The sequence below is a fragment of the Streptopelia decaocto genome (assembly GCF_964273445.1).
Source record: "Streptopelia decaocto genome assembly, chromosome: 12".
Taxonomy (NCBI): domain Eukaryota; kingdom Metazoa; phylum Chordata; class Aves; order Columbiformes; family Columbidae; genus Streptopelia; species Streptopelia decaocto.
The window spans coordinates 3,102,317-3,174,068 of NC_138667.1; the positions used below are offsets into that span (position 1 = coordinate 3,102,317).

The 71,752-nt window shown below is 45.8% G+C and overlaps 1 protein-coding gene across 2 annotated transcripts; it reads left to right on the plus strand.

The window, feature by feature from the left end:
* Positions 1–2,390: 2,390 nt before the first annotated feature.
* Positions 2,391–36,910, plus strand: NSG2 (neuronal vesicle trafficking associated 2). 2 transcript variants are annotated; one of them, XM_082063672.1, is made up of 5 exons: positions 2,391–2,546; positions 3,058–3,208; positions 16,673–16,792; positions 33,280–33,390; positions 34,948–36,910. In XM_082063672.1, the coding sequence occupies exons 2-5, from the start codon at positions 3,080–3,082 to the stop codon at positions 35,137–35,139; spliced, it is 552 nt and encodes a 183-aa protein (XP_081919798.1). In that variant the 5' UTR covers positions 2,391–2,546; positions 3,058–3,079; the 3' UTR covers positions 35,140–36,910. The 2 variants fall into 2 exon arrangements, with proteins under 2 accessions (XP_081919798.1, XP_081919799.1); XM_082063673.1 differs by lacking the exon at positions 2,391–2,546 and adding an exon at positions 2,905–2,971.
* The last annotated feature ends 34,842 nt before the right edge of the window (positions 36,911–71,752 follow it).

A 71,752-nucleotide genomic window follows, 5' to 3' on the forward strand; every position in this document is an offset into this window, starting at 1 on the left:
CAATGTATTTGCACAGACCCTGGCCCAGATGAGCATCGACTTGTGGTATTACTGCAATATTAAATCATCATATTGTAGTAGTTTAATCAATAGTCCTTAGTGAGTGGGTTTATGTGCTTTTCAGACCTACGGAGTGCAAAGTCCCACGCTCCCTTACCTGCAGGACACAACCTGCTGCCTTTCTTTGTGCATATCTATTCCTGGTCCAGCCTGCAGTGACCTGGAATTAGAGTGAAAATCGTGTTGGGTCTTGAGCTGAACATGCCCCAATGGATGGGAATTCTGCTACTTAGCGTAAGAAATCTTCCCTGAATTCCATGAATACGAACTCCCAAAATCTTACAACACGATCAGTATCTTGCAGATGAACATCAAAAACTGACCTTCTGGGAATTTTTAACACTCCGAGCAAACGTTATTCCAAGTTAAATGTTATATATGACAGAAGCTTATTCTTAAAAATGCTCTGGGATGAAATTTTCTGTGGAAGTTGGGCCTTATGCAGAAATGTGATACAGAAAATTCCAACCTGAGCATTAAACACTGGCAAAGCTACTGGAAAGAAGCCCTTTAATGGGCCGTGTGTGATGATAATATTAGTAGAAGGAAGTTTTAGCTGCCCCACCTCTCCTGACTGTCTCTCAGCACTTCTCGCTCTAGACATTAAACTGCTGTACTGTGAACAAGCTCATACCAAACATAAAGTGCTTTCACTTGCTCTGCCAAAGCATGGCTGTAAATGGATTTTTCACAAGTGGCTTCTAAAAGGCTTTATTATGGAAACAATTCATGCTTTTCCTGAGTATATTTAGGTCTTGCAAAAGATGCCAAGTTGCAAGCTCTGGAGGCAAATTCTATATTTATAAACAAATCAGGTTAAAGTCATCCCAAAGTGTCCTGTGTCTCTAAGCAAAGTGCTGCAGCCTCATCCTGCAGGAGCTGGTGACCTCGTTGACGCTTTGGGGGGGACAGTGTTTGTGGGCAGACCACTTTGTGGCAGTACCTGCTGTCGTGGGGTGACCTGTTATCAGCCTGGGTCCTGGAAACGGAAGGAGAGTTCCCTAGAAAGCCGAGCAGGGCCAGCGCTTGTTCCCGTCCTGCTGTTCCAGCACGCGAGTGCGCACCAGGAGCAGTGACTGAGCTGCTGATGGACACAGCGCTCACTGGTGATCGGGGGCCAGGAGGTGCCCGGGGACGCAGCAGCAGCACCAGTCGTGTCTCCAGCCCCAGCCCTCCCTGTGACCTGGGGAAGTGTCACAGTTTGCGTGTGGCCCTCTCCGCCTTTTGTGCAACTGCATTTCTGCATGCACCGCGAGATGAAATATTAATGAAATATAACAAGGGCAAGTGTAGAGTCTTGCATCTGGGCAGGAACAACCCCAGGTTCCAGTGTAAGTTGGGGAATGACCTGTTAAGAGAGCAACGTAGGGGAAAGGGATGTAGGAGTCCTGGGGGACAGCAGGGTGACCATGAGCCAGCACTGGGCCCTTGTGGCCAGGAAGCCAATGGTACCTGGGGTGGGTTAGAAGGGGGTGGTCAGTAGGTCAGAGAGGTTCTCCTGCCCCTCTGCTCTGCCCTGGGGAGACCACACCTGGAATATTGTGTCCAGTTGTGGCCCCTCAGTTCCAGCAGGACAGGGAACTGCTGCAGAGAGTCCAGCGCAGGGCAACAAAGATGCTGCAGGGAGTGGAGCATCTCCCGTGTGAGGAAAGGAATAAAGAGCTGGGGCTCTGGAGCTGGACAAGAGGAGACTGAGGGGTGACTCATTCCTGGGGATCAATATGGAAAGGGGGAGTGTCAGGAGGATGGAGCCAGGCTCTTCTTGGTGACAACCAATGATAGGACAAGGGGCAATGGGTGCAAACTGGAACACAGGAGGTTCCAATTAAATTTGGGAAGAAACTTCTTTGCAGTGAGGGTGATGGACACTGGCCCAGGCTGCCCAGGGGGTTGTGGAGTCTCCTTCTCTGCAGACATTGCAACCCGCCTGGACACCTTCCTGTGTAACCTCAGCTGGGTGCTCCTGCTCCATGGGGGGATTGCACTGGGTGAGCTTTCCAGGGCCCTTCAACCCCTGACACTCTGGGATTCTGTGACCCCTGCAGCGCTGCAGTTGCCGCGGGTGTCCCCCCCCCGTGCAGCCCCATCCGTCCCCGCATCCCTCCCGCATCCGCACTCCCCCCCCCGCCCCCGCCAGCCTGCAGGGGGCGCCCCCGCCTCCCGGGGCGCGCGGCCGTGCGCGGCGGGGCCGCCAGGGGGTGCCCGAGGCCGCGGGGCGTGCGCGCGCGCGGCGGGCGGCGGCGGCGGCGGGAGGTGGGAACGGGCGGGGGAGCCGCCGCCCGCCCTCAGTCGCGCTTGCGGAGCCGCAGCCGAGCGCAGGGCGCAGCGCTGTCCCTTCAGCACCGCGACCGCCGCGCCTCGGCACCGCCCGCTGAACGGTCACGGAAACCTCCCCCCCGCCTCTCCGAGCCGCTGCCGTCCCCCGCACCGCCCTCCCCCGCCGCCGCAGCGCCCGGCCCGAGCCGCCAGTCACCGCCTGGTCTGCAGTAAGTAGGGGCTCGGGGGCGGCGGGAGGGGCGCTGGGGGTGCCCGCAGCCCCCCTCCCCCCAATCCCCACCATCCCCCCCTGCAACGCGACCCCCAGGGGGAGCTGCGAGGGGGGACCCCCAAGTCTCCCCGGGTGCGGGGTTTGCAAGAGGGGGGTGTTTCTGCGCCCTCACTGGGGATGCAAAACAGAAAAATATAGGGCGGGTGTGCTGGGTGTCCAAAGCATGGGTGGGGCCGGGCTGCCCGCGGGGGGTGCGCCCCGTCCCCCCGCTGTTTGGGGGTGCTTTGGGGGTGGGAGCGTTGGGAGCAGCCGTGCAGGGGTCGTAAGGGGTGTGGGGGTGTCTGCGTAAAGCAAAACGCGCGGGGGAGGTCAAGTGGCGGCGTGGGACGCGGTGAGTCTGGATACCCAGGTGTGCGAGCCCAGGTAACCCGTGCGCAAAGTCAAACCGAGCGGGGCGAGGCAGAAATCCCCCCCTTCCCTTGTGACACCGCTCGTCTGGCTGGTTTTAGGTCTGGAAAGCAAGGTCCAAGAATGGTGAAGCTGGGGAGTAATTTGAACGACAAGAACAACAAACAGCCATCCACCGAAGATGGTTTTCAGACAGTCCCTTTGATCACACCTTTGGAAGTAAATCACCTGCAGTTCCCAGCTCCGGAAAAGGTAAAACAAAATTGAATGGCACTCCTGCATGATTATGCACACAGATATATCCCTTGGTTTTCAATGTCTTGGTGATTTACTGGTCTCTGATTATAGGAATGAGGCATAGTGATTATTCAATAAATAAAAAGAGGTTTCCTTAGTGTGTTTACCTGTTTTAATATGGCAAATAAGCACACAGCTGTCCCCCAAACCCTTCCCTCCTCAAAAAAACCCCAAATGTTCCTTCATAAATATAACTGGAAAAGCCTTAGTGTGTTTCTCTTGCAAACGCTGCAGAAACTGAGGAACAATTTACAGCGTGTTATTATTATCAGTAACATTAATTGAGAGTAAAGTGACAACTCTTCTGAAATAAGCAGCTATTTTAATGATCTCAGTTAAGGTTGGTTTGATTTTCTCTGGCTTTGCAAAGCTTATTTGGGCATTGAGGATGTGATTTCTCTGAGGATTGTGGCTGTGTCCCCATGCCCTGGGTGGGACAGCTTTGTCCCCTGCCCACTCACCGCTGTCAGAGCTGAATGCAGCACTAAAATACCCAGAAATGTGCATTTGCCGTGGGCTGCATTTCGGTGCTTGGGGTTTTTTAGATGCAGTAGGTACGAGGAAATCTTTTGTCTCTGTCGGTGCAATGGTGATGCGTATCAATATAACCTGGTGAGGACATGATGAGACTGTAAAAATCTGTGTGCCCTGACAGTCCTTACAAAAACAAAGCCTGTCTGCAATGTAGTTCCCAGATGCCACAGAGATGGAGCCAACTCACCCGAAAGTACACACGGAATGATTAGATCTTACAGGATAACGGAATAATAGTAAAATTAACACTGATGGTTATTGAATGTGTATCCTGTTTTTACTGTGGTACAAAATGAATTTTCTCTAAGTACACCAGGAGAACACGATGATGGATGTGATAAAACTGTCCAGATAGATAAATTATGTTTATTTTATGATAGAGCTGAGTCAACTGCCTCGACATCCTGGGAACCAGAGCCGTGTCAAAGGAGCTGGTTCCATTCTCCATGTGCCTCGTGGCAATCCAGAGTAACTTCGCTTCATTAAGGAGACTTACACTTCCATGAATTGTTGTGAATGAGAGACTAAACCGGCCCTTATCTATGACTCTGATAAATGAGATTAAGGAAAATAATTCAAGCAAAGCAGTGTGATTTATCATAAACATCTGAAAGGCTCAGAGGAAACTAGGGATGTGTAAAAGTAACTCATTTGATGCCGGTACAAACGGCTCATTGAGATCACACCCTGTCACATGATGTGAAATTTAAATGATTCGTGTATCAGATGAGACATGGATAAACCAACAAAAATCCTTTCAAGCTAATAAAGTGGTAATGAGTGTTCTCATGACCACCGTGCTCCAATTGCTTGTTGGTGAACAAACACCGGAGTGTATCAGTCTGGTGTGATTCCTTGCTGATTTTTCTGTTTAAACATGCCTACATCAATAATTCACATGTTGTTAGGTTACATTACCTTCATTAGCATACATTACTGTCAATGCACCTCCTGACATCCATATTTTTCTTTGCTGGAAGAGTGAGATGTATCTCCAGGAGTGCAGAGCGTGATTCAGAACTCATTAGAGTCACTGCTATTGATTTCTGCAGGCTGTGCTTCGGCTCCTGCGTGCAGGAGCCCTGGAGTTAACGGCGACTGGAGATCTTTGCAAGGAGAAGAGGTTATTTATGATAAAAGCAAAATAATTCACAATCTGTTTCCTTTGCTTTTTTGTAGAACGGATTCTGTAGGGGTAAGTCCACCCTGGGGCAGAGGGGCTGTTTAAAGACCTGCTAATAAGGAGTTGAGCCTCAGGTGAAAAGCTTGGACAAAGGTTAAGTGAGAGGGGGAGATTTCAGCTTTGTGTCAGTACTTAGGAAAGCAAAGCTGCTGCAGAATTCAGACTGTGAGCCCGAGGAAGAGCAGACGTGGATTTCAATTCTTTCAGAGTGTATTTGTGCTTGGACTTGCCTTACAGTCGGGAGACTGGGTTAGAAAAACTAAAAAGAACCCTAAAATTGATTTGACTATTTTTCTATCTATTCCTAAAACCTGCCAGTAGTTGATTTTTAGCTTGGGCAAGTGAGAACGCAAGCCAAGGTGTTTCCTGTGTCTCTTGCAAGGGATGATGCATAAATGAGCAGAGCCCAAGCGGGTTTGGCGTCGGGTGCAGCAGCTCAGAAGGGCTTTGCTCGCTGGTTTTCTGAAACGCAAAGCCCTTGCTGCTGAGCGTTAACCACAAGGCGGCAACGGTGCCAGCCCTGCTGCAATCACACACAGAGCTGGCGTGCCCTGGCGTGTCCCGTGAGGCAAATCTAAGGGGGGAAAAAAGCAACGCAACTGCTGTTACCACCGGTGTGCGGTAATGACTTCACCTCGTCTGTGTGCAGTACGTGGCAAAGGTCTGCAAGCTCTGTTCATTTATAGGCTTTTTCCCATTGAGCCTTAGACACCTGCATGCAAGTTGAAGAGAAGCAAACCTGTTGTTTGTCAGTGTTCCTACCTTGGCAGATCCTTAATAGCACCCCGCAAAGCCCGTGGAATCTGCAAACTGAAAGTTGTGATTTAAGGGCTGTAAACACTTGATTTTTCATCATTTTACGGATATTTTTCTAACTGGATCACTTGGGAGTCACTCGGAGTGACTCTCAGCATTAACCTCTGCAGGTGTTTCACCAGAGCTTCATCTCTTTCAAAATATTTCCTGCATTTGGCTCCCCTTTCTGAGGAAGGATACAGTGAAAGAGTATAAAAATGAGGCTTTAGCGCATGTGGTTTAATCCCTGAAGCCCATCTCTTTGATTGTATGAAATCCTCTGGGGGGGAGGGAGTAATAGAGGGAAACACTTTCTTAAGGGTATGATAAAACTCGCTGGCCGTCCTTTTGGGGATGCTTTCCTAACAGGCTTGTTTTCGAAGCGCTGTGAGCTTAGCAGCTCCCTCCGCCTTCCACCTCGATGCTGTTGGAAAAATCCAGGCAGAAATTCAGGAAGCTTGAATTTGGCAACCTTTTTATTTCCAAATTATTGGCCACTGGACGGACGTTTTCCCCCAAACGAGGACGTCTCTTCCCAAGGCTCGTGCTGTTCTTCCTGCAGCATCAGCGTTCTCCTTGTTCTGTCAGCAGTTGTGTGGCTGCCATGGGAGAAATGTCCCTGGGACAGTGATTTCTCCCCTAGGGCGCTAAGCCTGCCGTGTATTTATATTATCGACTATCTTCAAGCATTTTCCTTGCCCCCCTCTTCTCTTGCTGGGGCGGCATTTGTAGAAAACAAACACAGATGCTTTTCAATCATTTTTGTGTGTCCTGTTGATATGAAATCCCTCCATGTAACAGGAATAATGGCTGTCACTGGTCACAAGCCCCTCACCTGGCTCTTTATGTCTCTGAATTTAATTTCTACTGTATTCAAAAAGCAAAAAAGAAGCAGCCTTTTTTGCTTTTAGGACCAAAGGGGCAAAGGCCGGCTGCTCGCTTGTTTTCCTAGGCACAGACAAACTGCTTCGGCAGTGATTGTTACGTGTGTCTGCGATGAGAATACTAAAAGATACGCAGCTTTTCTGGGACCACACTGTTTCGCTGAAATTTTAAATGAGACCAACAACTGGGGAGCCCTTGGTCTCACAGGCTTGCTTCAGTGTAATCCAGCAGGAAATGTCTCTGTTCTGGCAGTAAAAACCCTAATTTTGCATAACACAAAAGTACGCGAAAGCTATTGTCAGGGCTGCAAAAAACATCCGGCGTCTCTTTTGTGGCGGAGGCTGCAGAAGGCTTATCATGTGCTCCATTGTTCTTGATTTTGAATGCATCTGGAGGCTTGAGAAATCATTTATTTGGTGACGAATTCCTGCCGTCCAGACCAAGAAAGAAAAAATAGGTGTAACTGTGCTCTTCGGATGCTTTTCCCATCCCGCGCTCCTGCCTCTTGCCATCCCTGGCTGCGTCCCTCTCCGAGTGGCCGAGACCGTGGCATTTACGCAGAGTAATCAAGGCTTCCTGAAGATCAGGGGGGTCCCTTGTGTGCACAGCCTGTCCCTGTCGGTTTAACAGAAAATAATGTTTTGTCCTGGCCAGCTGAGCAGGCATAATTAATAGTACGCCGGATGAGTGCTTTTGTACCTGGGGGACTACTTGCTGCTCTGCCCTGAAATACTGATGTGAGGCTTTCCTCTGCACGGCGGCTCCAGCCAGCCCCAAGGTGCCCCCCGGCGGGCCGCGTGGGGCTGGTTTTGGGGGGCTGCTGCATGATGTGGGGCCGGGGGAGGCTCAGTCTCCTGTGGCACTGTCTGGGGGGGCTCCTGTTGCAGCCGAGGGCCGTGTCTGCGCTCCCACCGAGTTCGGGGGGATGGAGCATATGGCAAAAGGGGAGGTGGGGCAGGGCTGGTCATGGTGACGGCTGAAGGAAGGAAGAGTGAAAGGGAGGAGGATGCGAAGGGATGCAAAAACAGAAAGGAATAAAAAGAGAGCGTTGCAAATGTGAAGGAGTGCCAGGCCATCCTGCCTTTCCCCATCCTTTCCTTTCTTCACTTGGGATACTCTGTCTAATCCCCACCAATACCGAAGTCTGCGCCTTCCTCTCCTGCGAAATCTGTCCCTGTTCTGCACTACGCAAATCCGTTAGTCCTCTAAATGTGTATTTGAATGTAAACACTGCCTCTGCCTATCGAGCTGTAACAAATACTTGCAGCAACGCGGGGCTTCTGGGGTAACCTTTTTTACTTTGTGGACGTGTCTGGGACAGCCCTGCTCGGGGTTTTGGGCAGTTCACGCTCCTTCTCGTGGCCGCGGCCGCTGCGGGGCTTTCCCTCCCCGGAGCGCCCTGCGCCGCTGGGCACGGGCTGTGCCGCAACCCGCGCGGTGCTCGCAGCCCTCGCTCGCACCCGGGGCAGCGTTCGGCTGCCTCTCTCACACATGGCAAACACGGTGCTGGTTTTGAGCGTGGGAAGTCTCAGGATTTGTGCAGCCTGTGCCGAAATGTCTCTCCCTAACTGCGCTGCTGCCGCTGTCTGGGTCGGGTTGGTTAAAGCCAGCTCATGGCTGGTTTTGTGAGCTCCACTGCATCCCTTAAACCCCGTTATGTCTGCGCTGCAATCCCAGAGCCGTGTTCTGCAGAAACAGCAGGAATGGACACAGAAATGTGTTAAGATATGGATGTTTGACTAAGCCCATTGTGGTCTATTCTCTATTCTAACATGAAAGCCCATTGCCGCAGGTGGACGTTATTTCAACAAGGCTGTGAATTGAACCCTGCATACCAGTTACTTACTGGTCTGGAAAGTAAGACTGGGCAGATTCTTGACGAGTGTAAATCAGTGTAGTTTAGATGAAATCAATGGGGCTCTGCTAATTTACCATGGCCAATCTGCCATCACTGTAGCGCAGTGATTGATTCTTTTGTCTGCTTTGCTATACCCTCTCCTGGCTGAACCTACTGAAATCAATTTTTGTCACCCTTTCGCAGCCTCCTGTGGGTTCCTGATGGTTATGGTCACCTAGGGATTTGTAGGGAGACTTAGCTGAATCATTTCCGAGCTCCCTTTGTGCTTGTGAGCTGTGCCTTTCCCTTCTCAGCTGCTTTCAGCTCCCGGTGCAGCCTGTGCTTTCTGTGCTGCCTTTCATCGGTGATGCCAGGGCTGATTACATTTGCTGTCTTTGTCCTTTTGTGATGTTCCTTATGCCTGGAATATCCTGGCACTGATTCAGGAGACCACTTTTTCCTACCACCCTCTGTGAAACTCATTTCCAGCACAACATCCATTAAATGAGCTGATACAGGAAAAAAAAAGGAGAGTGTTTCTTCTGACTGTGGCTTTCTCCATTGACTATGGATTTGATCCCTGGGCATCCTTTTTTTCTTTACTTTCCTTTTGCTGCTCAATATTTCAGATATTTCACGTATTCGAATAGTGACTAGGACGCCATAGGGGCTACCATTACATACATCCCAAATGCCAATTGTAATTCTAATCTCTGGGAAGTGTGCCTGCTGAGATGTGTTCATCCCGTAGATCTGGAAGCACAGCTTTCTCACCCATGAGATGGGATAGAGTCATAATTATTTGGGACAGTTTTTAAAGACCTAATTGTCTAAAACTCCTTGAATTTGCAGCACAGTGATTGCAGGTAGGCTCTGATGACTTGTCATAGAATCATATAATCATTTTGGGTGGAAGAGACCCTCAGGATCATCGAGTCCAACCATAACCTCACTCCAGCACTAACCCATGTCTCTAAGAACCTCGTCTAAACGCCTTTTAAACCCCCCAGGGATGGTGACTCCAGCACTGCCCTGGGCAGCCTGTTCCAATGCCCCACAGCCCTTTCCAGGAAGAATTTTTTCTGATATCCAATCTAAACCTCCCCTGGTGCAACTTGAGGCCATTTCCTCTTGTCCTGTCACTTGCTACTTGGGAGACGAGACCAACCCCCTCCATGCTCCAACCTCCTTTCAGGCAGTTGTAGAGAGTAATGAGGTCTCCCCTCAGTCCATCCAGTCCAACGTGTCCTGTTTGTGGCAGCAGCCAGTGCAAGAGGCAGCAGGAGGTACAGGGTGTGCTGCCGCAGGCATGGAGCTGCATGTCTATGAATGTTTCACCCTAAACCTGCAAAGAAAGAGATTGTTTTAAGCCCCGAAACATGAGATTCTTGCATCTCTTTTCCTATACTTTTTTACTGCTAAGTGTTTTAACTTCAGCTACTGTTGGCAACGCTCACATCTCGCTTGCTCTTTGATGCTGGCTGTGTGTGAGGATTAGGGCTTGGAGGTCACTGCGGGATGTTGTGTGCGAGCAGGTGGTTTTAGCCATCCCTGGTCTTGTAGCATATAAGCATAGGAAGTGACTCAGTCACAGCAGGTTTAGTGCCAAGCCTGGGGCTCACCGCGTTGCTCCCATCCGTACCCGCCATCCCCTCTAAGGGATTTCACATTGATGCTCATTTGGGTAACGAAGGCAAAAGAAACCCCCACGTCAGTGCCAGGAATGAGTTTACATGTTCTGTTCTCTCTCCGCAAGGAATGAAGAAAGGCAGGTATTTGGAAGCCAAGAGTCTCATTTTCATTTAAAAGTGAGCATGACTAATCCACATGGAACCGAGGGGTGTATTACAACCATTTTGTGGGACTACAAAGTCCAGCTTTGAACCTGGAGGAAACCTTTCTCCTTAGTAGGAGAAACACATTTTGTTTATCTCTTCTGTCAATCTGAAAGCCACTCTGAGTGAGAGACTCTTCATTATTAATAATCCCAGGAAGTAGTATTTTAAATTTTTATGGTTTGCACTTTGCAGCACCTGAACCACAATATATTACATGCACCGTGGCAGTGAAGTGGGAATTACAGCAGGGCTGCATGTCCTTTTCCAGATGAATAATTTAAAGTTTTCACAATGCCAGTTATGTTAAATATTATTACTCATTTCTTCAGGGAAAACCATAGAGCTCAAACGCAAATATAAAGTGGCAATAAATGATGTTACGTTTAGCCAGTCTGAGACAGGACTCAGAATTCATATCAGTTCATTTTCTGAAACACTTACTTCATCCCATTGCAGGAAAATCCTTTTTAAGGTTCCGTGCTTAATGTGATATTCTCCCATTTGTCACATTTCACATCTACTCTGCTCCTTCCTCCTGAAAGCAAATGCTTTTAATATAGTCAGCTTGGTTGGAAGCTGGCTTGCTTTTCTCTTTCAGCACCCAGAATCTCTCGTTTTCCCAGCTCTCTCCCACTGTTTACTGTCTCAGGGTTGTCGATGATGGATTTCCTGCTGGTGCACACAGACCCTCATCTGTTCTCACCTCAGCACATCTATAATTTTCCAAAGCATCACTACAGAGAAGGTGCCTGGTCCTGCATTCATTAAAGCCGAGGACAAGTTTCGTATTGATTCCAGTGGTGTCACCAGCGATAAGCCTAGAATAATAAGTGCGTTTAGTTTTAGGACTCGATAAATGTATCAGCAAACGGCGTCATTAGAAAACTCTTGCTCGTGTGGAGCAGCATGACAGGTGTGGCTCGTTGTCCTGTCCTCTTTGGGGTTTTATAGCTTTTCCAGGCCATTCTCTATGGTGTGCTACTGAGCTCTCGCACAAAAGCTGCTGAGGGATTGGAATGAGGAACCAGAAGAAAGAGAACAGAAAGTAACAACCTTTCGAGACACGGAGAATGTTATTACATCTGCTAACCTAGGATGATTGAGGACAACAATTCTTCAGAGAGCATCATTTTCTATAGAGCATCTGACTCCTACCCAGCCCAGCCATATCTCTTGCTAGCTCCTAATCTCAAAAATGTTATATTCATATGGAAAATGCGCTGGAGCTACTGTTATCGCTCAGTTGATGAAAAACTGAGAAAACTCGGCGCACTGTGGGTGGCAGCAAGTGTGGTCAGTCCTCCCCACTCAACCCCCAGGTGCTGCTGTGACTCAGTGTGTTACCAATATGGGGACATGGGGGTCATGCTGGTGTGTAAAGTGCTTTGACTGTCTTGCTGAAGAATGCTGGAGGAGCTCTGAGCATCGCTGTTAGAACTGGCTGTGGGAAGGTTCTTAAGCCCAGCTTAAGCTCTGACCTGGCCGAAGCACTTGAATGCACACTTAACTTTAAATATCTGACTAATCCTGCTGATGTTAACAGGACTCTTAATAGGACTACTTGCATGCTTAAGTGCTTTGGTGAATTGGAAGGTGATGAGTTCACGCGATAAGCTTAAGTTTTGGAGGAAGCTTCAAGGCCTGGCAGTGTGGACTCGCATAACTAGTCATGTCTTTTTGCTGCTCTGTGGAAGCCCTTTTCTCTTATATTCTTATGATCAGTGCACAAACGTTAGCAGGAAAGCAACTTTCAAAGAACAGCTTTATTTTGGATGTAAAATGAAGGAAGTCCCAGGTAATTTATTTGTATCTCCTTTGTTGCATCTGCCATAAACAGCACAGTCTTTGTGCAGTTTAAAGGCAGCGGGTGTCTGGGAAATAGTGTGAAAACTTTAAGAACAGGTTACTACAGCAGCGTAATTTGCAGGGACATCCCCTGAGCTGGTGTTGTGCTCGACTCCATCCACAGCACTGGCTTTAAAGTGCTGTAGATACGCTGGGCTGAGCTGGCAGGGAGGCAGCTCCCTGGGGCATGATCACAACGCAGAAAATGAGGCCCAGGCAGAGCTGGTGCTAGATCAGGGTCTAGATAATGAAACACAAAGGCTGTCAAGTGTCCAAAAAATGTTCAAAGGGCATTTATCTGGATATTGCAAAGGCTCAGACAATCCAGAAAGCTGATGGGACTGTTCTTGCTTTTTAATGTTCATTTGCAGGTGATCAGGTTGCTTCATGAGATTAATAATATTCATAAAGATGCTGAGGGGCCTGGAGCATCTTTCTTATGAGGAAAGGCTGAGAGAGCTGGGGCTGTTCAGCTGGAGAGGAGAAGCTGAGAGGGGATCTCATCAATGCTTATAAATATCTCAAGGGTGTGTGTCAGAGGATGGACCAGACTGTTCAGTGGTGCCCAACGACAGGATGAGGGGCAATGGGCACAGACTGAAGCACAGGAGGTTCCATCTGAATATGAGGAGAAACTTCTTTGAGGTGCCAGAGCCCTGGAACAGGCTGCCCAGAGAGGTTGTGGAGTCTCCTTCTCCAGAGACATTCAAACCCACCTGGACACGACCCTGTGTGATCTGCTCTGGTGACCCTGCTCTAGCAGGTGCGTTGAACCGGGTGATCTCCAGAGGTCCCTTCCCACCCCAACCATCCTGCGATTCTGTGTTGCTGCAGTGGGGGTGGAGAGGGGGCTAATTGTCGTTTCTGAGGAGTATTCAAGAGGCTGCTTGTCCATTTAAGCACTGGTTTGATTGTTTGCATTCATCGTCCGTACTCATGAAGTCAGAGCACAGCCAAGCACTGCTGCCCGCTCTGGGATTTACACCCGTACATCGGTTCTGAGGAGCTGGGCATTTCTCTCACTTTAGTTTGCTTTGAATTGCAACCTACCCAGGACCTCAATTTTATACTCCCTTTTACTGGTTTCAATCACAAATAAGTCTATTGTAAAGTCAGCAAAGCCGCAAAATGGTCAAGAAGAGGGAAGGGGGATGATTCTGTTTGCTGTGGTTTGTAATAAACGCCAGTAGGTCTCCCAGGAAACCTGTCGTGGTGTGAGATGGATGTACCTTGTTTGCATTGAAACAGTGGGATCCAGGGCTCTGATGGAACCGCTTTGGGGCAGCCGGTGATAAATGAACACTGATCATTGCACTGCGGAGTCAGTGGGGGTTTTATTACTGTACATCCAATTTGGTTAGAATTTCTGCAAGACTTTGCTGCCAGGAATTTTTTCTCGGTGACAAAATGGAAAAGAAAGGCGAAAAAGGAGTGTTGGCAGAAAATGGGGGAAGGCAAATCTTCTTTCCTACCCAACCCAAATCAGAAAGCTGGAAAATGAAAACAGAACAATCAGCCAAAATGGGAAATAACCAATAATGCTACAAAGATAGGAAAAAAAAAATCTTTATAAGATTAGTTGTTCCTTTTCTAAATTTGTGCTTAGATTAATACTTGGTGCGTTAGAAAAGTTCCTTTGGGTTGTGAGCAGCTCTCATGTGGAGTCGTTTCAGAGACACAAGTGACATTTGCACGGGAGGCTGTCGGGGCAGCACACGCTGCGCTGGAGGCTGCACGTCTGTCTGTCTGTCTGTGTCACCACCCGCGGTGTTCGCTGCTGGGGGGGCCCTGGCCGGGCCGCTCTCGCTGCAGGAGGCTCCGGGACCGTGATGAACACGACTCGGTTCTCAGTTTCCACGCCTTCGCGTGGGCTCCCCGAGGCAGCTCGCTGGATGGAGACGGGTGAGCGCTGCTGCCAAAGTGGGATCCGTGCTCGGGCGTATTTATTTGGACCGTAGGCGACTGAACAAGAGGTAGCTCTTTTCTTCTAAAGTTGCACCCAGCGCCCTCAGCAAAATTGCATTTTTATCTTTCCTGCCGCAATATTGAACGCTACCCCCGCGCTACAGGTTTCCAGTGTTCTGTTTGTCCTTTGTCGTTTTATTTCCGCGCTCTTCTTTAAAGAGGAGACCTGACTGACTGACCTGTCTTTCTTCTGCTGAGTAATTCCACCAGGTGTCTGACAAAGATACTCCCGCAGAGCAGATATTTAGCTTCTGCAATGCCAAAAGGCATTTAGCAAAGGTACTTCTTAGCTCCTCTACTAAAGCTTTTTGATACCTCTGCAGATTTCTCTGCGAAACACTGACCAGCGGGATGAGTCCAGCCTTGTGCACACAGACACATTTCACTGCTGGCACAGGCAGCAAATGGGTCTCAAGGAGCTTCTGATCTGGCTGGGGACTGAGCTGCTTTATTTATTCGCAGACGTGATAGACATTGCTACTGGACTTGAATGTGATGCCTCGTGAAGGGCTGTGTGGGTTTATTTTCAGTCTCATGCTGGATCCCTGTAGACGGCATAATTCAAATTCTCTTGCTTATAATATATTAGTTGAGTGTAACAACAATTAAAAAATACCCATAAGAAAACTAGCATTAATGACACAGAGTGAAAGAAAACGAAATTATATCTAGAAACAAGTGAGGCTTTAAATTTTTTCCTTATATTCTGGCTTCGTGGTGGTTCATTAAGATCTAACATTAGAGTTTGTGAGAAAGCCCTTGTGTATGTTTAGAGATTTTGTCAGCAACTGAGATTTATCTCAGGCAGGAAGCGTCAATTTGGGAGACCTGGACACTGTGACTGGTAGATTTGAGAACAGAATGAGTGCAATTTCCGAACGTGTTTGGCAGGTGTTGGTGGCCGACACTCTGTAATTTACTGTTCTGGGCTTACAAAAGGCCAGCGAGGAGGGTGGGAAGCTGGGGGCCAGGTGTGCGGGGTCCTGAGTGCAGTCCTGAGTGCACTTGCCTCCTTTTGAGTGAAAAAATGAGGCTGTTGCTTGTTCAGAGCTCAGAGCTAAACTGGCCCAGGTTGTCCTGGATGGAGAGGGAGCTTTGCTTTATGTACTCCACTCCGTGGGGTTAGATTCAATAATAGGTTCAGAGCAGGGTCAGGGTTCATCCCAAACCTACCGCATCACGGTTGCCCCCACGTGTCGTATCTCATCATCTATGTTGTGTCATCAGAAATCGTGAGTTCCAAACTGCTGATATAAATATGTGTGAGTGGCTTTTTGTCCCCTCTTCTTCCCAAGTCTTAATGTTGCAAATGCTGCTGTAATAAATATTATTGAGAGGGATTCACTGAAGGATGTAAATATTCATCAGTCTTTAATGATTTGCATTTGAATCCAGAAAATTGGCTTATGCCTCCACGCTGATTTTCCCTCACTGATTTTTCACATGGTGTGAAGTGCAGGAGGATTAAATACCTGGGGTTTTCTCTGGTCCAAATCAGACTTTGCTGTCTTCATTTGGAAATAAGGTCTTCAGCAGCTGGTAACTCAACCTTGCGCATCGCTTCATCTTTTTCTGTCCTTCAGGACCTCAACCCCCTCTCTATGGATGAGCTCCAGCTCTTGGCCAGTGCTGAAGACAAAGCCATTTTGTCTTCTCTTGCATTTTCCAGCTAGATGAGGGCAGTGTAGCTATCCTGGCATGCTCTCACATCGCTGTTGTGCTGCATATGCTCATGGATGGGTAGTTTTTGAGCTTCTTGTGCATAATGGGATGGATGCACTCAGTCCTCTGAGGGACTATTAGTTTCAGAGCAGAGCCCTGATGCTCGTCCCCTCTGGGAGCAGCTGGCATTAGGTGTTACCTTTTCTGTGTTTGCTCTGAGTGCATTTTGCCCAAAATATTTAGAGTCATTCTAGGTTACAAGTAAATTCAATGTAGATTGACAATGGGGTTTTGGTAATTTGACCGTAGCCTTATAAAAGCCACTTAGGGCTTCTCCATTGGCATAATACACCTCATTTTTATACCATCAGTAGGACCTGGATTAGTCAGCAAATGACACTGAGATCTTCTGGGGCAAACCCGAGGTGATAGTATGAGATTAATATTGATAATCTGGAGCCTGAATAAATGACACACCAAATGGCCTAGGTTTAAATTGGCTTCAGTGGAACTCGTTAGGATGGGGCTTTTAATAAGCGAGGCTCCTCTTTAGGATGGGCTGTTATTCTGCCTGTTCTGCCTGTTGAATAGAACATAAAAATTATATGCTTAGTCCTAAACAAAATGGGTGTCAGACATTTTGCTGTCTTCTGTTTTAAGACTCAGCGTGATAAGATCACTGTCCTAGGTCTGTGTATCTGCCTGTTTGTCTGTCTCCCTTAGTTGCTCAGGGTATGATTTGTTTCTGTTGATTTATGGTCCCAAGGTACTTGTGTAGGTCCAGGGGATGGTTTATATAGAAAAGCTTAGATAACAATAAAAACAACCAAATGTATGCTCGGTGCAGAAACCTTAAAAGTGTTGGTATTTTCCAGGTAATTGTGAAAACAAGAACAGAATATCAGCCTGACCAGAAGAACAAAGGAAAACTCAGAGTGCCCAAAATTGCTGAATTCACAGTCAGTTTCACTGATGGTGTCACAGAAAGACTAAAGGTAAGAAATGGTTGTTGTGCTGCCTTCTGATGCAAATGCTGTTTGTTTTAAAATAACCGAATCCAAGTGACAGTAAGGACATAACAAATGTAACACTCCATTCATCACTAGGGTCAAGGAGAGGTTTATCTCCAGGAATATAAAGCTTTTTCTTTTTGGGGGGACAATCATGAAAATACCTTTTCATAATTAGATCTAAAGTGGGAAATGTTTTCCTTTTCCCAGGAAAACTTATGAAAATGTTTTCCATCCCAAATTGAAAGTAAACCAAGTTTGACTCTTTTCTTCTTCTCGGGCATTTGTGTTTAAAAAGAACTAAAATATCACAGTGAAGCTTGATTGAGCCAGTTTATTTCTCCTTTGAAACAGTCTTCTGTCTTGTAGTCAAACAACCCTTTTCCTATTTAAAATATTTCATTATTACATATTTGTACTAATATAAGTTAAAATCCATTTCAAACTGGATTAAAGAAGAAATGTTGGACAAGTATCCGAGCATATCCCATCCTGGAAGCAGTTTTGCTTCACAGGAACTGGAATTTTTTGATGAAAAAACGTTTCCTTGAGCAATTTCAACAGGTGCTACTCAAACATGGAGAGAAACTCATGGACTATTGAGTGCCCTCAGTTCCTGTTGGCTGCAGCGTATTAGAACAGCTCCGTTCCTCCGAACATTCGGTAGCCGCTGGTGATTTCTCCCTTTCCATTGAGAAGATACGGTGCTTTTCCTAAACCGCAGAGCGTGGCAGTGATAACCGTGTGAGATCTGATTTCACGTTTCTAAAATCAGAGGGAACATCAATGATTTGAGTAGAAAACATAGCAAATAGGCAGTGCCCAGCTATAGTGCTGCTCCTCAGAAAGCTGGGGTTTGGCTTATCAATTTTGGTGAAAGGGTGTCACCCTCGGCAATCAACAGGAATCGGCTCCAGGGACTGCGTGGCCTCTCATTTGGCCCAGTTTTTCTTGGTGTTGCAAGAAATAAAAAAGTTTATTATAATAATTTTCTAGTACTTTAGAAGAAAACGATCACCTTTAAAATTGGGAAGTGAGCCATAAAAAACAGTTACCATCCATCCTCGATAAACTTCACAATAAGGTTTGTTCAGCTTTTGAAAGGAGAAATGTTTACCTGCTCTCTTCTAAAGACTATAGAGTGACACTGTTTCAGGTTTTTTCCCCAAATTCACTGACACGTAGTTCACAAGGACAATTCTGTTGCTTTCACCCAGGGTGTTGAAAGCCATAATTTATTCTAAGAGATCTGTGAATAAATGTTTATAGTTTTTATTTTTACTTTTTTCTTTCTTTTTTTCAGTGGACATCACATGTTTTGATCTAAATTACTTATCAGGCACTTACACACTGTTGTTTTGGACTGAAGTCTTCACTGATCTCATTGCATGTGTAGCACCTGTTTACCACCAATAGTGACTCTCCATTGCTACCACTAGTAACTTAAACAGCCACAGTTAAATCCCCAGGCTTGGAAACCACAGCAGATGTTTTCCAGTGTGAGCAACATACAAATCAGAACCAGACACACTGTGCCTGAGAAACCCCAGTAAATGTGGAGTCTCCTGGAAGCGATGCGTTGGCTCGTGACCTGCAGTAAATGGCATTATTGATATTGCAAGTACTAGTGCTTCGCTGGGTATTTAAAACTTAATCCTGCAGCCCTGAACAGTGTTAAGGTCAGCGGAAGACCAGGTTTTAATCCCATCAAAAGATCTGGCCTTGTTATTTCAAAAAAAACAATCAAGAACATCTCATCCATACGCACCATGTATGCCGATGGCCCATAGGTTAGATACACAGCTCGCCCACGGCTACGGATAGATCTCACTTCATCTACTCCTGCTAGAGAGCATCTGATTTTCCTCTGCCTCCTCCTCTGCAGCCTGGCAGCACCACACTTTCATTTTCCAGCTATTTCCTTTCCCTAAAGTCCATATGATTTTCATTCTCGGCACTTCAGTGTCAACTTATTAATCACTCAGCCCCTCGTCTAATACTGGATAAGACTATAAGCCTCTCCCTGCCTGCTTTTCATAAGGCTTCCATGTATCGTATTAAGTTTGTAATATTATTTCCTGACAAAAATGAGCTCAGATAATAGGTAAGATTTCATTAAATTTTGTACTTTTTTTTTATTGCATCACATTTTTTTTTATACCAGAGCATATTTTTAGTGACATTATTAAAAATACTGCCCTCTGGTTATACACAGGCCTATTATTTGGTACTGATGAAATCATTTTACATTTGTTTTTTGTAAGAGGAAATCGTAGTAAATACTTAACTTTTACTGTCTCAGTTTAGCTGTACTTTAAAAAGCTTAAAAAATGGAAATATAAATGAGATCATGGCTGGTGGCTTTATATAGCTTTCCAGTATGTGGTGCGTTGGAAATATCATCCATACCTTCTTCTAACACACTTACTAAAATCAAAGTATTTGTCTGCAGTTGAGCTGGGCTGTTGGTAGCTATATACTGGCAGAAGCCAGTAAATCATCCCATTGATTTGTGCAAGAGAAGTAATGGAGGGAAAGGCAAGAAGTCCATTCAAGTGTAGATGGTCCATTGGTTTAGTGCACTCTAAATATGTCAGATCTGTATGGGAAATGCGGGTACAAATAGGGTGAGTCCACAGCAATGCTTGAATTCAAGGGGTTTTGTAGGGAGCAATTTTGCTCTCATGGCTTTACTAATCTGAGGAGGAATCCATCTCGGTGTGCTGGGGAAAGAGCCTGGAAAGAAAGACGGTGCAGAGAATTAGCCAAGAGATCCCCTTCTGTGTGCTATTGCACTACTTTGGCATCCCGGGAAACATGAAGTGAGATGTCTTATATTTTATTTTTCACCCAAAGAGTACAATTACCATCACTTGAAACAGAAATATGGCAAAGTGAATCTCTGTCATTACATTTGTGGAAAAACACTGCTGGGACTCCATCCTTACGGCTGTGCTTCCCACCCCATAATATTATCTTTGGAGAGGGTTTGAACATTCTTGTTTCAGTAAATGAAGTGCTTTTCTTTCCTCTACTTGTGGTCACTTGCTATGGGAACATGCTCAGGGAAGAAGGACATTTTTCCCAGGTTCTCTATTTTCTTGCGTTATGTAGCTGCATTATACAGAAGAGCAGGATCTCTGGTGTGAATGTTGGGGCCATATGAACATGGCAGTCAAATCCACAGATGCCCTTTATTCCACCTTTTGGGTATCTTTTATTGAAGAGGCTAATGAATTATTAGACACCTTTCTCGCATGAGCAAGCCAAAGCCAGAATCTAAGCTTATGCATGCATATTTTTCATCCATCCAGAATAGCACAGATCTGAGCTCTTTAATTATCGTAAAGAAGAGACTGTCCCTAGGCGACGGTTCTTATTTCACACCACCTCTTCCAGTAATTTTAGATCGCTTCTGCAACTTGTCACATCTCCTAATAGATGAGATGATGATTCTCTGTAGCTCAGCACACAGTGTCCTGGAAGTTTGACCAATTAGGCTAATTCTTCAGTGGGATGAGTCACCCCATACATACTTTATAACAAATGTTTAAATAGTTACAAGAAAATGATGTTAAAATAGCATTATGGTTGAGCCCTCCATACATAAAAGAAATTTCCTTTATCATTTTACTCCTCCTCAGGGAAGCAATGACAACATCTTTTCCAAGCTGACTGGCAATGGTTTATAGACCTCATCTCCTCCAGAGTGTCGATGCCTTTTGAGTGTGTTCCTCTAGGAATTTTTTGAACTGCAAAGATCTTATTTCGCAGTAAGGATGAATACCAAGGTTTCTCAGTCTGGAGGGGAATGGTGGCTGGTGTTTTCCTTCCATTTTGCACGCTTTGGAAGTGGTGCAGGTTACCATGCTTGGACATCCAGCGATGACACTGAGGTGCACTAGGAAAGGTCTGCAAATGTGATGGCTCCACAGAATCATGTTCCTTTGTGGGACAACAGATCTAACCCTTTGCATTTGAGAGTGCCAGTGATATCTTATGTTACAGCTTTTAAGAACAATCTCTCATATGCAAGTGTCTTCATTCTCACGAGTTTCTGCCCTTATTTCTTTCTGCCAGTGCTGAAATGAGATCAAATGCTCTTTCCCTCTTCAAGCAGATTATCCATTGAATGAAAGGTCTTGTCACTTCTGGAAAACAGACTTTCTCATTACTCCTTTTGTCTTCTGGCCAGTCCAGATGACACAGAAATCAACCAAGCATTTATAAGGTGAAGAGTGGGTTTCTCCTCACTTTCTTGACTATTACTTACCTGGAGCTTGTGTTCAACACATCAGCATCCTGCTTAAGAAGAAACAAGCTGATGAAGAGTTGCTGATGGATTTTTGCTTAATGCAGTCGGACCTGCTGAGTGCGGGTAGATCTGCACTAGCCCTGAGTTTGCCCAGATTTTTCTGTCTCCAAATAGCACTAGAAAAGGTACCAGAGAGGCTTTTCAGCGTAGGTTTACAACACGGAGCGTCAGGTTGACACACGTAACTGCCCGCCTGTTACTGGTTTTGCACAAGTTGCTCTTTATTACACAGCTTCACATGCAACCCATTTGACCTCTGTTACCCTGTTTCCCCGAAAATAAGACAGGATTAATTTTTGCTCCAAAACTTAGTACTTTTTCACATGTATAGCTGCCTGGACCCTATTTAAATTGACTTTTTTATGAACTGTAAGTAGGGCTTATTTTTGGAGTAGGACTTATATTTCAAAAATGCTGAAAAGTCACATTAGGGCTTATTTTCAGGGTAGGTCTTATTTTCAGGGAAACAGGGTATCACTAAACGCCATAGAGCTATTCATTGCTACTTTTCTGGGGAGACAGTGATTTAGTAACTATTAGCTGCATTATCGTTACCTGCTGTAGTTATCTGACTTCTCAAGTCTTCCACAGTTCTTTCCTTTGCGTGGATCATTTTCTTAGCAAAGCTGAAGTTACCGTTTTTTCAGAGTTGGAATAATTAAACTGTGTACTTGTCTTTAACAGAATAAGTTGGGAGTGGGTGTACAGGGGAGAAATTGAGATATTTAAGATGTTTTATTGTGAGCAATTTATCTACCTGGAAAAAATCATCTGCAAGTATTGTCACTGGCTGTGCAATCCGTTCCTTTTGAGTATGCAATGACAAGATATTTCTTATCCCTAGATCAACCCTCACCTCTCTCCACCCTGAAACTGCTGTGATAGATGCAGGTCCAGTATCCACGGGATGTCGTTATTCAACACACTTTTCAAAGGTTCTTACAATATAGTGGAACCTGTTCAATTGTTTCTGTCATTGAAATGTTCATGCCTTGAAACATTTATTTTTGTCTGACCGAATGTGAAAGACTTAGAACAAAATTGGTTGGTCTCCGGCCGCACCCTACAAAACAAGATTCCCCAATTATTAAGTTATCAGAGGGCAGGAGTAACTCCTAGAGAAAGGACTCCTGAGTGTGAGCAGGACCATTTTCCTTACTGCTTTTTAATACTACCAATAACAACGTTACCATGGTGACTGCCACATCACATCGGTTATCGGGGCGATGCAGAGTGGCTGCTGAAAGATCCCATTACACTGAGTAATGTGCGCGGTGCTCGAGGGAGGGAACACGCTCTGATACACAGGGATTTTTCTCACTTTGGTGATAATTGCTAATGTGGCTGAGATGTTTCCAGGCTGCGCAGCGTTCCGATGGGCTGTGTGATCCGGGAGAACAAGGAACGAAGGGGAGGAAAACCAGAAAGGCAGGCGGGGTGATAGCGTTCAGGCATTTTGCACCAGCGCTGAGGATGGTTCGGTGTTTCCCCATTGAGCCTTGGAGAGGTGTCGGTGTGAAGGGGTTGATCTCAGTCTCCAGGGATTGATTTAGAGGCTCATTCGCTCCCCTGGGGAGTTCTCAGCTATAATATCATCAGGCGATCTCCTTTCCCGGTGGGCATGTGCTTTTTGAGGGGGGGGTCAGGCGACCCTCACAACACCTGGGTCTTCTCCAGACAGTGATGGAATGATGTGTCTCTAAAGGCCAAGCTTTGCCTTGGCTTTGGAGCCTGAATATTTTCCACTGCAATGCAGAGGGTCCCAGTTTCTCCTTTGTCAAAAATCCACTGCTCAGCCCTTTCATCCACTTACATCCGACGCACACGGGCACCCGTGTGGATCCAGACTCTCAATTACGGTGTGTCTGGAGGGAGGTGCGAAATGTCGCTCATCATTTTTCTGCCCGGGCTCAGAAATCGTCCTTCTCCTCCTCTGGCTGTGATGGGAAGAGAAGAGGATCGGTCACATCTGTCCCAGTTGGTCTCACAGCTGGCATTCAGGTAGATTGATGGAGCCGTTTGTGATCATCAGTGACAATTCGGAGCTGTGGGGAGGAGCCGACTGTGGATTTGTGGCTAAGCTGGCAGAAAACAGATATTTCTGGTCACATCTCAAGGTCTGGTGCTATAAACCCCGCAAGGTTTCCCTGTCTGGGTACAAGTCTGTGCTTTTTGTGAGAGTTCTCAGCTAATCCCTGCCCTCCTGGTGCAGCCTGGGGCCCAAGAAGCTGAAGCCAGGAAGGGTTTACGTGTGTAAAACACACAGAAAAAACCTATATTTTGATTTAACTAGAATGCTCTATATGGCTGGCTTAGGGACCACCTAGCAAAGCAAAGGGAAAGAAAATAAAGACATAGCTTTTGTATTAAATAGATCATTGCTTATTCTTATTTTTGTAGAAACACACGCGCATACTGTTCTACAAAGTCAGAAAAATCACCTCAAATATATTGTATTTTTCCATCTGCAAGCACTGACAGAGTAACCAGCGGAACAGGCTTGTTCGGGGTTATTTTTTTCCTTTAATTGATTTTCGGAGAGAAGAAGAAAGTTAATTGCTGTGCAGAAAATGGCTAAAAATGGAAGTCACAGAGAATATTCACGACTAAGGGTTTGTGGGGCAGACCTGCTGAATCTAAATTCTCCGAACTATGATATATTGGAGGAAGAACAGAGTTACAGAGCAGAAACCTCCACTAACCCTACGCTTTGGAACAAAATGCTCGAAAAAGATTTTCCTAAGTAACTGCACGGAGATACCCATTCTGTTCATTACAAAATGTAATTGCAGTTTCCATTTCATCTGCCTGATGTCTTACGCTGCATCTTTGTCTGCAACAACACAAAGCCGTGTTACGTTCTGATACCTCTGCCACCCTACAGTAAACCCAATTTTTTGAGTAATTTTCTCACCAGCATTTGGGGTGGAGTGAAATGTGCTTAATACCAGTTTGGCTAATGTAGCAAAAGGGACCAAATGAGATGGAGAAGGAGAGAGTTTTCAGCAGACTGAAGCCAAAGTAAAGATTATTGACCGTCGTGAAGTCCATTTTGAGTCTTGTAGCCAAACCACAGAATGCTAAAAAATATAATAATCACAGAAGAGAAATGCTTCACTCGTACATTTTTTTTGCCCCATGTACTGTTTCATTCTCTCTATTTATAAAGCAGTACAGGCTGGTGGTTGAATGTTAAACAGACCTGAGCTCCCTCTCGTTAGTACTTGCAGATGTATTAAGCCTGTTCTGTCAGATCCACAGCTAATGGGACTGGCCTCATGCCTTTGAAGGCATCGTAATCAGCTAGATTATTCATTTTTGTTGTTTGTTTTTAAAAGAGTAGCTTTTGTAAGTCATTTGCAGCAATAAAGCTTCACATTGCTAATTTAAAATGGAAAGGCTTTTAATTCTTAAGTTAGCCATGGGACACTTTGCTCACCAAGCCCTCACTTTGTCCTTGTATGAAGCACACACATAATAAGAGGTTTTTTTAAGAGAAATGGGTGTAGTGGACCATGAATGCTGCCATATTATCAGCTTTATTACCTGACCCGTGGTGGTGGATATAGATGCTGAAATGCATATGAGCATGTTGACCTTCTGGAAGGAATGAACTTCCAACTGACTGTTTTTTTAACCACAAGGGTGCACTGAACAAAGGTGTTTTAATTTGTGCAAGCTCGACCTTAGATTGTGTTTTATCTAAGATGTCCATGAGACCAGGGGGTGGCAGGGGAAGGTTATCTCATGGCCTGGCACGTGGTGTTGGTTCTTCGGTGGTTTTTGCACAAACAGGCCCAGAAAAAGCCAAACTTTTGGGGAGTTATACACTCGCAGCTTTGGTTGGATCTGGCTGGCGTGTCTGTGAGCAGAGAGCTCGTGTGGGGCTGCACTTGAGTGGGGATCAGCTGCCAAAGAAAGGCGGCAGAGCAGAAACTCACCCTGCATGTCCCAAGTCTTTTGCCATGTTCTTCCTCATGGCTCCCAATGCTTTCCCTGCACCAAAAGCAACACAAGGGAAGCGGGCAGAGGGGCTGATTTTGCATGTATGAGACTCTTCAGAGGTTACAACTTGGCAGGCAAAGGGTAGGCAAGGAGACATTTTATTGATGACTTGATTTGTCTTGTATTCCTCCTAATGCATTTTAAAAGGGCCCTTGATGAGCTGAGGCACCCGTTGTCACGTCCCACGTGAAGGGAACGAAGGAATTGTCACAACCGAAGCTTTGCACAGTGCGATGGGAAACTGCAGCATGAAGGGTTATCTGTGGAGATGATGGATCTCTGCTGCAATCCCATTAATTGAAAAACCATCTCAAATTAGTGATGCGGAAGGAAGCCCCTTCCAGCATTGCTCAGCTCATGACATGGTGTGTCTTGTGTGATCGGGACCATGGGTTTGGGAAGAAAAGCACCTTGATAAGCAGTGGCCCTGAGTCACCCCACTTGTTTAATTTTAGGTTTTTGCTTCTTTTCTTTAGAAGGTAGCAGAGTCACAGAAATAAGGACAGAAGGCTTGTGATAGTTGAAAAGGGGAGAAAATATTATTCTAGGAGGAGGAGGGGGGAACAAAAGACCTTTAAATACCCGTATGTTCTGCCAAAAAGGTCATGTACTTATTTGGTGTTCCTAGAAGCAATATTATAGCATCTCGATATGCCAGCCTATTCTGATGAGGGATTTTTTAATGACATTAAATGGCGGAAAAGAAAAACAAACCAAACAGAGCTTTTTTTCTACCTAAGTAGAAATTCACTAATACTCAATGGTGGAAGCAGCCTTATTGAAAATGTCATTTTAGACCTTCTGTAAGGAATGGGGGCTTGGCAAATGAGCCATGAATTTTCCTTTCAAGGGGTTTGACTTGGCACAGAAAGACGTCATGCAGATCGCAGCTGGCACCAGACACAGTTAAAAAGATCTGAGGCTATTAGTGCCTAAACAGCCACTAGAAATTATATTACATGATGGAGACTGGCTAACATAATTGAGCCAGCTAGTTATTGTGTGCGTAATTTAATTATTTGACAAATCGCTTAGATACATGGTGTTCTTGTTCCACACTCGTGCTGCACTCACAGAGGAATTGCTGGTGGGTACGTTGTCATCTTGGAAGGTGGATGTTTCTTTTTAAGGTTTGCAGACTTGGAGAGGGTCACTGGTGAGGTGGCACCTGCAGAGATGGGGACATGGTGGGGACATGGCCGGGATAGCAAACTGGCTGGGAAACAGCTGGTGCTGTTTCAGATCAACACCTTGGAGGCTTTAGGGTAGTTGGAGAAGTGACCCTCTCATTTATCTGCTGTGTGAGCCTTTTGGACTTCGATTGCTGGGCTGAAAAGAACCCATGAAATACTGGAGCAGATGTGAGGTGTTTTTGAACCCCAAGGTTACACCATCCTCATGGATGGTGTTCGGTGTTCTTAGGATAATTGGGCGCAATTTATGGCTATGGATTCTAAGATAAAGGATGAAAAAGAAACCCGCCGAAGTGTCATGTAAGAAGCCATGCGTTCCTAAGGATATTTTCCTGTAGCTCTGAAGATTTAGGTACATGACTAAGGACATTTCCCTCTTACAAAGCGTCTCTTGAGAGATGCTATTTAAGAATCTGGACACCATCTGGAAGAAAGCTGTGCTGTAATAATAAAGGACAAATCCTACATCTTCCTGAACAGTATCAAGCAAATACGAAGACCCAATTGTGTCACTTTTTTTCAGTTAGCCTTTCAGATTTTCAGAGGCTATAAAATCAGAAAAAGCAGCAACTTGTTACAAAAAGACTGTTAAAAAAAACAGAAGCGAAATGCCATTTTTGAAGAAATGCAGCCTAATAGTTTTTACCTGCAGCTCGGGCTGTGTAACAGGGTGCCGGGCAATGCACCACACTTGTTCTTTGGCCGAGTCTAAACAGTGGAGCAGCTCTTCTTGGGGTGTATTTCAGAGTCCTGATGCCCCCAGTCGATCCATCCAAGTGACCTGTCAGCCTGTGGCTCCCTCCCTGCCTCCCTGCCTGGGTGTTCTTACATTAGCAGCCTGGATTCAAACCATGGAGTGATTCAGGCTTGGGTTTTATCCTGGCATGCAGGTGGGTCAGTCTGGATGGACACCAGGAGCTGGGAAGTGCTCCCAAGTCTTTCACTTTAGCCATAGCTTTCATGTTGAGATCTAACGTTGACAGTCTTACATCTAATTATCAGCTGGAAGAAGTTCTGAGATGAAGGGGAAAAAAATTACCTTCCTGAAGTTTCACTGTTAACTGGGTTGGCAATGAGTTGATAGGTTTCCAGGTGTAATGGCATTGCTGTAAACTATGGAAAGAGCCTCGTTGCCTATCCAAGTGTGGCTCTCATGCCCTTCTGTGACGATAACCTTGACAGAATTTCTGCCAGTTTTTAAATTTTGCCTCATTTAAAATATTTTTTCCCCCACAAAGTGGAAATAAGAACCAAGGTAATTCCTTCAATGGAATGACACAGAGGCAGATGTGTCACAGCACAATGGACAATTTCTTACCCCTCTGAACACACCTGAGCCTACAAAAGGTCCCTAATGGTTTTAGTGTCCTGTAGGAAACTAAAGGAGATTTAGACACCTGACTGCCCTTGCAGATCTGGATCTGGATGAATGGTTTGTACCATCAAATGCAAGAACGCAGTGGGGGAAGAAGAGGCGGCTTTACCTTTTGTTTTATTAAGCCCTACTTGGAGCCATGTGGAGGTTCTCCATACAAATGTCGAATCTTTTTGGAATCTTACCGAGCTCCTTCTGCCGCCCATGTTGAACAGAGTAAATTTGTTAGATTAATCGCGATTAATTTCATGGAATAACTCTGGTTTGGGTTAGAGAAAACAGCTCTTTACTTCTTCAAAACGTGTTGCTGCACAGTTCTGTAGGATGTCTTCACCGTGAGGTGGTTTGCCTTTGAACACCCATGTTATTTCGTCTCCCTATCCAATTATTATTATTTCTTTTTTACCGTGTTTATGCCGAGTCCCCGCAGCGTGTGACACCATCGAGGGAGCCTGGAACAAAACGTAAAGGTGGAACAACAAGCCCAGACACTGGGGCCGTGATTATAAGTTACGTTCCTCCAGCTGCTAATGCGAGTAATATGTGGCTTAAGTGGGAACAAAACCACCCGTGCGGGTTGGATGCCGAATACTAATGGAGAGCTGTCTGCATCCTGTCACCACGGGGAAAAATAATACTTACCAACTCAGTTCAAACAGTGCGTAAAGTTGAGGGAACTGCCATCGGCTGACGGACCTTCCCCACCCGCCGTCTGAAAATCCTTCCTTAGGAATAACTGCTCTGTGCAGTAGTGTTCCCAAAAAACAAAGGAAGCCCCTAAGGTTCGATTCTTGGAGGAACCAACAGCTCTCAGCCTTTGTTGAGTGCCATGGGGAGTGAAGGGTGCACCCCTCCTCTGAAAACTAGGGGCATAAATCCGAAATCTTTTGCAATAAGGAATGAAAATGTAGAAACTTTGCAATGGAAGTGGCTATTAAAAGAACGCCCTGCTGTTCGGATGTGGCATCGCTCTCTGGTTTGCTTTTAAATAAGGATTTTCACTGTAGCTAGAGAGGGAAAAAGTGAATGTTTGATGAAAAAAAGAAGCCATGGGCAGCTGTTGAAATCAAAGAGAGCAGGACGGATCCTTCGATGGACAGCGTGAGAACCAGGCCAACTGGAGCACCATCGCAATTAGATGTAACCTCGCTGGAGCAAAACCTAGTGGCAACTTATGTCCTGATGAGGATTTATCTTTTTGTTTGCCCCGTGGCGGTGTGAAAATGCAACATTTACTTCATCTGTGGGATAGGTAGGGAGGAACCAAGCCAGGTGCGCTGTTGTGGATGGGAAATTGACATTGTCTTTCATGGACGTTAAGAGCCTCTTCCCACGTTTTGTAGAGGATGGGGAGTTTTTTGGTCTGATAATGATGTTCTCTCTTCTCCATTCCAGCAGACACTCCTCTCCTAAGGGAACCTTTGAGAGTCGTGTAAGACTGTGGGGAGGGGGCAGGCAAGTCCCCCTCTGCTGCCACCCGAGCAGCCACACGTGACAGATTCGTGCCTGCAGCACTTCTAGGTTTTATCTGCGCACTACATTTTATTTCCCCTCCGTGAGTGTTTATATTGCTTAGAGTCTGCCAGGGTTCATGTTCATCATAAAAAAGAGTGGAGGTTTATTAGGTATTGCAGCTCTGTGATTCTTTGGTGTTTGAATGTTCATGAAGCTTTGTATGTTCTGGAATAGCTCGAGAGGTGGATCTTAGCTCTGGCATGGCAAAATATCTGTGGGCGGGGAGGGGGGTGTGGGTTTTTCTTCCCTTTCCTCTGGGTTTTAACATTTTACATGACATTTCAGCCCAGAGCAATTTTACACGACGTGTCATCGTGTGTAATGTTGTGTCACGCTGTAATTTTGCAAGCGCATGAAGCAGCAGGTGGGAGGTGAGAACGGGCTCAATTACAGCCCAGAGGGAGGGACCTGCTCCTGGGGGTGATGAATTGGGTGTCAGCACTTTGCCAGAGCAGAGTGACAGACCAGAGGGGAATTTATTATTTTTAGGGGCTCAGTGGGCAGACAAGAGGAAAGGAACCAGTCAAATCACATTACTAATGGTCATTTCCATAGGCTGTGCGTGTGCATGGGATTTAACAAAAGAAGTGACGTTCATTCTTGCTCCAGACTTTGTTCCTTCTTTTTTTGAAAGCTAAAGGAAGAACTTTAGGAAGGTTGTATTTACTAAAGAAAGCTAAAGGATGAGCAGCTTCTCATTGCTCAGGAACAAGAGGTACTTTCTCACTGAGTTACACTCCATGCATTTCCTGGTGGCATTTGGTGTAATTTCATTGCCCGTTTTCTCTTCCTTTGCCCTCAGCCCCAGTTTGTTCTTTCAGGTTAACCCAAGCAAGATTTCTTTTTGCACTGTGTGTTGTATTTAGGACAGAACAGCCAAACTGGAGAGCTGAGCATTTCTGATTTTCTGAATTTCTAGCCAGAGTTGCTTTCTAAGCATTTGCTTTGGTAGAGCAAGATGTACACGTTGCTTTAGTACCGTCAAACTGACCTCAAAGGGGACTCGTGTCATGGTCATCTTTGTATTACTACATAACTTGTCATTGGTAGAAGTACCAGGCCTAACATGCTCCTCTTTTAATTGGGATGGACGCTCACTCTACATGGGGAAACGCTCTGGCCTGCCAGAGCTGGGTTGTGATGGGTCTTGTTGGAGAGGGGACTTTTTCCCAGGTCTGTTAGAAAAAGTAGAGAGTCTTGGCATAATTAATCTGGAAGTCTCACCTTTCGACTATACTATTTCAAAGTGACATTTTAACGTTTATTTTCAAGTGTAATCTGACTTTGCGGCAGAAATTACGGCAAGTTACATTTCCATCTCCATTAAATCCAACTGAGACTTCTTCCTCTTCAGCACTATGAAAAGGGACGAGGTACCACGAAGCTGGTCTGAAGTATTTCCATTCAAACTTGCAGGCAGGTGTGCGTGGATGGAAAGGAGGTGGAGCCCATATTTTCTTGGTCAGACTAGCGCAATTTGTACAACTGCGCTCCTTTCCTACCTTGTCAGCACACCAGGGCTCTTACACGTGTTCTCTGATGAGATCCAGCAGTAAGTGCTTCTCCCTCTGCAGCCGCCTTTTGCTTAACTGACCCATTTTGCAGCAAATTAGGCCCCAAGGAGGAGGTTAATACAGGCAATTATTCCAAAAGGCGGGTTGGGGCTTCAGTTCATCACCAGAAAAGCCTGTTAGCCCCAATTTTCTTACCTTTTAGTACTTTATTCTAAAATATTCTGACTTAACAATGAACTTATGAACTCTCCTACTAGATACAGTCTCCACACCCCTCCATTTCCTGACTTTTGAACTGGATTTCTTGGGTCAGATTTAACACCATACATGCAGGTTTACCTTCGCTCTTTTTGTCTTAAAACAGCCTCCAAAACTGGAGCTCTGGATGTTCCAGCGTTGCAGGTGGCATTGCCAGGGCTGCTTTAGCTTCTCTGAGTAACAGTCCCAGTCTAATAGGAGCACATCTCACCAGGCAGCGCATCTTTCTGCAGGATGGATGAGGGTGAGAAGTCTTTTCCTGCACTGCAGGCAGCTCCAGTGGCCCCTTGGAGTCTGTACAGGCGTTGCATGTCATAGAGCTTGTCAGAATTACAGCTGCTACCATGACCGAAGGAGAGAATTAGAGCAAAATTCAGTGTGAAACAATATTAAGCAATTAGTATGTCTTTGTTGATATAATATTACTAGTATTACATAATGTTATTTTTATATTAATAATATTATATTGATGAATTCTGTGGCCAGCTTGCTTTTTATTATCTGCCATTCTTGACAAGCCTGTCCACTATACTGTAGGAATTATCTCTGTGTTTCCCCATTTTTTACCATCACCAATCTCCTGTATATTAGCTGAGGAACAAGTTCTACCTGTATCAACTATTCAATTTCTTTGAACACCCATAGAAGAAAATTAAGAGGATTGTGACATAACTGCAACAACCAAAGGGTGGATGAACCCTAAATAACAAGGTAGAGCTCAAAAATGTCCTCGCTAGGGCAGTGATCATTGCTTCTAGTACTGGTAGGTACAGCCCTGATATTTGGGTGGGGGGCATGTTTTTAAGGATGATCATGTGCATGGTGGGGTGGTGGGATGCCTGCAGTCCCTGCCATGTCCTGCTGTTGTGGTTCTCTCAGAGGAAAACAGAAAACTTGCCGTCATGGGCTCGGTTTCTGGTGCCACGATGGGAAAGTTGGACTCAGAAGCAAACAGACTGAGGTTGTGCGTAGGAAAAAGCCTCATTGCTCACTGTCCCTCGCGTCAACCCATTGCTGACCTCAATGTTTTGCTGTGAGAACTCAGCGCGGGCTCTCGGGCTCACCGAGCAGGGAGGCGTCGCAGCCCCGTCCCCGTGCAGAGGCGCATCCTGCACGACGTGCGCCGCTGGTGCTGCGTCCCAGGGCGCCGGGACCTGCCGCGGCTCCCTCCCCGCGCCGCAGCTCCGAACGCTTCCCGGCCGCTGTTCCCGCCCCCGTCATCTCTGCGAGTCAGTTCATTTGATTAGGAGCTCTGGTTTGCATGGTAACACTGCAGCCACAGGGATTATGGTTTTATTTTGCACGCCAATCTAGATCAGTGTGAGACAGCGGTGTCAACAGAAGGGGTTGCTGTGTTTGGGCAGTAGAATTCCGGGGCCATTTATGCTGCATTTGTGGAATGACCAGCTAGGACCAAGAAAGCTTTGGGGAAGAGGAGTATGAGAGTACATTTGGGACCCCTGCTCAGTCCTTAGGGAGGACACAGCTCAGCTAAAATCAGGTCCAGACATCTGAATAGGGCCAGGAAACTCGCTGTTGAATGCACTATTCCAGAGGGACCTGGAAGGGCTGGAGAGAAGGGAGCTACCGCAATGCAACAGAATGGTGCAGCAAAGCGACCTGCTTGGGGATGAGGAGAGGGGGAATATTTGACCCAAATCGGGGGTTGTGTCTGGTACTTCCAACACCAACATCTACAGGCTGGGATTTGTCAGTGCTCAGGGCATTCTCCTTTCACAGCATTGATAAATGAAGGAGGATTCCCTCTCTCCCAGCCTCCCTTCTGCAGGGTACTCAAGGCACAACTTATCCTCATCACATTGCCTACAAGGCACAAAGGGACATGTCCTACAAAGGCTTCATTTATCCTACCTGCCCACCTGGCTCTGCTCTCAGAAAAGCAGGATCTTGCCATGGTTATAAGGCAGCTTATCTGGACGGATTAGAGCCCGAAGGTGGAGTCTGGCTGCTGACAGGTCCTGCTGGGCCAGCAGATGATGCTGAGCATGGGAACACAAAGCCACTGAGAACACCAAATGCCTCAGCAAAACCCACACATTTGCAAGGGATTAAACACAGGAATGTGCACTCCTGAAGGTCTGTGGGGGATGGAAATGATGTGAGAATTCAGGGCTATTGGATGTAGCATTCATTCAATTACCATGCTTAGTTAAGTACTGCACAGTGGAGTGAAGACTGCAGGCTGTTCGGATGGCTGTTACTATAAGTCATTTAATTATGAGGTTACTCGTATGCCATTTTAACATGTGTAGAGTAATATTATCCCTCTCTTTTAGGTCACTATTCTCATAAGTCTGGCTCTTGCATTCCTTGCCTGCATAGTGTTTCTTGTGGTATACAAAGCCTTTACTTACGACCACAGTTGCCCAGATGGATTTGTTTATAAGGTAAGAAACTTCAGATGGACGAATTGCCTGAGATATAATGATAGACTCTAACTGACTACACGGTTACAGTCTAGTCTGCTTTTTTGACCAGGCCAAACGGAACATTTGGCAAGAATGTGTTGAAATGGGAAGAGCGTTATGGGAAATGTGGATTTCCATCTGCCTCCATCAGCTACTGTTGCACTGTAATTGTTGGGATTAGCATTTGGTGAACACTACAGACAGATGTTCAGGAACAATCCCTCATATTTGTGAATGGATTTATTGCAGCTGGAATCCCACGTTTGCTTCCCAAACAGTCAAGTGACTGGGGTTTACTGGCATACATTTTAATGCAAAGCAAACTCCCGGAGTGCTGGCCTGTGTCCTTTTTGTGAAAGAAATCTGAATCTGCACATGTAGTTAATTTTTAGGTGTTTTTAAGCCTCTAGCAAGAAGAAAACCATGTAACTTAATTGCTCCAACCCTGCTGCCCAGTGGTTTTATATTGAATATTCACAGAGAACTATCTACCTTGTCTGTTCAGATTAAAAGAAGAAAAAAATGGCAAAATAGTCCACTGACTTCTTACTGTGAATAAACTCATAAACTCACAGGAGTCTTGACCACTCTGGGAATAGTCTGTGGGCTGGAAAACAGGGTAGGCATGTTGGTGTATTGGTCATCGTGAATTATTCTCTTAGGGTATATAAAAATGAAGTAAGAACGGAGTAATGAATTTCAGAATCAGATCCAGACCTGAACTTCTGAAACAGATTAAAGTTTTTGGACTCAGATTTCAGCTAGTCATATTAAACTGGGAGTTGGGTTATCTCATCATTTAATAATAATTGTACCTGGGGCCCTTTTTGTCCTTGGTACTACTTCAACTGGGGTGAATCCCAACTGGTCCGACATTTGTTACTGTTTGATTGCACTTTGACAGCTGCTGCAAAGTGAATTGGTTTATCTGTGCAGTTCTTAGCGCACAAGTGTCTGCGCTGGCGCAATGGAGACGCGTGGGCAGCGTCTGCACAGCCGAGCCTGGCAAGGGCTGGTCTGCTGGGCTGGGCTTCAGCCGTCCCTGGCCAAGGCGGTCATGCTATAGCTCAGAGACAAAACCCTCTAGCAGAGCAGCACGTCAGCCCTTGCTCTGCCTCTGCCCATCATCTGGCTGAGGATTAATTCTGGACTTCGCTCTGCAGAGCTTCCAGCCCAGCACGCAGAAGCTGCAGCTCGGCCGCCCCTGCTCAGACTGCAGCAAGGGGCCTCGGTCTCTGTGCGTGCCAGTAACGTACCAAACTGGTCAGAACTTTGTTTTACAGTCCCCACTTCCCCTCCATGGATGAAATCAGCTGCAATCAGGGTTACCAATAGCAACAGGTTTTGCGGGCTGCTGCCCGACTCTAACCCCTGTGCGTCCCCGTGCTGACGGGCAGTCGGGGCTGCGCAGCAGATGCTGTTGCTGCAGCGAGTCCAGCATCATCCATGTGAACAGCTAACCCTGAGGTTTTTAAAGCGAGAGCCTGAGGCTGATGGGACCATGTTCTACCTCTCTTACTTTCTCCCTGTTTCCAGCACAAGCGGTGCATCCCGGCCTCGCTGGACGCCTACTACTCCGCACAGGATTCCAACTCCCGGGGCAGGTTCTACACCGTCATCAGCCACTACAGCATGGCCAAGCAGACCAGCTCCCGGGCCGTATCGCCCTGGCTGTCCTCAGGAGCCGTAAACCACGAAGCCAAGGCTGCCAAGACAGAAGGTCATTAAAGCTACCAAGTGGTGAAGGGCAAAGCGGGAGGGTGGGGGGACAATATCATGTCTATACTGCATTGTTCTAGCTGAGGGTGCTGTGCAAACAGCACGGCAGGAATAAATAAAAACCAAGTGCAGGAGTCATCTTAATGGATATTTCTTTTCGTGCATTGTTCTTGTTGATTTGTAACCGAGTTGAGCTCTTGTACAAAGGCATGTTTGATGTTGACTGTACCTTACGATGTAAAAATATTTTTAAATCATTGCTTAACTATTTGTTAGAAAAAGAAACTAAAAAACAAAAAAAGCAAATTAGATGAACAGCCAGAGAGGATAAAAGCAGCAAAGAGAATCCCGCAAAGTTTTGTCATTGCTGGAAAGCTGTGACATGGCTTAACACGCAGTGAAGGAAGAGCTGAAATCCTTTTGAGAGAGAGGGTAGAGAGAACCTGTTACAAAGACGTTGTGATGTTGTTTTGCTTGCCAAAGGGGGGATATATTGCTGTCGAATTGAATCTAGCATCAGTGTTCATTGCTGACAGAGGAATGTGAGCATCCCTCCCTCCCTCCCTCAGTCACACACGTGTGCAGACACACACGGCCCTGCACAGTGGTCCAAGTCGAGCCAGAAAGATCGGGGCGTTTGTAATGAGCCACCACTGTGCTGGTGATCTTGGCTGAGGTCTGGGGCTGAAATCCCGGTTGGCATTTGGATACGGAGCAGGATGGAAGCAGACGGAGGCTGCCGTAGTGAAATCAAGAATATAATTCTGAGCACAGGGCTAGGAGTCAGGAGATCAGGGCTGTATTTCTGCTTCTGGCAAAGATTTCCTGCGTGACCTTTGGCAAGTTACATGAGGCTTCATCCCTCGGGAGCTCCCTCCGGAGGGTCACCACGAGACAAAGAAGTGCCATTGCACATTGAGCAGCCTCTCCAGAGTGCTTATAGTATAGAACAGTATTAAGCCTCTAGCTTTTCAGCCCCTAATTTTCCCTCACCTGTGAAATGGGACGCTCCTGCTTCCCTCCTTCAGCTTCAGATACTTCAGTGTTTAATGTCCTTGTAGGTAATTAGAGAGGGATGGCCATAGCGTGCACTTGAAGTACAAGGCTCCTATCAAATCTCCGCTTGCAAACACAGACCAGACCCCAAACTTAATCCACCCCCGGACAACATAAAACATCCTCTCCCCACAAATGGCATGTGCAATTAGTACAGACTGGTGGGATTTGGAATAAAAAACCAAAAAGGCTTATCTTCTTTTCTGAGCTGCAAAGCAGCTCCGCTCCTGGGCAGCAGAGGCGGGGAGGCTGAGCAGCAGGAGCGGGGCGCACAGGGAGCGCAGGGTCCGCTTTTGACTACAGCTGCTTTTCCAGATTCGTGGCTAGACTGGGATGGAAATTAGGAACCGGCCCCTTCTTCCCCACATTGGGCAGTTTTGTCCTCCATTTCGCATACGTAGACACTAGAGGGTGTAAATGAGGGCAGAACTCCTCAGTCCTAACAGGCATCATGATAAATAACTGTATAGCGTAGCTAAAAATGTAGTGCCAAATGCCATTGTCTGATTTCCTATCCTTCCTTCCCCTTCCACCTGTAAATTCATTTCTCACTCCAAATGTACAAACCGCCCCCTCCACCAACAATCAAAACTCCAGCAAACCACTGACCAGTTTATAATTTTGTGGTGTATTTTTTGTCAGTAGGTAGCAGAGACTGAAGTATTTTTTGGTGTAATTCTTGAACTTTTCTGACGGGATTAAAATAAAGCTAGATGTGACCGAGTGTCTCCGTGGCTCTGGCAGGTTTATTTGGTGACCGGGGGGTGAGGAGGGGAACACGTGTGTGTGCCTGGGGATGCTGAGGGAAGGACCCGATGTGACTCTGATTTTCAGGGGACATTTTCAGAGCTTTTCCCCCTTCAGTCACTGGAGGTTTATTCAATTGCAAAGAGAAGAATAGTAATTAAACCCAAGGCGATCTTCCAAGCAAGTGGAGTTGCTTTCTACGGGTGATTCTTGACTTCACGGATGGCCGTTCCAAAGAGAGGGAAATGCAGCTGCCAAAGCGAGAGCCACAGCTGAACTTTGGAAAAGTCGAGGTCGGTATCCAAACTCTGCGGCTCGGTTTCTAATGAAACCACAACTATATTCATCTCACATTGTGCAGAAAGCAGATTGTGTTTCCTCGAGCCCTTCAGCTCTTTGAAACGGAATGATACCCTGGCACTTAATTGGCTCATTCCTGAAGGCTGAAGAACATTTTATAAAAGCCTTTGGATGGCTTTCCTTCCAAAAAAAAAAGTATATTCAGAGTTGTGAAATTGAGCTACCATAAGATAGAAACCACTCTGGTGTTAGAGGTCACCACTGAGTACTTGTGAAATGTATTAAAAAGGATTCAGCGTGCTTTGCAGAATTGAGTCATGGGATAATTTGACTGTGGTATTTCTATTGCCACTCTCCCAGTAATACTCTAACCATATGTTTGCTTTAATCTAAAAAGCCCAGGAATCAAATAATTTGAATTAAAAGGTTCTAGTTATTATTAGATAAGTGAGTCAGTGGGGATAACCATTTCTATTTAATAAAGTAAAGATCAAAATCTGTGTGGAGCAGAATGGAAAAAAAAAGACCCGAGGAAGACTCATGGGAGAGCAAAAGAAACCAAACAACCCAACTCCAGCTGCAAGTTCCATTACTGAGAATGTTGCTATTACAGTTTTTGTACAAGCTGCAGTACAGCTTCCAAGATCAACCACATATTTTAATCACAGTAACAGAGAGAGAGAGGGAGTAAATTGAAATTGTAGTACATCTTCTTATTTCGGTCTTTAAAAGCCTCCTTCAGGGTTGATCGTGTGTTTCCAGGGATGATTGAAGTAGCATACTGGTGATAGCGCAGTCTCATCCTGGTTGTCATCTCCCTGTGAAGTCTAAAGCTCCTGCCTGGCTCTACAGAGCCGGGTTTTGTGAGCTTGTGTCTGGGTGAGGGCTCAGTCTCAGCTCTGGGTGGTACCGGTGACCAAAGCCTTCCTTGCACTTCTCCCGACATGTGTGATGGGCAAGTCAAGCCAGCTCCAACCCCTTCAGCTGTGACTGACCCTGCTAAGGCATCAGCCCCTTTGGGCGATATTCTCCGCTATACTACATTGCTGCAGTGGGTTCAGATTTTGAATTCTCCACCAAAATATGCTTTCGGGCCACTAGGACTGGAAGAATTGATCTGTCTTCTGAGACAGTCGTGCAGCAGGTAAGTGCATGGACTGTTTGTCCTATCAGGTGTGGTAGGAGAACGAGAAGTGTCAACACATGGATGAGCAAATGTTGCGTGGACAGGGACATACTGAGCAGGCGACAATCCTGTGGAATAACGGGCAGAACATGTGGGAAAAATACAGTTTTACAAAAGGTGTGGTGATGCCATGATGGGAACTCAGCTGCCCCCAGCATGGGCTCGGGAGGAGGAGGAAGAAATGGTGGCTGTTGGACCCTGAGAAAGATCGAGAGCAAGAGAAAAAGAGATGGCTACCAGCCAAGACAGGGAGGGAAGCATCGCTTTCCTGTCGAAACACAATGACCCTAAAGCAGTATATCCTACTTGACTAATAAGGACTGTCTTGTTTTGGAAAAGCTGCCCATTGTTGCTACAAACATCTGCTGACAGCAGCACGCTCCGAGGGGAATCGCTCCACCGCCGCTTCAAATCCTCTCGGACCGCCTGCAAAAACAGTGCGAGAGGAGGAGATGCTGATGGCAGGACCCTGCGGCTGGTGGGACACACCATTGGCAAAACCAGCGGTGTCTGTCTGTCCCAGGTCTTGGAGGTGATTTCACGCTTTGGATCCACATTAGAAAGACCCCTGAGGGCGCTGCCGGTGCCTCTGAGAGCAGAAAAGGAACAGGCTCTGTCCCTTCGCATGTGAATTTTTTTCCCCTTTTATCCTCCTCCCTGCTTGCCAGCTGTTTCTGGTTTGTAATAATACCTCAAGTGATAAGTGTAAGGGTCGTGCACTGAACTGTCTACAATCACATTTTATACGATTAGTCAGGGGTTTTTAAAGCACCCTAATTATTACAGTCAAACCGGATTAAGCTGTTCCTCTAATAGATTTTCAGTTCCTGTAAAATAGGCCAGAGAAAATGACTTACGGGAGGGGCCGGGGGAAGGGAAGGCTCTTTTCTTCCATGTCTTTTGCCTTTGCTTTTTTTAAAATGCCGTGCAGTGGTGTTACGGGGATCCCCCTGAGCCCTGGATCAGTGCACAGAAAAGTCAGGGCAGCTGGTCCCCGTCTCACCTGGACTTGTGCTCTTTGAGGGGCAAAAAGAAGGTGAAATCCTTCTTTACTTTACTCAGCAGGGTGGCTGACGAGTAATTTGATGGCTTGTGGGTTGCATACAGGAAGGTGATAAATGCATTGGCGTTGTGCCCAAACCGCTCATCAGTGGGAAAGGCTGGGCAGGATTAGCGCTGAAGAGGCTTTTGTCCTGCAGGCTGCGAATGGGCAGAGCAGAGCAAGGGGAAATGGAAAAGCCTCTTAAGGGCAGGTTACACAGTTCATCCCGACCTGGCCACTGCCCTACTCGGACATGACGGGGTCGCTCTGTCCTGCTGCTGGGGACGTGGGTCCCTTCCCGTGCTCCTGCTGCGCAGGGGCGGCCGCAGCTGCCGGTGGTCCCGGTTAGCGCAGGGATGGGGGATCGGAAGCGAGACACCCCGTGGCTTCCCTTGCTGATGATACAAAGCGCGGGCGCGACTGGCGTGAGCAATAATGAAAACGCTGCAAACTGAGGCAGCCGTTAATAAAATATTTACACCACGTTTTAGTGCTGCAGCTTCCCTGTGGCAATGTGTGATTGACGGTGACATTATTACCCACCGTTCCCCTGCCATCCCTCCATCAGCACGGCTTGTTGAGGCTGCTGATGGCCAAGGAGAGTCAGTCGGCCCTTCAACAGCCTCGGGGGTTAAAAACAGCCAAGCTCATGCTATGTGGGGCTGTGAAGTCACAGCAAGCCCAGCTCTCCTATGGAGTCAGGAGGTCCACCAGCAGGTTGCTTTAAGCACACGGTGCAAATACGAGGGAGGCACTGGCAAGAGGACCAATGCCCAGCGATGATGCCACGTCCTGCCTGCACGTGGTGGTGGCACCAGGTCCCTGCAGGGACCAATGCTGGAGGCTCCCAGCTCTCCCAGCTGGATAAGCACGCAGCCGCTGGTGGCCTTTTGATAACCCAAAAACCCAAGCTCCCAAGCCCTTGCGGTGACTAAAAATCTTCTCCACAAGCTGCTTTGCAGGCCTATGGGTGAACCCTGCTCGCCTGGACAACAGCCAGCGCAGGTAATTAGCTCGCCCTGCCACTCAAATGGAAACAGCAACTGCAGCATCGCGCAGGTTTCTGCTAAACAGTCCCTTATTCTCAACCCCTCCAGTCGTGGCTACATTTCAACGGCGGGTAAACTGAGTTCTGTGTATATTTTGTATGCCAGGTTATTACAATTACTCTTCAGGATCCTTTGGGATGAAAGGCTGTTATAGAGATGAAAGCTCATTAACAATAAATATAAAGGGTCAAAACTCCCCATAAAAATGTATTAGAAACAGATTCCAGTTTGGAAATGTAAATATAGCATTTGGCAGAGGTCCGGACTGGCTAGTCTGGTTTGCAAGACAGCTTAATCCACTGGGAAGATGTGGCTATTTTTATAGCAGCCAGTAGAATTACCGTGTGAATTATGGAGTTTTGGCTCACAGGAAAAACAACTCCCCACTGCCATCAAGAAGAAAGAATTGTTGGGGGAGGAATGAAATAAAATCATTTATCTGTTGAAAATATATTTTTTATAGTATAGCTAGAGCATCTTTGGGAATTTACAAGTATAAATGTTAACAAAAAAAACGCAAAAATAAATGTGAATGGAATTTCAAAACTATAGTGGTAACAATGAAAGTATCAAAACAGTGAAAAATAAAAACCCAAGATATACTTTCAATAATTCCTTAGTGAAGGGGAAGGCAAACCTGTCTTTTCCCCAAAACATTTGACTCACCAACATTTCCAACACTTTCCCATAGGAATGTCTTGAGCAAACTCACACACCAGCCCCCGTCACACCAGTTCGGGGGTCTTTGTCCACCCAACCCACAGCTTATGGTTGATGCCCTTTTGCTCTGCAGAGCTGCTGTGGTCCAGGCTCTGTGGCTGTTCCTGCACTCTCACAACACCCGAGCATCCCCGCGACTCCGGGAGGATGCGGGCGAACACACACGGCAATGATTCGCAGTTACAACTGCACTGTGCATTTAAACAGGACCAGCATTTCAAACACAACCTCGTTAACTAACGGGTGCTGATTGCTCAGAGCGGGGTGCAGGTTCCACAAGCTCATTTGAGTGGAGTTTCGGTTTGATGCTGCAAGTAACGGGCATGTCAGAGGAACTATTTTGCTCAGTCTGATCCTCAGGCTGAAGGTCTAGGGGAGAATAACAGCGGGAGAGGAGGTGGGTCTCTGTTTTGCTGCGGAAGAGGCCGTGTCAGCAGAAGCGGGATCCCCCTGGGCTCCGCGTCCCGCTCAGCGTGAGCTGACTCAGGCTCCATTTCACTGAGGTGTCGCAGTCACTTAACATTTAAAAATGTAGCATTCTCTCCTTGCTCCATGTTATCCCCTGAGAAGGCATTTTTCTGATGGTTTTGATCAATTGGCATAATTACTGGGACCTTAAGATGAGTAATTAAGATGTTAAAGGCTTTGGCTCATACAAATGACATTAATCTGTGCACACTCCACGTCCCTGCTGTCACCCTGCCTTGCGACCTATCCCATCATTTTTTACATCTGTGTCTCGACCTTGCTTTGAAAAATGCCACTGAAGCTTAAAAAAAAAAGAAAACAAAAACAAACATATGACACTTTAACCTCCTCAAACTAAATAAACAAAGAAGAGGAGGAAAGTCTGTTCTGTTCCTCATTCATCACCAGGGTTTTGTTGCTTTTCCTTTTCCTTGCTGCATCCAATCTGTGTGGTGCAGTGGCGACTGCCTATAAAAACAGGATGCCTGCCCATCTCTTCAGCCCTCTGGTTTCCAGTATATATTGGCATGTGCATGATGGAGAAGCTGTTGATTTTCTCATAGACATATATTAATAAACTACCCAATGGAGGGAGTGCTATAAATCAAACATTAGGGTCCCTACAACAGCTGATACTTTGTAGGTATTGGTGGTTGGCACTATATGATTTTCAGCCAGCAGAGCTCTTTATTACCCAATTCCATCCCAAATCCCACTGCTGGCTCCTTGCAATGGGGCCCTCAGGGAGAGCCGTGTAAACAAAACCCACAGCCCCGTGGTGGAAGAAATGCTGTTCTGAGAAGCTGAGCGACAGCTTCGACTGAGTCTATTTAAATCTGCCTCTATTCTGCCACGGGTAATAAAATTGTTCCTGGGGGAACCCTTTACAATTGACATAAGGCAGCGAAATGCAGGAGAGTGGTGGTAAAGGGGAAGTTTATGGGATGGAAAGAGAAGGAAAATGACTGGAGATCAACCAGGATGGTATTTAGAGCTTTACACTTCAGCAGTACGTACATTGGTCAATCCAGTCTTAGCAAGGATTCCCGAGCAGACCCTGCACCCTGCGCCAAGATGAACTCTGGAAGCAGCTGCTGGCAGCAAAACCCCCATGCACTGGTCTGGAAGGGGGAGGACTGGGCAATCCCCAGTCTGGAAGACATCTAACAATTATTAAAGTCATAAACCAGACAAGAAATTATGTCCTACCCAACTGCTTGCCTTCATTTGCGTGCTGTTCGAGCTCTGATTTCCATGTCCTCTAGGCTCAGCTGTGAAGTCTGACAACTTAAACTGGGGGACCCGGTTGAACAGTGGGAACCTCAGCACAGCCCATGCAGACTCCTCTGCAGTTTTATCCAGCAAAGAGCCTCGCACAGCCCCAGTCCCTGCAGGGCCAGGAGCACCTGAGCCCAGCATGGACTCATCCCTCTCTGGATATGCCCTCGCCTGCATTAACCTGGCACGAGTTCCCAAGTCCCAAGATACGTATCAGAGGTGGGAACAAAAAATGTCAATTTGTGCCAACTGTGAGCAAGTGAGCGGACACCCGAGCATCGCCAGGTTAATCCAACAGCGTTTGGTTATATGGTGCTTTAAGTCGGATTTGCTGGCTCCCATAAGAATAGAGACATTTAAATGATAGTGTGGGGGTATTTTTGTGTTCTTTTTTCTTACCAAATGGCAGTTGTCCTCTTCTGCTTATCGAGAGCTGCCGAGGCAGAGAGGTGTTCCTGCAGTGCAGACAGTGCAATGCATTGAAGCGACATGAGCTTAAGCTTTGGTGCATATTTAAAATCAAACAGCACAAATAAGCTCTTGAAGAGCACTAAGGCCGTAGCGAGGGCGCTTTTATCTGGGATGTATCTGCTGTGAGTAATTCCACCACTCACAGGAGCGAGAATCTCTCTGTAATCACTTGTGCTGGGACTAAACAAGACAACCTAATTACTTTCAGAGAGAGCATTTTACAGCCTGTAATTGGGTAGAAAGATGAGAGAAAGTTGGTTGGTGTGGTTAGGCTGCCGGTGTGGGATCCCTGATTACCTCTGCCTGCGATGCGTTTTGTGTCAGGGAGCTGCCTGCTGTGAGGAATAAAAACCATCACGGTAATTTTAGGAAAACAGCCTGATGCCACGTTCTTTCTTGACTGATGGAGAAACAACACCTCGAGGTTAAAGGGAAAAGTACAGACTCGTGATGCCACGAGGGGTTGTTGCTTCTGGAGCGGCGCGAGGGGCTGGGGTGGGAGCCGGGGGCTCAGCAGGCGCCAGCGGGGGATATAGAATTTCAGTTTGAATTCTATTTCCCTGGACTGTTTGAAGAGCACTCTGTTCAGCTTCCACTGGAAAAAAGAGCATTGTACTTGAGATGAAATGCCCCTTCCTGTTTTGATTCTTCTTTTCATTTTGCAATTTATTTTCCTCCCTACCTACAGCACAGCTTCATTTGCTTCAGCACATACCACTTCCCTGCTGCCCTCCCCTTGTTTCTAAAGTCTGTTCTTTATTTCTTTTCCCTGTATCAGGACTTTTTGGTGGCACAAGGAAAACAAGGCAAAAACCATCTTTCAGACCCAAACAGGAGTCCTCCTGGTTACCAGTTCCTTCAGACACATGGAAATGAGAAAACACAAACTCAAAATCTGTGGCTGTTACAAAACCTCTGTCCTGCAGGGTTAACTGACCATGAGAGGGGCTGGACACCCTGATGAGGGATCTCCCTAAAGCCAGGCACACACATACCGTTTTTTCCCTGGTGAAGATCACAGGTACCTTGCTGAAGGATCTCCCCTGACGCTGAATTTTCTTCATACCCTGTTTTCCCCGAAAATAAAACCTACCCCGAAAATAAGCCCTAGCATGATTTTTCAGGATTTCTGAGGATTCTTGAAATATAAGCCCTACTACAAAAATAAGCCCTTGCTACAGTTCATTTAAAAAGTCCAGGTAGCTATACATGTAAAAAAGCAAGCATCTTTTGGAGCAAAAATTAATATAAGACCCTGTCTTACTTTGGGGGAAACAGGGCAAAAAGGACTTAATCTTTTAATATTTATGAGGCATGAAATAAGTCTGCAAGGCTGCAGTTTGAGACCCACGCAGATTGCCATTTATAACCGCGTGTCCAGGCTGCCCCACGCGTCCATCGCTTTAGTTCCTAGAGCTGGTGAGGGCTGGAGCTGCAACACTCAGCTTGGGGCACAAAGCCAAAGGAACGAGATCTCTCACTTGTCTTTCAGCCCATGGTCCCATGCACTTGCCTGGGAATGCCACCACCAGCCCCAAGAACAAGGCTTGGCTGCATAATTGAAAAAAAATCCCTTTAAAAAAACCCACCACCTGGGTATAATCTCATGTTGACTGTAAAGTCTGGCTGGAAGGAGAGTGAGTGAAGTTTAGGGAAGCTTTTGTCATTGCTACAAGACAATGAGCGGTGAGGAGTGTTAATGGCACTGCTCAAGCTGCATGTTCCTTGGAGATAACAGCAGACGTATAGGCATTATCGGATTAATTATCAATGTAATGAGTCTGTACTATAAAAAGGACCAGATACTATATAACCCGGAATGACTGCGAGCACCTGCTGACAAATGGCTCTATAGAGAAATAAGAGGATGCTACTGTCTGATCCCCCTGAATATAGAACGTGCCACGGCTATCAAACAGATCCCAAACTAATCCTACCTCCAAATTGTTATGACGGCAAACAGATGGGTGGCGACTGCCCAAGCATGGAGAAAGCAGAGGAGTGCTGGTGCCCAGGGATTCTTGGTGCCGGTCCTTACACGCTCCATCAGCTGGCTCTGTGCTGCTTTCTAGTCTGAATTCAGTCGAGGTTTGAAGGCAAAGCCCACCGAGAGCAGCTGCCCCGTGCTCCATCAGCAATCCCTCCCACCCTGAGGGTTCCTGAGCCTGGCCGAGGAAGATGTCCACGCTCACTCCTGCAGACGGCATCATTTGGGGTTGTTTTGCTGGAATGGTAACTCGGGAGGAGAAGAATCAGCCTTTCCGAGGGAAGTGGTGAATTTTCTCCACGAAACCCCACTATATTTCCAGGCAATTATTTCACAGCCGTCACAGTATCACAGTATCACAGTATCACAGTATGTTTGGGATTGGAAGGGACCTCAAAAGATCATCCAGTCCAATCCCCCTGCTGGAGCAGGAACGCCCAGGTGAGGTCGCACAGGAACATGTCCAGGCGGGTTTTGAATGTCTCCAGAGAAGGAGACTCCACAACCCCCCTGGGCAGCCTGGGCCAGTGTCTGTCACCCTCACTGAGAAGAAGTTTTTTCTCAAATTTAAGTGGAACCTCTTGTGTTCCAGCTTGATCCCATTACCCCTTGTCCTATCATTGTTTGCCACCGAGAAGAGCCTGGCCCCATCCTCATGGCACTCACCCTTTATATATTTATAAACATTAATAAGGTCACCTCTCAGTCTCCTCTTCTCCAAACTAAAGAGCCCCAGCTCCCTCAGCCTTTCTTCATAAGGGAGATGCTCCACTCCCTTAATCATCTTCGTTGCCCTACGCTGGACCCTCTCCAGCAGTTCCCTGTCCTTCTGGAACTGAGGGGCCCAGAACTGGACACAATATTCCAGATGTGGTCTCACCAGGTTCTGAAGTGGATGTCTGGATTTTCAGAAAACCCAACCAAACGCAGTTAGGCCTGACGCCATGGGGAACGGAATCCTTTTCTAAGGGAGCATCCCTGCAGCTGCATTCCAGTGGGAAAGTCTCCGTTTCCTGGGAAGCTACTGTTCAGCTACCACCACACCAGGTCCCCACAGTGGGGAATGTCACCTCAGGGCAGGTTTGATGTGTTGAGCTCAGGAGTAAATCTTCCATTGACTGAAAATGTCTAGATTTCCACTTAGGTAACTTTCAGATACAGAAGAACTATTAAGGTTACTATGAATACTATTACTAAGGTAATTTCAGGTGTTTCAAATGCTTTTCTCTGAATCCTATATGATGCCAAGAAACCCTGCTTTAGGGTTTAGCAACAAATAGTACCAAGGATGTATTTTTAGCCTTCTAAAACATTTTTCAAATTGGTTTGGGTAACATGTTTACCACACACAATATATATGACACAGCAGCGTGGCTTAAGGGAATTTTCAGCTTGTTCTTGTAATAGTCAGAATCATTTACTCCCAGCTGCACTACTAACAAACACTACACTTATCCCAAATTATAATGAGATGGTTTTGTCCTGTCCTTGTATTGCCCTTCAAAATTGTATTGCTGAACTCACTTGTTGTTATCTATATATCCTACAGATGCTAAGGACCAAGTGAATTCATATTAATGGAGGATCTGGCCCTACATTTTTTTAATAATTCACACCATCGGTTTTTTTACCCTGTGTTCCTGCAATCACCTGCAGGTTTTGCAAATTACATTGTAAACCCGAACTGTTGCTTTTTACTGGGCTGTACTAAGAGCTGTTTTTCTAATACAGTCCTATAATTTCTCTCCTCAAAGGTCTGTTTACGCCAGCTATAACTCTCTTTAATAGTCTTGTCTGTTTTCAGCAATTTTCCCACTCAGAGGCTAAGCAAACTGAAAGGAAATGATTTAATTTAGACAGGTGTAGAATAAAGAGCAACTATTTCTCCTGTTATTAAATATGCCATTCTCTGCTCTCAGCACCTCCATTTTGTCAAAATATCAACACAAAGTACCAGAGTAAACACTCTTATCCCATATTAATTGCACTAATCCCTGGCATTCCAGAGAGAAAGTGTATTTAAAGGATCACTGATGAGGCCTGGAGCGTGATGCATTTACTCTGACCTTGGTCTGTTTGATGCAACCATGGGAGTATCGAACTGAATTCATCAGTTTTGTTCCCCGGAGGAGAATTCCCAGCCTGCGGAGCCTCCTCTTCCCAAATCCACAGCAAACCAGGATGTGCAGACTCAGCCTTTGTGCACGGTGCCCTAATACTGGGGGAGAACTCCCCACTACTCCTTTTGTGAAGAACAGCTCATTTTGTCAGTCTGAAAGTTCATAAAGGTGACGCTGAAGAGCGTGTGTGCGGGGAGGGGGCGGTGGAGGGGAGTACAAAGTCGGAGGAGGAGCTGGAAACGGAGGACGTTTCTTTGACACTCTCCTTTTCATATCATAATTTCCCTCTTTCCAAGTACTGGAAAGTCAAGCACTTCCAGCCACCCCCATTTGGGGAGTTAAGGAATAAGAGAAAGATTTTGTTGTTGTTCTTGCCTTTGTTCCAGCTGACTCTGCCATGTGGAGATTATATCAGTCTTAATGCCCCCCAGCTGCTAATCAGGATGATATACAGGATATTAAAAAGCATTTGCGCTGCTCTTAACTACGGGAAGCTCTGAATACTCTCAGATTGCCATCGCTCCCAATGAACCTCAGCGGCAGCTCCAGCCATGGGCAGCTCCAGCGCAGCCGGTGATGGAGCGGGGTGGACAGGGCACAGCCTGTGCTCTGACCAGCGTGCGAGAGAACCGGAGGAGGCTGTGGTGTGGTATGACCCCCCCTGGCCACCTTGATGGCTTGTCAATGACAGCGAGAAGCTTCCTGCCCTACTTTGCCTGCGTCCCTTTGAGGCTGGATGTGACCTTGTTTGCAGAGGTTGCATTGCAGCCTATCCATATGCAAAGGAATCACCCTCAGAAAAGGGCAATGGTGGCGGGGTTTTGCATATTGGGCTGCGGTGATATTGCACTTGATCTGGGAGAAGGGAAGGGGAACTGTGCCATAACTTGGCTTATTCATTCGAACGGCGTGAGTCAAACGCAGAGGTTTGTTATAAAGGACCTGGTGCCTACATCACAGGTGGTTGTGGGGACATCAGGAAGGCAGAAAAAGTGAATGATGACCATGATCAGGATTTGCATTGCAGTTCCTGGACCTGCACATGGAGTGGGTGGAGGGTGGGAGGACCCCTGCCCACCTGAGAGACAATTGTGGAGGACGCCTGGCACAGCTCAACAGCCTGGACGTGGCCCTGAGCAAAGACACGTGTAGGAGAGAGGAGCAGAGAGAAATCCCACCCTTGAATCACAGGCCCAGGACTGTGACTGCAAATGCTGTGTGTGCAAAACTGAACAGAAAGTCCCCAGGGTAACTCCATCCCCAGGAAGATTCAAGTCCAAGCTGACCCTTGTGGTCCTGGATTTGGCTTTCAGTGACTCTGCGTGACAAGGTGACATACCCTTTAGCGTGAATGAGGCAGCTGTACAATATACTTCTGTATTAACACAGCTTGCAGCAAACGCCTGCCATTTTTATACAAGCACATATATAATTTAACAGAGTCCCTTTCAAAAAGGAGCATGCAGTGGGAAGCCTTGATCCCCAAAGCACTTGGCTGGTATTTATGATCCAAACAAAGGGTGCACAGTCCTTGCACTTTTGTTTACAAATCGTGCGTTCGTGCACCTTGCATAGGTTGCTAAATGTGGCTTTGAGAAGCAGGCTGTAGAAAATTGTACCAGCCAGCAAAACATGAATTGCTGAGCACGGCATTTCAGGATATTGAAGCAGCAAGTCTAATCACTAGGAAAGGAGAAAAGGAAATGGCTATAAATGTATGGTAATAGGACTGGGAGTGCACGATCCTCCAGTGATGCTATTCCTGGCTTTCCCTGTTTCCATTTGTGTCACCACCATGACATAAACAGAAGGAGACAGTCATTGTCAGTCCCTGATTGTTGGGGGGTGACAAGAACAGGGCAAAGGGTGCCAAGGAATCCTGTCAAATCTTTCCTCTGAGTTTGAGACACTGCCACCAATACAATGGCCAGCAGGGCTTGGTGGATCCAGTTACTCAGTTGTGTGTGACGCCTCCTTCATGAGGTCCCAGGCGAGTGCACATAATGGTACCTTTTTTACACCTCTCAACTTCTTTTACAACCCTTACCAAGTTACAGTCACAGCTGCAGATGTGGGTTTTTTCCTGTCTCTAGTAAAACACACTAAGTGAGCGGCAAGGCCCACAGTAAAGCGCGATCATACCTGTGTTCCTGCTAACCTTGCCAGGACCTAAAGGGAATATTTTAAGAAAAGCAGTGCATGAGAAATTCCATTATTCTTATCTTCTTAAGTCCCTATCGCTTTGTCAGGCTCATACTGTAATACGTAGCTCAAACTGGCAGTGTCCAGTGCTCAGTCCTGCCACATTTGTCATATTGTGCCTCATACCTCCCTCTGGCTAACTCTGTACATCCTCCTGTAATACAACTAATACAACCTGGAGCATGTCTGCATAATAGGGATTACATCTTTCTACCTTTTATCTTTCCTTTTGCATATTGGGACAGACATGACTATACTTGTAGTTTCTTCTTTTAATTCAGCTTTGACAAGACTCTCATTTGCCACATAATTTTTTAACACGGTCTTTTCAGAGAAAACCATCTCCACCTTGTTTTTTTCCCATTCTTTAACTGTGTATTTCTCCCTTTTGTCTGTCTAAGGACTGTGTCTCATTTACAAGGTAGTCCTCATTTAGTTTTGGTACTAGAGAACCAGTTAGACCATTGTCCATCTCTGATGTAGTTTCCTATTGTTATATGCTCCTATTCTGCAGCACCCACACATCTTTTCTCTGACCTTTCTGTCGGCATAAAACATATCTTCATATAAGTTCACAACTGTGATGTTATACATTGTGAATTTCTTCTTAATCCTTCTGTTTACACTGTCTTGCATCTGAATATCATACATATGCTTCTTCATTTGCCTATACTGTGCATGCTAAACTTATGAGTTTAGCTAATTGAGATCTAATTTTATTTTACTTAACAGTTTTTTGCTTCTGAGGAGCTTCTAAATGATTATAGAAGTCACTAATCTCAGTGTCTCCTAATATACTGTTAACTTGTCCTCCACCACATCTGTGAAGGGCTTATTAGCACCCATACTTGTTTGACCTCGATATTCTTTCTATATATTTCAGAAGAAAAAAAATAAATAAACTGTCTGCAGTTTTAGCCATAAAACATGTATCAACTCTGTAATTCCAGATTCAATACCGAAAGAAATGCTTTTGGCCTCTCTTTTTTAGCAATTAAGAAGTCCTTCTTTGTATGTATGAGCACTGAATCCAGTATTTAACTTTGTACAAATGTTGTTATTATGAATGCTGCTGCAGTTGTTATTTCCCTCAAGGAAAGTCGAGAAAAATCCTACCCATTTCTATTCCCGGTATTATATAATTTAACTCCCATTTGTTGAAAGCCCATCACTATGGCAATGGCACCAGGCGTGATGTGCTGTGGCAAGGAGCCAACACAGGGAAGAAAACACATGGTCACGGCACCAACGTAGCGGCTTCAACAAGGGACAGGGAGTCACCAGGTTGGGGTCCCATCCTGTTTCTCCCCTGGAGCTGCACCAGAACCATTTGCCCCGACAACGTGGTTGTTTCTGCCCGAGAAGGTGCGAAAGCAGCATCCTTGGGAACGGTGGTGAGAAGCAAAGCAGGCATCGCCTTTCCTGATCTGCAGGTGGTGATAACAAATTTACACAGCTTTAAGAAGCACTTTAGTTGGATGTCTCTCTGGAAACCAAGTTAGTCTAATAATTGTGATTGGTAATGACTGCTGCTCACCGGGGACAGTATGAGCAAGTTCTGCTTATCAAGGGCGCATTTAGGCACTGCTGTACTATTGAAAGTGGTGCTCGCTTAGCACTGCAGAGAACTGGCCCTGCTCCTCCTGTGTCTCTGTAATGTCCCTACCCTGACGCTTCCAGAAGCTGGACCAGAAATCCAAACAAGAAGAAAATGCAAAGACACAGCCAAAATGAGTTGCCCAGCCCAAGCCAGAAAGATATCAAGGATGGCTTTTTGAAGGAAAAAGACATATGAAGAAATGATAGCTTAGTTTGATTCCTATTTATAATACTTTTTGTTTTGTTTTGTTTTTCTCTGATTTGTAGGTTTTTCCCCCCACTGTGGCCTAAATACAGTGAATTTTTGAAAGCATTCTCTTTCAGGCTCAGCAAAACCCTACAGAGCATTCTCGCCCCTGTGCCTTAACTGAACATGTATTTAATCTGATGCCAAATCAAGTTCCTAATCTAGATGAGAAACAAGGCTTGTGCAGCTGCCGGCGGGGCTGGAGGGGCACGGGAGCACGGCTGCAGGAACCAAAGTTTCTCCTCATCCTCTAGAACATCCAACCCCGATGGACTGACTCCCATGTTCACCTCCCTCAGCAGGATTCTGTGGGGATGGGGAGAAGATGCTCAGGGTGGAGGATACTGTGACAACCTCCCTTAAGTGGTCCTCAGGAGGAGAAGCTTTATGTATTTCCCCTGCACAGATAAGGACAGAAAGCTGAAACAATACCACAGTGATGTTATTAACGGTGACTCTGTAGTTAGTGAGCTTTGTAAGGGCATAAGGAGCACCCAGGAGACATTGTGGCCATGGGGAGACAAACCCAGGGATCTTTGCTGCTTGTGGAGGTAGAAATTTGCTGTTTTATAAGGTAAGGGGCAATAGTTTTGGCTGAAGAAGAACAAATTGTAGCATGGGGTTTGGCGGATGGGAAAGTGAGTGCCTCTAGTCAACTGGTATTTCTGCCAGCCAAGGCTGAAAGATCTTCTATAAATGCAGAAAACTCAAATCTCTCTGAGCAGTTTGTTGCAATGTCTTTTCTCCTATTACCTTTGAACGGGGTCATCCATTACAGAAATATTATGCATTCAAAACCTCTCTCTGCTCATGACAACTCCTCTGGGTTAGGAAGAAACAGGACGATGTTTGACTGCCTCAGTTCAGCGGTCACCTGCTGTTCAGCCCCCCAGAGCCAAGAACCAGAACTGTCCTTACAAAGAAAGGGAATGTCAAAATTAAGCATGGTGCTTGGAATACAAAATGAAAAATGTAAACCATTCTCCTACAACTTTCAGGATGGTTAATGATGAGAACATGGGTTTACCTAATGGGCCATTTTGATCATTTACTTCACAAACTGTCTCATCCTGCGATGAGCGGAGGATCTTACACTCCCTATGCGGAGCTGAGGATTGTCAACATCACACAGAAAGGGGTCCCTGGAATTAATTTGATCCTGACAAAGTATTCTGGTAGAGAAATAGCCCTACAGAGCTTTGCATGCAATAAGGTAATTAGCAGATCATAGGACCACTTGGGACATTAAAGACTCAGCACACCCAATAGACCAAAAGGGCTGTAAATGCTGCCAAGGCTAATTCAACTGTGATGCATTAAAATAAGGAGTGAGAGAACAGAAATAAATAGGTTCAAAGTTTCTCACACAGCAGCTATGAGCTATTGCTTTTTTCTACCATCTGAAATCTTATTAACCTGCAAGTGATTTTAATAAATTTTTTCACCCTCCCTTTTTTTGATTGCTTGGTTTGTACTCCATCCAAATGACTCGAGGATGTATGACTTCCTAGAAAGCTTTTGAAGTAGTTTGTAAATGTGATAGAAAATAGTTGTAAATGGTAATTGAAAAAAGTAAGAAGAAAGCACCTTTTCTGCCTTTTCAAAAATCATTGTTCACTGGGAAGAACGAATGTATTTTCAGTTCGTTTTGCACGAAGGAACTGGGAGGAGGAAAAACATCCTCTTGGTGTTTGTCCTCCCTGTCCAGATGAGATGCCCCGTGACGCAGGTTCTGTTTCTTGGTGCAGGTACAGAGAGGGCTGAGCAAGATGGAGCTCTCACCGGCCTGCTTGGTCTCATCAGCAAAATCTCAGTTAAATAAATGGCTGCTCCCTCAATTTGCTGCTGCCCGTCCCCTCTTCCCAACAGCGGGGCTGTAGGAGATACAAAACCATGCAGAGTACTTGCTATTTGCAGGCCACGGTTGCACAAAAGCAGCATTTATGTCACCAAGATGCCATGAACTGCCAGCAACTGTTAAGAAGACATTTTGCAGCGATGCACTACAGCGTACAGAAGCTTTAAAATGAATGTTTTGAAGGGGTTAAAGGACATTTTCAAAGCAGATCTCCAGCAGCTATAGACCCAAGTAATGAAGTGGCAATCCTGTTCAAGACGCGGATTTCAATTTGCCTTAGTTCTCATTTAACCCTTTTTAGGAACCAATGACTCTGCTTATTTTCCAGCATAACCCCTTGCTTAGTGCCTCCAGGAAGACCAGAGTCATAGAAAGTTACGGGAAACCTTAGGAGAAAATACGTGGAGCTGTCTTTTTGTTATGTTACAGCAACACTGAAAAGATCCAGATTTTTTTGTTGCTAGGTACTTCATGAGTGCATAATATGATAAAACAGAGCAGGGGTAGAAAAAAAGACATTTTGGCTATTCCCCATCAATAAGACTGGGAACTTGTGTCTGCAGAGAAGCGGCAGCTTCAAAGGTCAGGATGCGAGAGACAAAAGTGAAGAGAGAAGAACTGCAATCGGATCTCCTGGGTCCATGCTCAGTGATTTCAGTCTGTTGCCCTCAATACACACTCAAGATGGGTGAGGAACTCACAGAGAACCTCCTGTCTCATGGGATCTCCCCCATTTTTTCCAGGGAAATTAAAGGGAAATGCTCTCAAACTGGTAGGTCTCTGCAGGTAAACTGAGAAGTCGCTAACCAGGACTGCCTTGCAAGCACCCAAATTTGGTAAAGCTTCCCCAGACTGCTGTCACTAGCATTTCCACTTGAGTGAAGAAAGAGAGTCCTTATCTCTTATCAGCCACTCAGGCTGATGTATTGCCATTTTTGTCACAAAAATGTTTTCCAGCTCTTCCTCATATGTTTCCTCCTCCCAACCCCAGAGCTGCTGCTGCCCAAGTGCTCGTCAGATGTTCGCTCCGCGGTCTGGAGGCGTGAGGAATAACTGCAAGGGCAAATGGATCATGGAGGAAATTGTTTTCCTTTCCTGACATCTCTATTTTCTCCTAAGAGGCTCAGGCAAGGCGGTGCATTGGCTGGGGACATCTGTTTGTATGAAATACTGCAGCACGCACCTGTCTCCTGGCACGCGTGGGCGCGCAGGTGTCATGTGGCGTTAGATTTGCTCAGCCTCCTGGGGACAAGCGATAATTTTCTTCATGTTAGAACATACTGGGCACTTGGGGCCATATTTTATACCTTTTTTTCCCGACGCTGATCAAAACTGGTTTTATTGTTGTCAGTGGAGTGGTTTTCTTTGGTAACGTCTGCATTTGATACTAAAGGAACTTCCAAAAATGGGACATGGAAGAAGGGCCAATCGGCAGGAAAACAGCTGGGTTTTCTTAAAAATAAACCTTTTGGCTCCTTCGTTGTTACCGGCTTTACAGTGACGCTGTTGTGCATCAGGCTTGTGTGCTACAAGATGGAACTGTCAATGTATTTTTAATCTGATAAATAATAATAATCTGATGTCCCCAATGCCTTCTGCAGAATGAAAAAATTAAGACTTTTAGGATCATTTCTAAATGAATATCTTTCTTTAGCTTTTAAAAACCTCCTATCACTATACTGTCTGGATGCCAACATAAATAACGTTTTCTCCAGAGCATCTTCATAACACTTCAAACATTTATGGAAATAAAGCAAATAAACGTAGTTATTGTCTGAATAATCACTCGTTTATTGATGGAGACAAGTATGCTCATTTTTCTCGCTCTCTGGTGATTAGATTAGGATGAACAGTGACATTTACTGATAAACTTGATACGGTTGGTTACATGCAGCTTAAAAAAGTGGCTGTCCAATTATTCTTTCTTGCGCTGGTGGAATGCATTAACCACCTGTGAAGGATGTTGCAATGGTTATGAAGCAAACAGCACCCTCTTCTCCAAGTGACTGTGACACATGCAGAGGTCACATATGTTCCCTGGGCCATGGAGATAATTTTTGCTGTCTTTTTCTTTCCCATGTTCCAGCAAAGCCTGAAGCCCAAGTCAGGATGGTAATGCAGACCATGCATTGACTGAGTAGAGCATGAATGTGGAATCAGTCAGGACCAAACTGGGAGTGCAAGAGAAAGCCGGTTTCACACTGGGCACTGACTGGTACACTGGACTCCATGTAGGCTGAGAACTAAATATCAACGCAAAACATCACTTGCAAAGAGCTCACTAATAGATCCCAAAGAAAAATTCTCCTTGTGGCTCCATTCTTTTGTCAGATCTGAAGTTTCTACTTTTTAACCCGAAACAAGGACACATTTGCAGTCATGTAGAGTTTGTGATGAGGATTGCTGGACATAAACTGCTCAATGATCAAAACCAACGCAATGCAGCTGTGAGGAATGGGTGTCCCAGGCCACACTGGATTCCCTGCAGTCAAACAAACAGCAGCAAAGCCTCTGGATAGCCCCAAGTGCCAGTCTATGAGATACCACTGAAGATCTCCCAGATCTGCTCTCATGTAAAAGATTAACCGTGTGTCTTTACCCATATCCCTGACATTACACATCCACCCCCTTGTGCTGCGATTGTCAGACTGCTGCTGTTGGCAGGTGCTCACAAGATGCTATTTCCTAGCAGATGTGGAAGGATGACTCCAAAGCCCCAGGAATGGGAGGGAGACATCCCTGAACATGGCTTTCTGTTTTACACAGATAACTTTATCTTCACAGTATAGGTCCTATGGGGAAACAGCCAGTGACAGGCGATCCCCTGGCTGTGCAAGCCACCTGACACTTCTCTGTTGGTAGATCCTCCTTATTTCCCAGTTTGTTCATCGAGCAAAATCATCTGTATCATCAGGAGTCTTCTGTCATGAAACATGAATTTTAGAACAGAACAGCATCTTGGCAGAAGCAATAAGGCATCTGGGCCAGCCAAGGACTTAAACCATCCAAACAAGGTGACTGGGATTAGTTTCAGAGAGGAAAGAAATCAGCAAGCCCCTGAGGGAGCAAGGTATGGGACAGACTCAAAAGATGGCATGTAATTAAATTCTTGGCCACGCGTGTGCAAGGTTTGGAGGAACGCTTTCCTTTGTCCTTCTCTGCTCCTTCCCCCGGGCGAAAAGCCTGCAGGGGGGTTTGTCTGCCTTGGCTGCTACTCTGAGATGGGGAGAGCGGGTGCTGCTCTAGGGCTTTTGGGGAACAGCTCCTTATTCTGTGCATTTGCTGCCTTCCCAATTGTGTTTTGGTGTTTAGACCGTGCACAAAACCAGAAGGTCGAGGTTCATGCAGAAACGAAGGTCTCTGGCTGTCTGCTCCTGGCCTCGGTGCCATGTCCCTGCTCCTCCTCTTCCTCCCCGCTGTGGCGCTGCAGCCTGCCGAGCTGCAGGAGTCCTTGACTGAGAGCTGAATATACTCTGCTCCCTCACAGCTTCAACACCTGCATTCCCCAGCCTTCATCCTGGCAACTGGAGGATCGTATATAACCCTCTATCTATAGGGAACCGCCTCTATGCACCCCTATGCCTGTGCTTAGCTGAGGCTTGCTCAGTTTCTAAGTTCCCAGAACCAGCTCTGCTTTCCGCTGCCTAGAGCCTGCACATTCCCTCACCATGTTCATCTTGTCCTCACCAGGCCACACAGCCCATTTTGCTTTTACCTGCAGTTTGCAGAAACTGTTTTCCCCTCTGGGGTGACAGGGGAGATGTTAATCAGCTTGGGCTCAACCCCTTGCAAACGAAGCTGCTGCTTTTCATGTTGGCCTGAGGAGATAAACCCCAGTGCGAAGCCAGCACAGGAAGCCCAAATGTACTGAGGAGACCCAGCAGGGCAGGGAACTGCAAAAGATTTGAAAATTTACTTTCCTTCTAGCTTCAGTAACTCTTTCTAGCATCACAAACTCGTAGTAATAAGTGTCAATAGCAGGTGCACTTGCTGTGGGTGAGGATTTGAGTCCTGAAGCTCAGCAGTTCCCTGCAGTGAAGGATTGCTGAGCAGCGAGGTGTGTGGCAGGGCAGAATATGTTGAAGACCATAATAAGGCACATTGTTGTCCAAGGATAAATGTCTCCTTCCCCTCCTGCCCCTGCAATCAGCGGAGGCAAACCAGCTTTTCTCTCCATACCCCTGAGCATGTCCCCATAAGTGCATCTTGCCAAGGTAGGACAATGCTGCGGAGGAAATTTGGGGTCCAACTAAGAGCATGGAGCTCCTGTCCCCCACAGGTGACGGGTGTCTGCTCTGCTTCTCCCATGCTACAGCCCTGCATATCCCATCCATGCAATTTCCACTCTCCCGCAGCACGTGCTACCCTGCAAATATATTGGAACATAAGGCATAAAGACTCTGTTGCTATATTTATTGCCCATGCACTTTGGGTTTGCACATATGATGTACTCGGCAGCGTGGCATAAGCTCCAGCACAGAATATAGCAGCATCTTGCAGCACGTCCTGCTCTCAGACGGGATTTTTAACATCCACGTTGAGCGATCAGAGCACAGGCTGCTCAGCTCTCCTGCCTGCGGCACCAGAAAGGCACCGAAGCATCGGTCCCTCACCTGCCACAGCTGCAAACGCCTGCGGTGACTCAACATATCACAGCCTGGTGATGCCGGGGCTGTGACTGCTGGGGTTGGAGCTCTGATTTCATTCACATTCATCTTGCACAAGCAGAGCATGAAGGAGAAATGGAAAGAATAGATCTGGTTTGTTAGTACTCCCCCAGAAACCAACTACTCTTTGTAATAATAATAATAATAATAATAATAATAATAATAATAATAATAATAATAAGCATTCCAATTGTGTATCAGGAAAACATGAAGTGGGCTACAAAGTACGAATAATTTATTCTGACTCACTGGAATATTAGCTCAAGTTTAAGAGAGGTGTATTTTGGTTTTGATTTTTTATTTCCAAACTTGGCAGGAGGGGCATATTGGCCTATGCTGCTCTTATTTTCCTTCAACTACACCTGAATTCTCCCTTTCCCCCTCCCAATATAATCCCCATCTTTTTATTTCTTCTTGCAACTGTGTATTTTGTCTATGTGTCTTTTTTTTTGCTTTAACTTTTATTCTTTTGGAAACCTCTATGCTGTTTTCCTTCCTCCCACCTTCTTCTTCCATTCAATCAGAAAATCCAGCAAACTACTTAAGCTTGCTCAGAGTTAAGCTTGTGATTAAGTGCTTCCCTTAAGAAAAAACAGATCCAACTACTCGTCTCCTGAAGGAGACTCACAGAGTGAAGGAACCATAAGCTCTGACCATTTTCCTGGGAATGCTGCTTTTCTCTCTTGCTTTTTCAACTGATTAAGTTTTGGGGCAGCTGGGGTATAAATAATCAATGTTCCCACAGATGAGATGGGGAGCGGAGCCACAACAGCCTCCTGGCAGGCCCAGCAGCCCAGTGAAGCATAGCGTGGGTAATTCAGAGTTTATAGCACCCCGAGATGCAGGCAACAACTTTACTGAACGCCAACAGCCGCTCTTTCCAGGGATCCTTATTTGGCAGCCAGACTATGGGAAATAGCTGATAAACAGTATCATACAGAGTTTCCAGGCCATTGTCCCAGGAAATACACACTAAGCTGCTGGAAACAATGATTTATCCTGCTGGGTTTGTTAATTATAAAATGAATGGGCAACCAGAAAGGAAAAAAAAAGCAAAACAAAACAATGTGCAGTAACCATACATTCCTGAAGTTTATTCTAAATATTAAGTTATTCAGAGCAATACATCTTTGATTTTTTGAATGTCTATGGATGTTTTTCTAGTGTAAGGCCCAGTTAAGCACAAGCCTAACATCGAACTCGAGAGGAGTTTCCCCAACCTCCTCTGGGTTCCTCGTGCATACACACCAAAGGCTGCCGAGTTTCATTGACCTGGCAACTGCTGTAATGCGGGCAGCTCCTTGGCAACTAAGCACCAGATATAACCAGATTACAGGATTATGTTCTCAGCTCTGTGTGTGCATGTGCACCACTGTGAAGTTTCCCCTCAAAGCCACCTGGGGCTACACAGATGCGAGACCTGGAGACTTGCAGTTCCGCGGACTCCCACTGGCAATCAAAGTACCTTCTTTTTGCCAATTGAGGCTTTTGCATTGAAGATATCCATTTGCAATTACTGTTTTATTTTGGTGATGCCCCACAGCGTGCCCTCTGGCAATACATAAAAATGGTAGTGGAAGAACAAGAGGCATTTGTTTGGGGATGTTGGAGATTTAGAAAGGAGTTAAGATGTCAAAGAGAAAATACCAATAACTGCAGTGGATCAGCTACTCTGGGTAATGCTTTGCAGAACTAAGAACTCAAAACCCAGCAACACCTGGAAGTCTAGACAAAAGGCTTAGTGCATGTATTTAGCTCTTTAGAGCATGGCAGCAATCACTGGGAGTACACAGAAGCTTAATAATTGAGACATTGACACTAGTATTTTCCATCTGTTCAGAGCTGTCACACAGATACTATTTCCGACCCTACCCATGGCTGGAGCAGGAGGACGCGTGTGCAGGGATTCGCAGAGAAGCAGATTCTCAGTGAACGTGTTCAGATCAGACACACAGGCATAAGAGGGGGTGCAACTCGGCATACATGCTAACGTTGTAGCTTTTGACACTCTGCCAAAGTGACTGACATAGGCAGCGGAAGAAATGGCAAAGCAAAGTTGACATCCAAGCTTTAGCTTGCCATTGCTCATTTTCTGCTTCTCATTTGTTTGTTGCTGGAAGTGTTTCATAGCATTGCCAATGACTACAGGAGGCAACCGTGGAGGGACGACCCAAATTTCTCAATTGAAACATCTTTTCTATTGCACTGGGCTCAGCTTGTGGTTTTTAAAATGAAGGAAAAGAAAAAGAATTAAAGGCTTCTAACAGGAGATGAAGATGCTGCACCAGCCATATTGACACAGGGTGAGCTCACAGCCCTCCAGCTGGACTGGGGACTTTCCTCTAGTGTTGGTTATTGCAAGTATTTCAAGCAGTGCAATGTGGGATTATCAGCGGAACAGGTCAGCTGGCTGCTGAGCAGACATCCCTATTTCTAAGGCGTGAATGGAATGTCTGACAAGTTTTAGATCATTTTGGAAACCGTAGCACGCTGCACTTTGTTAGCTGTCTTGGGGAGAGAAGCTCTGTTGCTGCACCAGGAGGAACAGCTGCTTACATACCCTTCGATCGCATTGTGTGTTTAACCTGCGATTATACAGACAGAAGCATCTCGCATTTGGTGGCTTGGTGTTGCTTGTGGTGCAAACAGAAAAAGAGTTTTGCAAAGATCTCACAGGGGAAAAGATGAAAAATCACATCCTAGTCCTTGACTCCATACAAGGAAAGGGAACATCAAGTACCAGGAATTCACTCCCGTCACATTTCAAAGCTCAGAATTACCTGGTAATCCCAGTTGCCTTCCTGGTCCTGGTGTTTGCCAGAGACTGCAAACTGCTCTCTGACAAGGCGGCCAGGCGAATGGTCCCCAGCCCAGGGGACACTGGGCAGAAGTGGGGGATGCTGCGGGGGTCGGGGAGAGGGACCAAGGAGATGGGCAGTGTGGGAACGTCCCCAGTGGGTTCCTCCCGGTGCCCTTGAGCAGCATCGGCTGGTGGGGAGGGGAGAGGGGGCGCCTGGCAGGGAGCTCGGCCGCTGCCAGGAAAGAGGAATGGCGATCTCCTAAAACAGCCATAAAGAGGGAAAAGCAATTATAATTGATGAAATTGATAATAGATAACCAGTTACCATTTAATAGCTCTACCAAGATATCTTGGAGGATATCTCCTATTCACATGTCCCAGAATTTATTTGATTTCTTTCATTATTCAGATTCATTTTTAATTCAGTGCCAAGAGCACCTTGGCAACATGGAGGACTTTGAATCTTTTGATTTGTCGTATCATCAGCCTGCCTTGGAAATGAGCTTCAACTAAGCAGGCAGAAGCCGGAATCCTTGCCACATGTTTTGTTTTTATTTAACAGAGGCCAGAAGGAAAAAAACATAGTGGGGGAACTGGGACACTTAGTTTGTTCCTGTGGGTTTAAGATTCTTTGGAAAATCAGTTATCAAGAGGTGGCCCTTTTTGGGAGATTCAGTTGGTAATACAATGTTCAATTAAGCTTATTGAAAAGAAGATCAAGAGACAATTTAATCACAGTTTGTGAGTACCTACATAGGGAGAACATTTGGTACAAGAGGGTTCTTTATTCCAACAGACAAAGGCATTAAATTTCTGGAAGCTGAGTTCAGCAATGATTAAATTAGAAATCAAATGATTAAAATTTATTTTTTTAACAGCAAGGGCACTTTACCATCAGAGCAAGTGATCAAGAGAGTCTGGAAATCCTGGCTTTAAATCAAGATGAGATGAACTGATAAGCTCTATTCCCACAGTAGCTCAGGTTTAGGGTTGGGAAGTGTTGTCCTGGGTGTTGTGTTTGCCTGCGGATGGTGGGTCCTTGGGACCATCTCCTGTTTTCTGGGCAGAGTCCCCTGCAACTGGGTCCCCTGGAGAGATGGGGACCCGGCTCAGAGCACTGGGATGTGCCCAGTGACCATCAGCCATGAGGGGCCAGATCCTGCCCGTGGTTGGTGGGCTGGGGGGCTTGATGTGTATCACACAGAAAGTGATTTATTCCAGGTGTGACAGACACACAACAATTTCTAGCACTGTAGATTCAAGGACTATCCTGACAAAAAATACTGTCTGTAGGGAAATGAAAAAGCAAGTGCAAAGCTGTTTTAGTCAAGGTCTAAAATCCTAAACTAAAATCCCATCTTGAACTACAAAACCATGAGATTCCTTTGCCACCTCACACCATAAAACCACTGGGAGCTATAAATCGAGAAGAGAACTGCTTTTTCTCCTAATTTTCATGTTAACTGTGGCCCACTGTCTTCCCATTACCAGTTTTGGTGTCTAGCTTTAGCAATGATGTAAACATCAATATTTTAACGTCAAAGAAGAATACAAAATTGAATTGAATTCTAGCAGGAAATACAACAATGGCTTTCCTATTGAATCCTCTGGAGATTCCAGATAATGGATTATTCATAAACCTTCAGCTCATTATAAGATGCCCTTTTTTCCTGGAAGTTGAAGTATTTCTCTCTTAAACTGCGATTGTTTTCTGATTCCGTTACCAAGTTCAGTTTTGACACAGTGATACAATTTCCTTATCTCTCTTAAAAGTCACCGCATTATCCTCTGTAAATGAAAACAGCAGCATTTTCTATGTGTATCTTTTCCGTATGTGTGATGTTTATTAAAAGAAAAACACCTGAGTGATACTTCCTAGCACAGAAAAATGGTGCGCAATGGAAACACAGCTGTACCTTAACTATGCTTCTCGCTGATATAGAAACAACAGCTTTTAACAAACAGCAGCAATGTCTGTAACTCCAACAGTAGCTCCCTGTTTGAAAAGACAGCAGAGAGGATGAATATCTGCCATAGGTGTAAATAGGTAATTTATCCCAATGCAGACAGGGACACCATCTCTTGCCTGATTACAGGATGTACCTGCCCATTCATTCACCCACAGCTTCCTTGCTGATTGTGGCTTATTGGGGACTAAAAACATCAAGTTTGGGGCTTTCAGTCTCTGTTTGTTTTGTTTAATACCAGGATCTATTTCCATTTACCTCTTCCATGAGAAACTCAGCTGTGAAACCACCGTGCAATTCAGAAATCCCCCGCTAACTGTTGAATCCCTGCTGCGATACAGGAGGGAGAATTCATCTTTCACAGATCAAGAAGTTCCCTAATTAATCTACCTGACACAGTTCCCCGCATCTATATAGATGTTTTATTTCTCTAGCATTTTTTCAGATGTGAAACAAGGGCACAGAGTGATTTTCCATTTAGCACCATGCAAAAAATCACCCGAACGCTTTTAATTGTTTTAATGGGATTTTAAAACCTCTGCTGCATACAGTTCAGCCCATTATTCTTTAAAAGTAATCCTGCATTAAAAGAGGAGCGACTTGATGTTCTCACAGGCTTTTCCTCTCTCTAGCTTTTATGATCCTTCGCCACCGATTTTCAGACTGGCTTCAGACCAACTGCACTTTGAGGGCTCTATTTTCATTTGCAAAATGCATACTAATTCGAGAGGGTATTAGACGACTTAATTAATATTGCAGAACTTGAGTAGGCTCAGATGTTAGACCCTCCGGAAGAACTGGCTGTAAAGCAGATAAACCCGTAGTCCACCATCAGCTGTCCCTTTTGAGGGAACTTCAAACCCTGATCACAGGCACGCAATGAGATTTGGCTGCCACACTGTCTCCAACACCGCGATCCTCCGTGATGCTGACGACCTGTTAGTGTTACTTGGAGGAAAAGGCACAACTAAAGCAACTTTAGCTTTGAATAACTGCCTGTTTAATAATATGGTTTATCAGAAGCAGCTCACTTTGCAGGAGAACTGTAGCACGAGATAATTGACCTTAATACAGTTATGTGCCTTTGCCTTTGATTTGGGCCACACAACTAAATTTGTGGTTAATTACGGAGCCTGCGAGAGTGAGCATGAAGGCATAATTAAAGGTTAGTAAGAGGTGGACACCAAAGGGATAGCTCTGAAATGAAAGTCCACTAATTCACTCTGGTTACAGGGACACCAACTCCCGGCTATGCCGAGTTCAAAAAGCCACCTGTGCAGGTAGCCCCAGCTTCTTATTGCCAGAGATCTCCAGGGCAGCAGAGACACAGTGTGCCCATCTCACTAAATGGATGAAACAAACATTTTTGCTATGACTGATTCTTTTTTTTCTCATTTTTGTGTTTGTAGCTACTGAGTAGTCAGGATGTAGAACTCCAACCAAGCCCAACAGGGCCCATGGCCCTTTTGATCCTCAGAAAAAAGCCCCAGTGGTAGCACATCACCATACAGCCCTCTGGATAAGAAGGACGCATCGTTCAGAATTCAAATTAATGAAGTGAGATTTAGGAAGTCAGAGCTATATTTGATTTTATGTTATCCTATTCTCTCCAAATAGTTCCAGCACAGTCTCAGATACACCGCCTTTCCTCCTCTTTGTTTAAATTCCCTACCCATAAAGTGTGAATAATAATATTTATAGACCTTAAATATCATTTGGAAATGTACATTTAGAGATCTTCATATGGAAGTTACTACAGTAATTACAAAATGTTGTAAGAAATCTTCCTGCACAAGCTGGTTTTCAGGATTTTGTGATCCAATATAACCTAATAAAACACAACTCTGAAAGAACCCAGGGTGAGCTCTGGGGCAACACTGAATGTTTTGGAAATGGTTGCAGTACTTAAGGGCAAATTGAGGCACATTGAGAATTCAAGAGTCCACACCTGCCTGGAACATGCAGAATTACCAAATTCAGGAGAGATATATATACGTGTTCTGGGATGATTGCTTGCTGCAAAGGGAATGCAAAGAAAGCAATATACAACCCAAATGATTAAAGGTAAGAAGTAAAAGTCCACTGTAAAAGCAGCAGCACAGAATGTGTGTCAAAAGTGAATTATGAAAATAGCCTCGTACATCCCCGGCAATTTCACAGAACTGTTCTGATAACAATGAACACGACAGTGTGCAATAGGAATAACAATGCCTAGAATTATTTCAACCAATATATTTTTTTAAGGACAGCCACTTTAGTTCTCTCTTTCTAAATGGTAGCTGAATTAATGGTAAATATGACTCGAGCAACAAAAGCTTCTGCATTACATTCTATTACCTGCCCTCTCCTCTTGCCTGGAAGTGTTATGAAGATATTCCTTACAACTGAACTGCAGATGATCTTGTACTTAGCAAACCACAGTTTGTACAAAGAAACTAAGAGGCTGGGGAAGAACAAAAAGCCTGTCAGGTCACTCGGCGATTGCCTGCAAGGTTGTAGGTATCTGTGTAGTTTAATATTTCACTGTAACACAATTTCCCTGATGGGATCTCAAAGCACTCCACAAACATTAACACTAAGGTTCACACACGGTTATTGCCTCGCATGGGTGATTTCCAGGGCTGAGTTTTGCTGCCGTTATTAATGCAGAGCAGAACGGGAGTGCTAGTGAGGGACCTGGGATGAACAGGCTCCACCTCATGTCAGCGTGGGCAGACACCGTCAAGCCTCAACGTGCAGCTGTACAAAAGGAGACACTGACAAACTTCAACAAAAAGGAAAAAAAATCTTCTGCGTACAGGCCCTGTCACCTTCATCAGACCAACTGTTGGGAAGCAGAGCACGGGCAGTGAAAAGCAGCAGCCTCAGGGTCAAAGGAGATACTTTAGGCACAGGGGAGTATTATTTTCTGAATGCAGCTGGGAGGTGAGTGAAGGGCAGTAGCGGCTGCTCCGGCTCCCCTAACACTGAGCCAGAAGGTGAGAATGGTCTCACATCACCCCATCCACTTCCTAAGCCCGCGCTGTGCAGAAACACAACACTATATATGAGGCTCAGTGCCTCTAGCTTTTCTCAGGCACTCCTCTATTCCTCTTTCTCCCACCGGCTTCGTTACAGAGGTCTGTGCATGTCATCATGCATGATATCACCTTGACAGTGCTTTCCCTCTGGACTGTTTCCTAAAGGCATTTAGAGCTTGAGCCTCCAAAAATGCCTCTGCTCATCCTGGTTTTGGCCACTGCAGATGCTTTCTCTCTCTTCTGAGGTTCTCATTTGTTTTTTAAAAAGCAAATACACAAACAAGCTCCTAACCAGGCAACAAAAAAGCGCTAAAACCCAGCTCATGTTTAGGTGGGCAGCCTTGCTATAAGCATCACACCAAATGCCAAGCGTAAGTGTTACTTGCCTCCTACGTAGGCTTCACCTCTCTACCTGTATGCTTTGATTGGATTAGGATCCCTCACTCCAGAGCAGAGCAATTTATTGCTATTCTTTCAGCAATTCAATTTTGCTCAATGTTGTGGCGAACAGCCTGCATTCAGAAAGTAAAGGCATTACTTTACTTTTACCAGTCTGCTTTAAACAAATATTAGAAAGCAGTGCTCCCGTGGGTACCATTACAGCAAACAGCAATTTTCAAGCAAGCTCCAGAGTAGATTGCTCCTGAGATGCTTCTGTACTCATAGAATGTGGATTATGCACTTATGGCACTTGTGAGCGGGGTGGTGGTGGGGAAAATCTTATTGACCTTATACAGGAATAACAGTGAAACAAGCTGCTAACCCCTCCCGTTTCCTTAGTGTGTTCAGGGCTTGCGTCTGTTTCACACAACCTTATTTTTTGTTTTCTTTCTGAATGCAGAACTAGAACTCATGCTATGGACCCCTCTGCACAAAGAGTGGGGCACAGTGGTAGGACACAAGATGTTTGCTGTCCCTTCCCATGACATATTTATCCTCTGAGCCCTCTGTCCCCATGGGAGACAACCACCCTGCAGAGCAACAGCATCAATTTGCTTCAAGCAGTGTTTCCCAGCCCTCTCCAGCTGAAAGCTTACATGTGATGGGAGTGAGCCAAAGCAAGAAGGGCCTTGGCTGCACTCTTGCAGCCTCCACTTGGTAGCACTTTGCACCATATGCTTCTGCTTCCCCCAAACTGCTTTGTTTCTGTTTCACTCCCCACCTGCCTCTTTTTGCTTGTCTGCCCTGTTTAGTTCTTGCCACGAAAATGATGATGATTTCCATGCAGCTCATCCCCTTCCAGACCCCTTTCCCCCCTCATGCCCCCAGGACATTTGCCTCTGTTAGGTCCTGCTGGGGTGGCCTGGGTCTGTCTGCCCTGTTCAACGGGGTCCCCTTGGGACAGAGTCCCTGGAGCAGCGGTGACAGAGAGGGACTTGTTCCCACTCAAAACTCAATATGTGCAAGGAAAATACAGTGATTGCAGATGTGTTTCTCACATCACTAAACTATGGATAAGTATTTATTAGACTTCAAAACCTATAGGTCATGTCTCCTATGTCAAGAGCATTCCCAGCAGAGCTCAGAGGCAAATGAATTAACAAATGACTCTGTAAGGAAACCAGCACAAAAGTTAAATGTTCTCCTTTTTAATAAGCTGCAAAACTGTGGGCAAAAAAACCTGCTGTGTGTCTGTTTTCATAGCTTTCTAGTCCTGACAGGGAGAGAACTCCAAGCATATCTGATTTATCTTTCCAGAGTGAGAGCCCACAGACTGACCAGATGTTCCCCATTCATTAGCTAACGAGGTTTGGTAATTCTTTGCAGGAGCCTGGAGCTGGGTGCTCTGCATGCGGAGCTATCCCCACGGCCCAGCTCGTCCCCTGCTGCTGGGATGCTTAGAAGTTTGGTGTGTGTGGGAACTGACGTGCCAGGAGCGATGGGTGCAAGCCTGCGTGTGTAGGGAGGGAAACATGTTTTTGGAAGGGTCTGCATGCTGCCTAATACTGGATCAGGCCAGCTAGTGAAAATAGAGCTGCTGTCTCAGATGCACTTCATTGGTATTCTGGAGACAGCTGGACTAGAGACTGCACAAAATTATTTTCAAACAAGTATTACAATTGGAAAGGCAAAAAGAGAGAGATGGAGATAATTTTGGGGGCATTTGTCAGCTGGAAGCCTCAAGGTTGCATTCAAGCTGCCTTGCTGATGACAGAATAAACACAAGAAAACCTGAAAGAAATGGATCAAAATGACTAGATTTTGCCACAGATACTTAGCATTAAAAGGTTTTTCGTTGTGGAAAGAGGGAGTGGACCCAATCCAAATCCACCATGAATGGAAAAACAACTCTCTTCTACCAAACACAGCCTGGCAAGGGAGCGCTGTTCGGAATAAACCCTACATGCCCTTCTAAAGCCAGATTTATGCAACAAAGCAGCAATGCCTTACATGTCGAAGCACTGTTCTCCTTCATGTCTGCTATTGGGCTGATAGACACAATGCTTAATTCTGCCAAATTTGTCAGTCTTGACCTGCGAGTCTGATCTTCGGGAAATTCTATTCATTGCTGAATAAATAATGCATGGGCAGTCATGCATTTTTCATGCTAAGACTTTAAAAGGCCACTGTAGTGATGCATGTAAATTCAATTCTTTTCCTCCCCCTCTCTCTCTCTGCACACTCAACTGCTAAATAATTATTAACATCTGACTCGCAGCATGGAGAGCGGCTGCACCATCCAGAGAATCCACTGTTGCTTTGACACTGCTGCCTCCTCTCCGCCCCCGATAAAGCCGAGGAGAGATAACGCCAGGCTATAGCAAAGCAATCTGTCTCTTTTCCTCCCCCCCTCTCCCTTCCCCCCCGCCCCCCCGCTTTTTTTTTCATTTCTTTTTTATAAGCCTCAACAAAAACACACGTGTATGAAGTGGAGAAGAACAAAGGGACCAGCTTGTGGGTTTGATATTCTTCTGGAAGAGCACTAATCCCTTCCAGAAAAGCAAAGCTGGTGCCTTTATTTGTAGCTGTTGGCTAATCTGTGTGTCGGAGAAGCGAGCGGACGATGGGGCTCGGGGCAGCTTTATCAGGCGAGTGACTGAAGGAGGGAGAAGCAACGCTGCTAGGCAAGGGCTTAGAAAACAAAGCCAGAGAGCAAGTCTGGCATGATGGAGGTCAGGAGTGGGGATGTTAAAACCCTCCAGGTTACCTCCCTGGGCATTAATGTTGGTTGTGGGTGAGATCAGGACAAGAGCAGAGTCCTCCATGGGGCTTGGGGATGATGTAGGTGAGGCAGCAGGTCTTCAATCAGTGGAGGGGCTGTGGTGAAGAAACCATTGGGGCTCCTCCCAGCTCCAGGTGACACTGCTAATGTAGAAAGGATCAGGAAAATCCCCCCTGTGCCATCCAGTCTGCTGGATGAGACTCGTTAGGCAGCACTAGTCCCCTTCTCAGGGGCGGGATCAGGCAAAGAGCCTCCAAACCTTCATTAACTGAACCAAACTGCAACACCAGCCTGGCAGAGACTTGCCAGACAGACTGCTGAAGCAATAAATACGGAAAAGGCAAACTACTGAAATGCATTTTAGTCTCTATTCCCTGGGAATGAAACCACATTTTTACTTAAGGCCCCAGGATTTGCTGCAGCAGAATCGAATGACCAGCAAGTACAAGGGATGTGTAGAGACCTCACTTTGGGCATGAGTGTGTTAATGTTAGTATTAAGAATAAAAGGTAAAACACCTGGATTTTGAGCAACTTTCAGGCCTATTATCAGGAGCGAAGTGGCTGTGCAGTTGCTGCAATTGTATATGTACTTGAATAATTTAACCAATAAAGGTTAAAGGTGATTATTTATACATGCACTTTCCTGATTTGTTTACACACTAACATTTTGGGCTACCAGCTCTGCAGTCTGGCAAAGAACACGGTCATGTTTCTCACCAAAACTAGACATCTATACACAGTCAGCAAGATTACTCATATGCTTCAAGTGCATGCTTAAATGCCTTGCTGCCTTGGGACCTTGTTTTGTCATTATATGCTTAACTTGATGACATTTCAGACCTAAAATCTGATGTTAAATCAAGGTGAAACAGACTGCAGTGTTGTCTGCTTCAGTGCTTTTGGGGCCCTTCTTATGAAACAAATGTGTGAAGCCATTCCACAGGTCAGGAGAGGTGAGTTTGCTTTTTCAGAGCGGGGGGGGCTCTCAAAAGAAGGGCACGGGACCGGCCATTTGCATGGGGGACTGCATTGGTTTTACTGACAGTGGCAGAGAGGAGGAGCTGGGGAGGATGAGGAGAAAATAAGTGTGAAGGTAAGTGCTGAGGTCTCTGTGGGAACAGAAGGACAATATGTCACTCAGCAGTATCTCCTGTCTTGTCTTGAGGAATGTCATGTGTCTGAAAGAGCCTGATCTTTTGTATTATTAGTAAAGCGAAGAAAAGGAATTTATCCTGAAGTAATTTAATGCTTACTTTTAAAATAGCAGCCCGCATTGAAAGGTTTTTGGCTAAAGCTGCTCACAAAACACACGCACACACACATAAGCCTTTTACAAATTCTTCTGTCTGGGCTGAAAAGCATTTTGAAATACAGACGAGAGCTGACTGCAAACACATCTAGAGAACTCAGAGAGGAACCTGTCCAAGACAAATTATGGAAATGAAATGCCTATCTTTACAGATCAATGCAAGAGAGTCCCTGGTGAGGAGTGTATAGATCGTTCAGAAGACCTCTCATCCTGTTCACTGGGATTCAGCTCCAAAGTACATTGACTCATGTGGGGAGTTATTAGTAGCACTGGCATTAGGGAATCAGTCACCTATACATTGCCCACGGACTTCTCTTGCCCCTTTTATTTGAGACTTTCATTTATAGGCTGGTAATAGATTTACGTTTAGATGAGAATAAAACCGGTCACAATAAGGATGGAAAGGGAAGAAGGCCCCTTATTGACCCTGACAGTAGTCTTGCCTCTCTTCCCCTCAGCAGGCTATTTTAATTGACAGCAAAATCGATAAATCGCCCAGTCTGTCTAGAAAAGGGACCCTCTCCTTGGTTTGAAGTCCTGTGCCATGTCATGGTTTGTCCTGCTGCTCTGTCCGCATTTGTTCAGCCTGGAGGAGACTGAGGCAGCTACAGCTTCTTCACAAGGGGAGGAGGAAGAGTAGGTGTTGATGTCTTGTCTCTGGCAACTGACGACAGAACCCGAGGGAATGGCAGGAGATGTGCCTGGGGAGGGTCAGGTTGGACATTAGGAAAAGGTTCTTCACCCAGAGGTGCTGGACACTGAACAGACTCCCCAGGGAGGTGTCACAGCCCCAACCTGACAGTGTTCAAGAAGAGACCGGACAACGTCCTCAGACACACGATGTGACCTGTGGGGTGTCCTGTGCAGGGACAGGAGCTGGACTCGATGATCCTTGTGGGTCCCTTCCAACTCAGGACATCCTGTAATTCTATGATCCCTCCCTCCCTCCTGCAGCTGATTTGTCTTGTGGTTTGTGTCCAGTTGTGCCTTGCAATCACAAGGGTTGAGCTGTTCCAGCATGTCTGTTAATTCCAGCCACTGCCCTCCTGCATGTAGAATTACACCCTGGGATGAAGACGCCTCATTTGAACTCAGGCATCCCTTTGCTAATGTCTCAAACCTCCTTTCCTGCCTCCTCAGATCCAGCCTGTGTGCTCATTTCAGGAAACTCACGTTTTCTGCTTCTGCATTCAGCACAGTTGTCAATCTTGGTAATGAAGAGGCTGAGGACTGGGGTGGAGAAGCTGTTAAATAAATCATAGTCATGCTTTGCATTTTTATACGTGTTTTTCATGTCTAGCTCGCAGAATGCCTCATAAAGGGAGGTAAATATCGTTGTGCTCCTTCACTAACAGCAAAACTGA

Bases quoted from the DNA above. Each gene is read 5' to 3' on its own strand.
- NSG2 (XM_082063672.1), top strand. From the start codon at position 3,080: ATGGTGAAGCTGGGGAGTAATTTGAACGACAAGAACAACAAACAGCCA. The intron at 3,209-16,672 runs GTAAAACAAAAT...GGTATTTTCCAG, and splicing joins AGTTCCCAGCTCCGGAAAAG to GTAATTGTGAAAACAAGAAC. The intron at 33,391-34,947 runs GTAAGAAACTTC...CCCTGTTTCCAG, and splicing joins CAGATGGATTTGTTTATAAG to CACAAGCGGTGCATCCCGGC.